The following is a 72,089-nucleotide window of genomic DNA, read 5'->3' on the forward strand; positions in this document are numbered from 1 at the left end:
TCAGATTAGAAAGGTATCTGCCTTATAATGGAAAAAGTTTTATTAAACAAAACTCAAAATACATAAACCATGAAGGAAAAGAAAGCAAACCAAAAAGATTTCTGTTCCTCAAATGTCACTCTGTGCAAAGGTCACAGTAGGAGCAGCCTGAAGGAAGATATTGATAAGGAATTACCATTTAAATATATGAAGACTCTTTATATATCATTCAGAAAGATAATAAGACCAATACACATAGGTAAAGGACAAAGACAAGCAACTCAGAGGAATCTGAAAGACTAATTATAGGTGCTCACACTTAGTAGTCATCAGTAAGTATCACGTTGCAATTATCAGATAAGCAAAAATTAGAAAGTAGATAACACTAAATGTTGAAAATATAAATATGTGTGCGCTGCTGGCACCATTCTGGAAACAATCTGGCAGAACTCACTGAAATTAAACATACACGTAGACAATGATCTGGGAATCATCCCATCCCTGAGTGGCTACCCCAGAGAAGCTCCCTCCTTCAGATCCACAAGGAGACATTTTACTAGAATGTCCAGGTCCACATTATTTGTGACAACAGGAAGCTGGCAGCAAACTAGGTGCCCATGACTAGAGAAAAGATACCAAAAATATAATGGAAGTCCACTATGAAATACTCTCCAAGAGTCAGAAATCACCAACTAGTTTTGCATAGAGTAACATGAGACTATGAAGTAAAAAAATAAAAGTGAGGTTTTCAGCCAGGTGCGGTGGTTTACGACTATAATCCCAGCACTTTAGGAGGGTGAAGTGGGTGGATCACAAGGTCAAGAGTTCACGACCAGCCTGGCCAACTTAGTGAAACCCCGTCTCTACTAAAAATGCAAAAATTAGCCTATCATGGTGGTGCACACCTGTAATCCCAGCTACTTGGGAGGCTGAGGCAGGAGAATCACTGGAATCCGGGAGGGGGCGGTTGCAGTGAGCCAAGATCATGCCACTGCACTCCAGCCTGGGTGACAGAGTGAGACTCTGTCTCAAAACAAAACAAAAGTGAGATTTTCATCAATTGCTATTTATATGAATTAAAATATACATAACCAGTTATCCTAAGCTATACAGATAACTAAATATACACATAAGTTGATTTGGAAGGACGTACCTTAAATACACTGTATAGAGTGCTGATACAAGAAGAAAAAAAGGGAATGGAATTTAAAAAGGAAAGCAATAAAATTAAAATGAAATCAAATAGGCACCTGGCATAGTGATGATATTATACTATTTATCTACGCATGCATTCACTCACTCATCTAGTAAGCACATGTTGAATGCCTGCTTGTGTCTTGTTAATATGCTAGGATCACAAAGGTGAGTGGACAGATAAGGTTCCTGCCCTCATGCAACTTCATCCTGGGGGACTGAGGAATAGAACTGAGGATTGTGAGTGAATCAGTTGGGCTCCTATGAATACTAAGGGAAATTGAGGTGATAAGAATGATAATAACGATGAGGACATTACATTTGAAGTGACAGATGTCCCAAATTTAATAATTTCCAAATCTCACTAGCATTTATACTTATGCTCACTAGCATGTACATATATTAAATGAAGTGAATGTAGGCAAACCAGATTTTGGAGCTTGGTGAATTTTCTCTGGAGGCTATTTTAGATCGCCAAACCATAACAGAAATTGCCTGTGGAAAGACCTCAGGTTATCTGTTTTCCCAGCAGCATTTCCCATGCCTTGTTCTGTCTACCAGATACACACAGCACTCATACAGCAAAGGATATAGAACGGAAATATAATACCAGCTGATTAGCTAAGGGTTCCTGGTGTTATCCCTCATTAGGTTTTTTGCCCCTGGAGCCCAAACACAGCCTGAGTCTCCATTGCTGTGCTGGATTCTGTCTCCTGTGAATGGATCAGCCTCTAATCCAGGGAGTCAAGGGCAAAAGATGGAGATGGATTCCTTCTAAAACAGAGAGTGCTGGTCAGTGCAAAGTGAGCACTTCACCCAACTCCTTGTCATCCGAGGTCCTCCCTTCAAAGCTACTCAGATGAAATGAATTTTCATGAAATTTTCCCAAGAAATCTGCATTTACAAAACAAAGCAATGGCTTTGTAACCTCAGACAGTGGCGCAGGACTGTATGTGTGTTGTGCTTGCAAAGAATGGAGGTGGTAGGTTGGGGTGGGGAGAAGGTGGGGTCAGAATATCCTCTGGAGACATCACCTAACCTTAAGTTTGAGACTAAGATATCTCATCCTTAAGGATCCTTCTTTCAGATATTCAGTTTCCAAGAAAGGGGCTCATCTCCTTAAGAACTTGCTATGTCTTCACCGCTTGCTATCTCTACTTTTGTTAGACTCTAAACATCCTGGATTTCACTTTCATCTCATGTTCCTCCCTGCCTCCTCCTGACACATTTTTCTGCTTCTCTGGAATGGAAAACGTAATCAAAATCACCCAAGACTATGAATAATGGATGAGGCTGGAGGCAGGCAGAGATTTCCAGAAGAAAACCTGTGCGCTTCTCAGGGTCAATGCACAGCACTTAAAACTTCAGACACAGAGCTCTTAAAACATTGCAACACCCTTCAGTGTTGGCGAGGGTACAGGGAAGTGAGGACTGTCACAGGACTTGGCAAAGCACTTCAAGGGCTTTATGCATGTCCACAACCTCTGGCCAGTAATTGCTCTTATGGGAATTTATACGTAGGAAATTATCAGAAATACAGGCAAAGATTGACATTTAGAAATACTTAATGCAGCATTTTGTGTGTGACCCACATGCCATCTGAGACCTTCCTGTCCTTTGAAAATTGAATAAAGTCATTCCAAGACCCTATCTCGTATCCTCTGGAAATTCCATTGTCTGCCTCAAGATTTCTAATGATTCTTGGGGGCTTCACCTTTAAGTTCCTGTAATGAATGAACTCTAAATCTTCCCAACATCAACCTAAACTCAAAGCTTTATACCAACAAAGGTCAGGGAATATAGTCCCTCTACTTTCTCTCCAAAACAAACTCATATAATTTGTATATGCTTCAGTTTTGATAAAAGAATCAGAAAAATGGAGAGAATAATACCACAGGAACGCTTTAAATTTTAAAATTAAAAGACACTTCTCAAAAAATTCCTTCAGTCACCCAGACTTCCAATACTGCTAGCCCCTATAATGTTGCTCAATTCGTGGCCCGTTTTTGTTTCAATCTCTTTACTTCCCCTTCTCTTACTTCTCTACTTGCCCTAACCCCAAATTTTGTCCAACACAATAAACAGAGCATTGTAACTATCTTTGTTTTACTGTCTGTAGGTACACCATGCCCTCACAGTCACACCAAAGGGCCTATTGAGATATTCTCCTAAATATGGGCAGTTATGAAGGATTTCTTTTCTTCCTAATAAAGACATGCAGAGAGTAAGCTTTCCTTTTTGTTAGCTAATATCATCATGCTTTCATGTGATGTCTGGAACTACAGCAGTCATTTTGTGACCATAGGGAGAAAACACAAAGGCCAAGAATGGAAGAGTAGAAAGGGCCTGGGGCCCTAATAACATTATTGACCCACAAAATTAATTCTAAAAGGAATTACCATAATTCTTCTTATGACAAATAATAAATGTTCCTTACTTTTTAATCATTATTTAAAATATTTTTAGACAGAGAAAACTTTACTTGCCAGCTAATGGCATCTTTTTTTTTTTTTTTTTTTTTTTTGAGATGGAGTCTCACTCTGTCACCCAGGCTGGAGTGCAGTGGTGTGATCTCAGCTCACTGCAACCTCCGCCTCCCAGGTTCAAGTGATTCTCCTGCCTCAACTTCCCAAGTAGCTGGGATCACAGGTGCACACCACCACGCCCAGCTAATTTTGTATTTTTAGTAGAGGCAGGGTTTCGTCATGTTGGCCAGGCTGGTCTCAAACTCCTGACCTCAGGTGGTCCACCTGCCCCAGCCTCCCAGAAAGCTGGATTGCAGGCGTGACATCTTAACAGATGTATGATACATCAAACTCTTTCAATATCTCTAAGCCTCATTTTTCCCATCTTTACTATGAGCATAACAATAGTAATTCTCTACATTGAGTTCTTGTGGAGACATAATAATCTAATGCCTACATACAGTGAATATCCTATAGATATTATGATTGTTATTTATGCACTAATTTATTTATTTCCTGAATAATGATTATGTGCCTATTTTGTTTTAGGCAGTGTAGTAAGTATTAGAGATTCCAAAATTTAAAAATTAGAGCTTTAAGATGCTTATTGACTGATGGCCTTTAACAATATGGTCTTTCGTGCCTTGTTATTTGACAAATCCCACAACAAAGCCTTTGCTCTGAATCTATCTTATTCACATGCCATTTACCTAGTACGCTGTGCTCTTTATTGACTCTTTATTTTCTGTTCCTTCTGTCCCACTCTTTCCTCTCATTCTTCAAGACCTGGGGAATTCATCCCTCCCTGACTTACCTACCTGCACAGTATATTGGTCATTTGTTTTTCTCTGCGATCCGTCAAATGTGCATATGCCTCCATCAGCATGATTCATGGATAGTGATGGGAATTTGATGATATAAAGGCAAGGGTCCAAAAAAGAAAACTTGAATTCTACTAATCAATGCTTCTCCCCGATGGGATTCTGTGAGAAATACTCTTAAAGAATTGTAGCCAAACAGGAAACAAGGCACTGCTATCAGCTTAAAGAGTGCGTGCACCCAGCACTGAGCCCCATGAAAAGTTGGGTTAGAGAAATGGGTTTAGTTCAAGGCCAAAATAGGGTCTATTTCTTTCTTCCCACTGCTGTGAACTATAAACTTTGCCTCTTACCACCATCATAGAGGCCACATAAAGAAAGAAAGAAAGATAAAAGCAAAGAGCAAAGGAGGTGCAAACTTGGGTTGCCAATTCTATAAAATACTGCAGAGCACAGAGAGAGTGACACAGCCAGCCCCTTCCTAAGGACCAGCTCCATGCAGGTATGTTAACTCAGGACAACAGGAAGTGCCAGAAGGCACAATCAGTGCCTTGAAGTCTGATTAATTATATTAGTATGGTTTTCTTCCTTGGGACATTGCTGATGAAGGGAGAGGAGATTAAAACTTCCTTTCCCAATAGCATGTGTATGACCAACTTTTAAATATTTATATATATGCTAAGCTATATTAGTGGCAAGCTATATTACTGTTCAACAATATATACTGCACTTCCCAAGGTAGTTCTGCCTGTGGCCATGTGACTTTCTTTGGCCAATGAAGTATGAGCTTCTAACCAGATGACAACACTCCTGGTTAGAAACTTTGAGAGCCAGAACTTGCTTCCTCAAAGTACTATTTCACTGTCAAGGTAAAGAGCCATGTTCCAGAAAGTGGCGGTTCTATCACACTGGGCTCTGAGAAGAGGTGGATGAAACAGTACAGCCACCAGCCAACCATCAATAGGCAAGCAGTGTGTGAAAACTAAAGCTCCTGTTTTTGAAGTGACTGAGAAGTTTGAGGTGTTTGTTTCAGCAGCACAGCCTTGCTAATCCTGATGATCCCAGGAGTTCCTCTAGAAACATATCCATCATGGTGTCAACAGAGCCTGACTCATTATGGTATCAACAGATACCACGATGGTATCATCAGAGCCCAGCACGTATCCATGCTCAGTGCATCTGCTGAATAAACTAATGAATGTTTTAAATCAAAACTAGCATTTTCTTCACTTAGAGGCAACATATAGTAAAAGAAATTAGACTTTGGATTCACAAATACTAATTTTAAATCCCATTTGCCACTTGCTAGCTATGAAACCTTAGGCAGTTCAACTTTCTAAGTCTCAGTTTCCTCATTTAAAGAAAGATTTTGTTTGCAATACCTTTCTTAAAGAGGTTCTTGTGAGTGTTAAATGAGATAACATATATAAAGAAACCAGTGTGTTATCAGGACACTGTATATTGTATTTATTCTTAATAATACTATTTTAAAATTTTATTCAAGAAAACTACACACAAGTAATAACAGTGAAGGTAAAAAAATGAGTAATATATCACAGATATTTCTACAGTACAACAGTTCCGAATAATTGATTGGTTGTACAGAATTGAGGAAGAAGACGGGAGAAGTAAAACAGAGGATAATTACTAGATTTACTAAAGAGATGGCACAGGTACTGGTCTTTGATGTAGACAGAGCAGGCAGAGTAGATTGTATGTGACTTAGTTCGGCTGCTGGGCAGGGGCATGGGATTGTAAATTCAATTTTCAGTATCTGGGATTCCAGAGAGCCATGGATCACTCATGTAGAGTTGCTGAGTTGATAACTGAATGGACAGGTCTGAAACTTGGCAACGATATATGTCTGAGAATATAAATGCTTGTTGATCAAATGAATGATTAAATGAACAGTGAACGGTGGAATGTGAGTCAAGAGAGCTAAGTTAACTCTTACGAGTTCTTCATAAGCATATTTCATATTTTATTTTTACATTTGTTGCATAACCATGCATTGTTTATGGGGAAAACGATTACTTTGAGACAAATTTGTATATTCTATTATGAGAACATTTTTTAAAACTATTTTGAAATTTCAAATTTTGCTAAAAAGCAGACCATGTCTATTTAATCAAATAAAAAGATAGTCACTGAAGATAAACCATTTAGGAAGTATAAAAGAATTAGCCTTATTATGCAAAATGTTCAGAATGCTAATTGTTTAGCACTAATTTTTGTGTTTTATACATTTTAGTCAAAAGCATCTGAATTAGTACTAATTATTAACTACAGAGAAAGATGGTAGTTAGAAGATAGCACGATTTTCTCAAAATTATTAACACAACAACCTTTTTTTAAACATCAACTCTGAGAAAGTTGTCCATACTGCAAGATGATAAATTAAAATCAGACATGATTCTCACCTTAAGGAGGTCACAGCTTCAGATGGGGTGGCGATGTATAGCACGACAGGGCTACAAAATGTATGGCATGACAGGGCTACACAATGTATGGCACGACAGGGCTACACAGCAAGACCAGCTTACAGGGAGCAGGCAGTGGTGACTTCAGTTGAGGAGGTGGGTGGTTTTTATTTTTTTGGAGATCGTGACTTTCAAGCTTCTTAAAAGTTAAGCATTATTTGTATATGTAGATAAAGTGGTTTGAGGAGGGAACTATAAAGGGAGGAATTACAGGGGAAAAGGTATAGAAGTGAGAAAGGTTTTGGTACCATGTAAAAAGGGAAAAACTTCAATTTGATTATAGCTGAGTATTTATAAAGTAGTGAGAATTAGGAGAAAAAACTGTAGATTGGGGCCAGGTTCTGAGGGATTTTTGAGTATCAGGCTAAGGAATGTGGTCTTTATTCTGTAGTAGATAATAGAACTCCATTGAAAGAACTTGAGCAGAAGAGAGATTGACTCTTACAGGGAGTTTCAAAAGAATGACATATGGGGGCTTTCCTGGGGATAGGTTTTCTCATCATAAAGTCAGTGAAATAATATTTACTGCATGAGGATGGTTTTAAATGAGATAACCTATGTAATTCCTTTGCTGGTAATAGATTCCCTTTCCATCCTCTTTCCTGAAAGTGACCTGATAATATCCACCTGCTCCTCATTAAGACCCCGGGGCAGCAACTGCAACAACACGGAGATATTAACAAGGGCAGGTGCTGTAAAGGCAGCTGGAGCCCCAGAAGCAGGGATTTAGCAGATAAAGTAAAGACAAGCAATAAAAAGAGGAAGGGGGGAAGAAATGTTTGCCAAGGGCTGTTGAAAAGAAATAAATTGGAAACCTGTTATGCATGTATCTGGGACACTGCTGTTAACTCAGGAAGGGAGGAACGGCTTACAAAGGAAGCTCCAGTGGCTCCTAGAGCACCCAGGAAGCTGGACCCTTGGGTCGTGTGTGCATATGTGAGGGGACACTGCCACACATCCCAGCTGTATTGGCTGGCAGAAGGAAGCTGAAGCTCATCACCACGATTGTTTCATTTAGAAAAATTGTTCTCATCAAGTCGCAATTGTGACACCATAGCAGTATCTACAGGCAAACTGACACGTGTAAATTTCCTACAGGAAAATCTGCTGAGATGGGAGCAAGAGCCCTAAGAGCACCATTAAGGACAAAACATAAAGTGTGGAAACAGCTGAAGTTGAGCCTCAACTGTTGCACAGATTAAATCCTTGAACATATGCAGAAAGCCCTATCGAGGTAACCTAACAGTCGGGTCCAAATACCAATCTGGTAGTTAGTTGGCCTGGCCTCTGAAGTATCATTGTCATCAGTACTCAGGGAACAATGTGCTCACTGTTCAAGAAAGGGGCAGGAAGCACAATGCTTAATACTTGCTCTCCAAAGAGGCCAGAGTCTAGACATGGAGAGACAATATACCTTCTTGGAAGTATGAAGCCCTCAAGGCCTCCATGAAATGTGTAGACAGATACTGAGGTGTAGAGCCACTCAGATGGGTTGTATATAATCGAGCTGCTATAATCAGGGTGTTTGCTGAAAGAGGGGGCACACAAGTTAAAGCTTGAAGAATGGGTAATGGAAACAAATAGGGTTGATAATACAAGGTAAACAATAACAATAACAAGGGTGTGTCATTAGTAATAGCAAAGTTAACTCAAAGACACAATGACTCCACTCTTTCTGCTTAGTGCTTACTCAGGTATACAGGTTTTACAGGCATATGACCGTAAAAAACATCTATGAAAATGTTTTATTTCACCATATACAAAAATCACATTAAAATGGATGAAAGACTTTGAGAACTCCAACTATGCAACTACTACAAGAAACTAAGGGAAGAAATCACTAGGACATTGGTCTGGGTACACATTTCGTGAGTAATACCCCACAAGCTCAGGCAACTTAAGTAAACATGGACAAATGGGATCACATCAAGTTAAGAAGCTTCTGCACAGCAAAGGAAGTAATCAACAAAGAGACAACTCACAGAATGGAAGAAAATATTTGAAATATTTCCTTCTCACAAGGGATTAATAACCAGAATCTATAAGGACCTCAAACAACTCTATAGAAAACAAATCTAGTAATCTGATTTTTTTAAATGGTCAAAATATTTGAATAGACATTTCTTAAAAGACATACAAATCACAAACAGGTGTATGAAAAGGTGCTCAACATCACTGATCATCAGAGAAATGCAAATCAAACTACAGTGAGGTACGACTTCACCCCAGTTAAAATGGCTTATGTCCAAAAGACAGTCAATAACAAATGCTAGGAAGGTGGCCGGGCGCGGTGGCTCACGCCTGTAATCCCAGCACTTTGGGAGGCCGAGGCGGGCGGATCACGAGGTCAGGAGATCGAGACCATCCTGGCTAACACAGTGAAACCCCGTCTCCACTAAAAATACAAAAAATTAGCCGGGTGTGGTGGTGGGTGCCTGTAGTCCCACCTACTGGGGAGGCTGAGGCAGGAGAATGGCTTGAACCTGGCAGGTGGAGCTTGCAGTGAGCCGAGATTACGCCACTGCACTCCAGCCTGGACGACAGAGCGAGACTCCATCTCAAGAAAAAAAAAACAAATGCTAGGAAGGAAATGGAAAAAAGGGAACCCATGTACAGGAATATAAATTAGTACAGCCGCTATGGAGAAATGTTTGGAAGTTCCCGAAAACAACCTAAAAATAGAGCTACCATATGACCCAGCAATCCCACTGCTGGGTGTATACCCAAAAGAAGGGAAATCAGTCTATCAAAGAGATACCCCATGTTTGTTGCAGCGCTGTTCACAATAGCCAAAATTCGGAAGCACCCTAGGTATCCATCAACAGATGAATGGATAAAGAAAATTTAGTGCTTATGTACAATGGAGTATTATACAGCTATTAAAAAAGAATGAGATCCTGTCATTTGCAACAAGATGGATGGAACTGGAGGTCATTCTATTAAGTAAGCCAGGAACAGAAAGACAAATATCACGTTCTCACTTATTTGTGGGACCTAAAAACCAAAACAATTGAACTCGTGGAGATAAATGGAAAGTAGAAGGATGGCTACCAGTGTTTGGGAAGGGTGGGGAGGTAGGAAAGGAGGTGAGAATGGTTAATAGGTACCAAAAATATAGAAAGAATGAATAGAGTCTAGTATTTGATAGCATAAAAGGGTGACTATAGTCAATAACGTAATTGTACATTTTAAAATAACTAAAATGTATAATTGGATTGTAACACGAAGGATAAGTGCTTGAGGGGATAATCATACCCCATTCTGCATGATGTGCTTATTTCACATTTGCATGCCTATATCAAAACATCTCGTGTAACCCATAAATATATGCATATACTGTGAAGCCACAAAAATAAAAAATATAAAAGAAAATGTTTTAAAAAATTATGATTATGAATCACTTCTCCTCCTCCTAATCTATCTCCTCAAGGGCCTCTATGAAAAGCCCTTCTGCAGGACCCTGACAAGCAAGCCTTCTGCCTGGCTCTGAGATGGTTTTAGAGCTTAGGTTATCTTCTAAGCAGCCACAAATCATCCCAGCTCCAGACCACAGAACCTGGGCAAAGAATTGCTTGTTTTTCTCTTCTAAAGAGAGAACGTAAACTCTATAGGGTAAGCATGTTATTGAATGAATGAATGATGAATTAATGAATAGGATAAACTTTTCAAAAGAACCTAAGCTGGAGGCCTCATACATACCCTAGCAAGCAGAGTTGGCAACTGTGCACACATATCATTATCTGTTGAATGACTGAATGAAATAATGTAAAAAGTAAAGACTAAATAAATAAATTAACTAATGAATATCCTACTTTAAACAATATCACAGTTTTCACCCCTGAGAAAACCATCTTTCTGAAGGCATGCCCTGGGTAAGCTTTGTGATGTGTTCACTGTAGCACTCACCTAGGTAGCAGAGTTGAAGTTTCCAGTTCCCCTCTCAGAGTCCTATGGGACACCTAACCCTGTTCATAACCCCACCCCAAATACAAGAGCACACATGACCCACCCACCTTGCTCAATGTCATAGGTGTGTGTGACCATGAAACCTAATGAATTACCTTGAAGGTTTTTAGGTACATCAAAATCAGCCCATTTTACAGATGAGAAAAATGATACTGGTCTAGACTGAGCTGGAATTGCAACGATTTCAGGACTCTGTGATTTGGACTGTGTGCCCTTCATGGGTTAGGACACTGGTGCCAGGAGAGGGCTCAAGAGTAGTGCTATCATCGCTCCTATCTTTCTTGGCTTAATGCATTTGTGATCTCCTTTTCCAGATATACCTAATGGACTTGACTTTACCCTACTAGTAAGTCATCAAGTCCCCTGTGGCAATACCTAGAATCAAGGTATCATAGCCTCCAGCCCATGCTTGTCCCATGCACACCACACCTGACAACTTCAGCAATGTGCTTTCCCTCCCGGTTGGAAAAAAAAGTCTCTTTGGGGTTGTGAACATCTACAAACTTTTCTACACAAACCTTCATGTTCTAAGAGCAGACAAGTGCTTCCCAAAGGGCACAATCTATAGACAGAGGCTCTTAACAGAGCTTCAAATCTGAAACTCAGGGTGGGTAGAGCCTATTTGCTCATTACCAAAATGTTACTGGCTACTCTTCCTTCTGCAGAGTGGTACTGCACACATCCCTAGGGAGTGGCCTTCGACTCAAGCAGCAGCCCACCAGCATGACTCAGACAAGCTCAAGTTTTGTGTGGCATTTCATTTAGTGAAGCACCATAGAGTTCTAGCTTGCTTTGGCTCCCTTGTGACAGGCAGTTATCCTCCCAATAATGAAAATATTGAGGAATGTCACTGCCTTTAGCATCCGTAAGTTCCTGGTTTGCATGAGAGTTTTTGTTTAGTTCATAAATCTCAAGCCTTGGTCTTTGTCTTCTGAATATAAGCAGACCCTTTACCTGTGGAGACTTGTATCCCATCTGAGAAATAAGAGCAGCTCCAAGCTAGAAAGCAGCACAAGAATAAGCTGACCCCAGCAGACAAAGATGGGGTCCATTAGATATTCATCTCAGCCTTGCACACAGGCAGAGCAGTAGGCAAGCAAAGTGCCAAATATTAATACTATTGAAGTCAATGATGAGACATGGTGGCCGTGACCAGGAGATGACTCTGGCAAGGCAGAGGGTAGCAGGAGGGCTGGGAGGTGAGCTGGCTGCCTGGAGTGCAAAGGCATAATTTCCTCTACCTTCTTGCTGTCAATCACAGCTCTTTATACAGCACCAATGTCATGCTGCATCAGCTGCACCTGTGCCCCGTGTGATGACTTTCAGACTCAGATAAATACCATCAATGGACTTCAGGATGATGGGCATAATGGAACACCCTAGTGATTGATCTGTTTGTTTCCATCCTGGGGCTGTGGGTCTATTAAATAAACACTAGTATTTTGAAGGAAAAGCAGGAGAAAGAACCCTTAGGTGGGCTTTTTATTTCTTGTTTGGTTTGGAAGATGGTGGTGGTTGTTTCCGCTTTGGTTTTTTGTTGTTTTAAACAGATGAGAGTGAATTTTTCTTTTCAAACACATAGCACTGGACACAAGCAGCAGGACCTTTTTTTATCAGCTCCAACTCCTCGCTGAATATCCTCCACAGCTGACAAGAGTCAATGATTAGCTGATTTCTCTGCTCTATTGCAAAGTTCTGCTGTGTTGCCAGACTCCCATGAGAAGTAGAGGGGCCATGTGATGTTCCCCAGAGGCTGCACCTCCTGAATGTCCCCAAAGATGTCCTCTCACATCAAACTGGGGGATACAGTCTGCAGATCATATCCTTTCCCTCATTTTACACAAAGCTAGCTAAGTTTTGAGAACAATGTTATACCTAGCTGCTGTACAAGCCATTGCCTTTTGGATTAATTTTAGGGGGAAATTATTTAAAAGGAAAATATTTATAATTCAAATTATTAAGAAATTATAGGTCATAAAGAGCTACCATCTTTCAAACTTGGATATTGGTTTTATTTTCCAGTTTTTAAAATCCAGGGGGAAAAAAGCATTCACAATTTCAGTGTCTCTTTTCTTATCTGTTCACCCGAAAGAGTTCCTCAGTTAATATGTGACCATTTCTTTACCTATAGAATTCAGATAATATCACTGGGAATTTCATGATTAGAGTGTTTTAAAACTACTTTAAGGAGCACTTCCTTCCTTCGACCCTCCAGAGAACACTGTACCTTGGAGAGTCATTGTATCAACACTGAGTAGATGGGACCTTGGAACACCACACGTCAACTCTGCATCCAGATCAGGCCCTGAATTGAGTGATCCTGGAAAAGACATGAAAAGAACCTGCGTGTCCATGTAGCAAATAGTAGATTCTAAGAGATAAACTGGTAACTTCCAGCCTCTGCTCATCAGTTCTCCTGGAATCAGCCTAGGATTAAAGAATAAGAAATTGGAACATAAAAGACAGTTTGTGCATTGTGAGAAAACTACCACCAATTTTCTCATTTTGAGTGAGAAAGCTGTGAAGAAGGGCAACTGACAACATGATGCCCTTTTACAAACTACTTCTCTGCAGTTGCGCTACTCCATGTGGTCTAGGTACGACAGCCAGTGTGCTACCAATTTGCCACTGATTTATAGCAAGATAAATACAGAAGTGAGAAGTAAACACATAGGTACTTGTTTAGCAATTTGTTATTGTTATAGCTAAGAAAGTAATCTGTGGATTTATCTTTTTGGATAGGGTATAGACCGGTCTGAGTGTTGTCAGATTTAGTGGTAAATTGCATTGGCTCAAACTCTGTTCTAATCATGTGTGATAGGATGTATACATCTGTGACAGATTGGAAATCAAAAATGATAGCTAGATGATAGATAGATAGATAGATAGACAGACAGACAGACAGATAGAGAGATTAGACCAGGTACGGTGGCTCACGCCTGTAATCCCAGCACTTTGGGAGGCCGAGGTGGGCAGATCACGAGGTCAGGAGATCGAGACCATCCTGGCTAACATGGTGAAACCCCATCTCTACTAAAAATACAAAAAATTAGCCGGGCGTGGTGGCGGGCGCCTGTGGTCCCAGCTACTTGGGAGGCTGAGGCAGGAGAATGGCATGAACCTGGGAGGCAGAGCTTGCGGTGAGCCAAGATCGTGCCACTGCACTCCAGCCTGGGCAACAGAGCAAGACTCCATCTCAAAAAAAAAAAAAAAGAAAGAAAGAGAGATTAAAAAACATGTCTTTTGCCACAGATGGTTTGAGAAGCACAGTCTTTCCATATTTACCAAACTTATAAATTACTTCTTCATTGTCCTTCCTACTAGAGGGAATGTAAGTTTCATGAGGACAGGAATGATGTCTGCCTTCTTCAAAGCTCTATCACCAAAACCTAGTACAATTCCTAGCTCTTTGAATGAATGAATGAATGAAAAAAGTTCAGAATTCTGCTTCCCTCTCAGGTTTGGCAGCCATTAAATGTCAAGAGAAGGAGATCACAGTATTAGGCACATTTGTCAAATCAAGGCAAGGATCACTCACAAGCTCTCATCTCCCCTCTCAATGCCACCCAGTCTTCAATGTCAAAGCAAGAATATAGAAGGTTCAGGAACACATCTCCAAATGTATAAGGTGTAATTCTGGAGAAATATGATTCCCACTACAGAATTCATTTTATCACCACTTTTTCAGAATCACAGCTACTCCTAAAGCAGAGTATAACTGACATTTCTTATTAGACTTATTATTTGGAAGTTAACAGTATTCCATAAATATGGCATGGTTTCTTATAAACTTCAGAGATTAAATAAAGCTAAAGTTTCAGGGTTGCTGACATTACCAAAAAACCACAATAATCATAACTTTGTTCCCTTAGAGGACACGGATGAGACAAACCACACTCACCTTATCATAATATTTTGATTTAAAATATATTTTCTTGATAAGCAGTAGAAAGAGAAAGCATTAGGCTAGAATCTGCAGTGGCTCCCATCCAAGGGTGATACAGTCCCATAAGAAGCAGACAGGGACTCCACTAACCTATTGCTGCAATCCCCCCAAGTTAAAATGGCATAAAACCACTGTATTACGCTCACAGATTTTGTGGGCCTAGAATTCAAACAAGGCACATTGGGAATAGATTTTTCTCTGCTCCACATTATTTGCGATCTCAACTAGGAAGATTCAAACAGCTGTTAATTACTCAGATAAATGAAGAATGGCTGGAATCATCTGGAGACTCTGTCACTCACGAATTTGGTAGCTAGACCAACATAACTCAAAGATAGAGCTTAGATGAGGTCAGGGCCAATGTATTTATGACCTCTGTCTATTGATGGGGCTTCCTCACAACATGGCAGCCTCAGGGTAGCTGACATTTAACATGGTGTCTCAGGCCTCCAAGATTAGGGCTCTGGCAAAGAAGGAAGAAGCTATGTGACCTTTTATGAGCAAACCTTAGAAGTTACATAGTGTCACTTTCACTGCACTATGTTGGCCAAAGCAGGCACAAGCGCACCTAGATTTAACAACATAGGACCCACCTGTTGATGGAAGAGTGCCAAAGAAGGCATAGTCATTTTTAAAAGCCTCTCTGTTGCAGAAAACGTCTAGGAATTTAGTAAACAGCATCCAGGAATGCTAAAGATCCTACAAAGGTTGTGATAATTTCATGCCTCAAAGAACCATTCTCACTAGGATGCCAGGAGTGTCGCTGTTCACAAACACTAGAACCTCAAAGTTGGAGACCTACTAATGTCCCGTATCTATACGGAACTTAAATTTCCAAGAAAAAAACAACTCCATTAAAAATTGGGCAAAGGACATGAACAGACACTTTTCAAAGGAAGACACACATGCATCCAACAAGCATATGAAGAAAGGTCAACATCACTGGTCATTAGAGAAATGAAAATCAAAACCACAATGAGATAACATCTCACACCAGTCAGAATGGCTATTATTAAAAAGTCAAAAAATATAATAACAGATGCTGGTGGTTTCAGAGAGAAGGGGATGCTTATACACAGTTGATGGGAGTGCATCGTGGAAAGCAGTGCATTGTGGAAAGCAGTGGAAAACATTGTGCAAAGCAGTGTAGCAATTCCTCAAAGAGCTAAAATCATAACTGCCATTGGACCCAGCAATCCCATTACTGGGTATATACCCAAAGGAATATAAATCATTCTACCATAAAGACGCATGCATGTGCATGTTCATTGCAGCACTATTCACAATAGCAAAGACATGGAATCAACCTAAATGCCCATCAAAAGTAGACTGGATAAAGAAAATGGTGTATGTATACACTATGGAATGTGTCACAGCCATAAAAAGAATGAGATTATGTCCTTTGCAGGAACATGGAGGGAGCTGGAGGCCATTATCCTTAGCAAACTAATGCAGGAACAGAAAACCAAGTACCGTATATTCTGACTTATAAGTGGGAGCTACATGAAGAGAACATATGGACACAAAGAGTGGAACAACAGACACCGGGACCTAGTTGAGGGTGGAGGATGGGCAGAGGGGTATGATCAGAAAAAGTAACTATTGGGTACTAGGCTTAGTACCCAGGTGATGAAATAATCTGTTAAAAAAAAAAAAACCTGTGACACAAGTTTACTTACATAAGAAACGTGCACATGTAGCCCTGAACCTAAAATTTAAGCTTAAATAAATAAATAAAAGGTCGGAGACCTGGAAGAATGATAGGAGCCATTTCACCCAAGAACACCACCCCTCCACCTATTCATTTTACAAAAGAGGAAGTAAAGCTGAAAGATCTGTCTGAGGTTGTTGGGCTAAACTGGACTCCAGGCCTCTTTCTTCCAAGTTTGATAGCCCTAAGCTCCTTCTTGAGATGATACACCTTTTCCAAGAAAATCCATTTTAAAACTCCTAGTGCATAAAATCACCAATGGATTTTAATTAAAACTCATGAAAGTCTGATGAGTAACAGGATATTTACAAGATCTCAAAGTATCTGCCCACACATTATTTACTAATTAAACAGAAGAAAAGAGTAACTTTTCAGTGGAAAAATCTGGTGGCTACAACTTTTACCTAGTGATCAAAATGATAAATAGGCATTGCTTGGCTCCTGAGAGGAAGCACTGAGAAGGCACAACATCACTGCTATGACATTCTTAGCCAAAATGCACAACACGGGTCTAATCCTGATTGAGAAACATTCTACAAATATTTGGTTGTGCTTTTCAAAAGCTTCAAGACTGTGAAACACAGTCTACTTATTTTCAAGCGATTCAGAAAAAAAGTACTATACAAATAGACATACACGCAAAGAAAATGTAGTACATATACACTACGGAATGTGTCACAGCCATAAAAAGAATGAGATTATGTCCTTTGCAGGAACATGGATGGAGCTGGGGGCCATTATCCTTAGCAAACTAATGCAGGAACAGAAAACCAAATACCGCATGATAAAAGAGAAGGATAAATTAAATGAGACAAAATATACAGTTGGTAAATCTGGAAAACGGGTTTGCACAAGCCATGGTACTATTCTTGCAACTTTTCTGTACATTTTCTATCAATTCGAAATTATATAAAAATAAAAAGTTATTCAACCAGCAGCAACAACGAAGCATTTTATGTGTAAATTTCTGGGATAGCATTCTCCCAGCTGCTGCAATGAATTCCATTTCTTAACTCTCCAAGGAGTAATCGTTTAGACAAACCACAGTGTCCTGAACTGTGCTCTCACCAGGCTGTGCCCGGTGTTCAGGAAGTAAATCTAAGCTGTTTGGGGAGATGTCAACCAGAATATTTCAAGATGCAAATAAGCTTACATATAGATTTTTTTAGAGCATGTCTTAGTTAGGTTACAGGTTTAGTTAGTATAACAGAGATCCAAAATCCAGAGGCTTAAGTAAGAGAAATGTGTCTTTCCCTCTCACTGAACAGTCAGGAAGGTTGGGAGGTCTGCCATCCTTAACCTGTGGCTTCCATCTCTGGACCCAAAGGAATAGCTTCAATTGCCATTTCCTAGCCAGAGAGGGGAGGGAAAGAAGAGTAAAATGCACAGAGCTTCATGATGAAAACTCTGCCTGGAAGTTTGCATACATCAATTTCATTATTACTTTATTGGCTAAAAATTTAATTACATGCCACAGCTAGACAGTAGGGGGCCAAGCAATCAGCCTCTATCTGGGTGGACGTGAGCCATGTTCCCAGTTAAAAGTCAGGGTGAGGGTCATGTTCTATTACCAAAAGGAAGAGAGTGAAAAGGATAATGGTGTATAATCAGAGTCTCCGCCCGGGGAATAGAGATTGAGTGGCTTTTAGCAAAGCACCACAGCTATGTTCCTAACATGGGTGTGGATCTTCATAGGAGGTAAAAAAAACTCATGGAAGAAACTGGGCTCCCAAACTAGACACTGTCTTGTTTGTTGTCCTTTTGAGTAAACTAAGTAACTGTAAGATTTCCAGAGAGATAAGGTCCTTTATTCTGGAGACAAAGACCAATCAAAATTTTCTGTGCAGAAAGGATTGTCACAGTCAAATTATTTTCATTCTGTTGACAAAATAAAATGTCTCTAGGCAAACAGAGATGTTGTCACCCAGCACATGTTCACATCCACATGCACATGCAAACAAACACGTACACAGACAGACACAGTGCATGACGACATCCGCATCTAACAGTGCACCAACTTGCTCCAGGAGCCCAGAGTCCTCTCTTAGCTCTTCTCTTTATTGATTTAGAATGCCAGATTACTTCTACTTCTATCATCGAGTCTCACTTTACATAGTTACTAAGTGATTTCTGCAAAATAACAGGCAAATTATTCAAACATTGTGTTTTAAGGGATTGTGTCTTGACTCATCAAATTTATGAGTGGCAAATTGCTTTATGCACATCTGAAAAAAATAATTTATCACAGAACAGACAAGCTAACACATCTGTATTCTAGTTGATTAAAGCTTTATTGCACTTTTGAGGGTTTTCCTTCAAAATAACATTCCCAAGTGTGCCTTTCTCTTCCCTTTTGTGTTCTCACATCTCTGTAGGATGCAGACCTGCGCACGGGCAGGCTGCAATGTGCTCTTTTTCTCTCTAATTTCACTGTATCCCTGTGGAGGCTGGGAGGAAGCTACATAGAGTTTGAGAAGGGACTGTCATGAAGACATGTGAACCACCACATGTTAGCCATGTATCCTCATCACAGAGGCAGAAGAAAACACAGGGACACTCACACACTAGGAAGCCACAGACCCTGAAGCCTCCAAAGTGCCACAGAGAGGCCTTAAAAGTCACAATTCACCAAGGTCCACCATGAACCCTCCTCTTGGCCCTTCCGGCGCTCCAGATCTGAAGGAACTGACTCCCAGCCGCCTGCCAGTTCTACATCCAAATGCCCACCTAAGATTTGTTTGGCTCCCTAAATTCCAGCCTGTTCAACCAGCCGTTCTACACTGGCAGTCACAGCCCCAAAGCAAGGACCTCTAGAGAGGCTGCCTACCCTGGCCAATGCCACAGAATTCTCAGTGTCAAGAGCAACCCTAAAGCTCATTGCTCTCTCTGCCATCTCCACTGCTTTATGACACCTGCCCACTCGCTTTTCAATACCCATCTCCAACCAGAGATTGTTCATGGGGGCAATATCCACATCTAGCAGAGGACAGCACCAAAGGAAGCGGTGGCATAGCATAGTGGTTACAGCTGTGATGCTCTGGTATGATTACCTGTGTTTGCATCCTGGCTCTGCCGCTTCCTGTGTGATTTGGGCATGGGACAACCCTTCTGTGTCCGTTTTCTTACCATTAAAATCTGGCTGATAATAGTATCTTCTTCACAGGATAGTGTAAAATTAAATTAGCTAATATATGTAAATCACTTAGAAGCGTACCAGACATAATTAAGGTTCACTAAACATTAGCTATCATTATTATATTGTTATTATTACTATTATTATAGAACCTGACACTTAGAAGATCATTAATGACCTTGTCCAAAGCAATTTTAATAAATTACAAGGGTATATAAGCCATTATGATGTGGACAGATGAATGAATGGAGGATGAGAAAGTAGAAACATGGAATTTGGGCAAGAGGAAGAAAACAGCTAGATAATAACTACAGAAGGTCACAGAGTCTAAAGGAATCAATTCCTTCTTTTGCCGTAAAACACCTAAACAGAAACATTATTCTAAAGCTTTGGTAATTCTGATGAATTCGTATGAATGTAAGTGAATATATTAGCAGCAATGAAAATATTAATCATAACTTACTTAAGCAAACTACTTCAGAGTTTACAAGTAGCTTTATTTCACTTTATTCTTAAGTCTGAGGATACAGGCAGGACTATTGATCCAACTTCACAAATGAGGAAATCAAGTCTCAAGGTGGATGTCTTGTCCCAAGCCACACATCCAATAAGAGTAAACTTCCCTCTGACCTCTAAATTCTTTTTTTTCTTTTTTTGAGATGGAGTCTTGCTCTGTTGCCCAGGCTGGAGTGCAGTGGTGTCATCTCAGCTCACTACAACCTCTGCCTCCCAGGTTCAAACAATTCTCCTGCCTCAACCTCCCAAGTAGCTGGGATTACAGGCATCTGCCACCATGCCTGGCTAATTTTTTTTTTCTTTTTTTTGTATTTTTAGTAGAGACATGGTTTCACCATGTTGGCCAGGCTGGTCTCAAACTCCTAATCTCAGGTGATCCTCCCACCTCAGCCTCCCAAAGTGCTGGGATTATAGGCATGAGCCACCGCACTACCCAGCCTCATCTCTAAATTCTTGGTATCTCAAAAATGCTTACATATGTCACCTTATACTCACAAACCTCAGAGACTTTCTGGTGTTAGTGACTCGCATCTATTTTATTGGTTTGGAATTAAAGAGCTGCCACAAATTGCCTTCTTGCCTAGACTTCTCACTCAGGACATGTCCCATAACACAATCTTCCTCAATATTCCCCCTGAGCCACTGGGAGTCCCTGAGCAGATGTATTTGCTCACACTCTCTTACCTCCACCCACAGTCCCCAGCATCTTCCACTTCTCTTTATCTCATCTCTTTTCCACTGGGCCACCCTGACACCTGAGCAGAGGGTGAAGCCTCTTTTGCACTTCAAGACACTGACCAACTGGCATTCATTCAGGACTTAATCGCCACTGCTCCATAACTCATTCTTCTGGGCAGGTATCTCATCTCTACTGGATTCTACATTGAGAAAAGTCCCGCCTCCTAAGAGTCCTCTACCTTCTTATAACACTAGCCTTGTACCTGCTGCTGGATATTTTGCTCTCTCCTCTGCTTCTATAGATGGTTTGTGATTTAAAGGTGGATATTCTCTTTGACATTTCTCTGCATTGCAACGCCCCACACTCTTGCCGTCCAAATGGAAGGGGCTCTGTGCTGAGAGACCACAGTGACCAAGATAAGTTTCACAGCACCTGTTGCTTGCAAGATCACTCGGGGGGCCAGGCAGAACAAGGGGATGGCAAGCCGGCTTCCCTGAGAGGCCCTCCCTTCTCCAAAGAAGGGCCCTCACCCTTGCTTCTTCATCACCTTGGCTTATTTTTTATTGTTTTGGGTTTTGGGGGGCGGGGTTGTTTTTTTGTTTGTTTGTTTTTTGAGATGGAGTTTTGCCCTGTCACTCAGGCTGGAGTGCAATGGCACGATCTCAGCTCACTGCAACCTGACTGCAACGATTCTCATGCCTCAGCCTCCCAAGTAGATGGGATTACAGGCATGCACCGCCACAGCTGGCTAATTTTTGTATTTTTAGTGGAGACAGGTTTCACCATGTTGGCCAGGCTGGTCTCGAACTCCTGACCTCGTGATCTGCCCACCTCAGCCTCCCAAAGTGCTGGGATTACAGGCGTGAGCCACTGCACCCAACCCACCTTGGCTTATTAAGCCGTGTACATTGTGGAGCACTTCATGCTTCTTGCTCTTTCTCTATCCATGCCAGAAGTGCTGTTTAAAAACTCTCCTTGGATATTTAAAGCATTGTAAACATTTGGTTGTAAAGAGGTTTGGCCCTTTATTTTACATTCCTGTAAGTCACAAGCAGCAGCTCTGACACTGCATTTAAATATAACAGGGAGTAAGAAAGGATTATAAAATTGGATACTAGGTTAAATAAATCTTCTAAATGTAATTTCCTTTATTAGGAAGAGGGAGGAAGTCAAGGAAGCAAGAAGGCTACTTTCCTTTTGCAGCTATAACAAATTACCACAAACAGTGACTTTAAAAACACACATTATCTTAACAGTTCTGGAGGCCAGAAGTCTGCGGCAATGTCTCACTGGGCTAAAATCAAGGTCAGGGTAGGGCTGCCTTCCTTTATGGAGGCTTCAGAGGAGAATACTTTCTAGCCTTGCCATCTTCTAGAGGATGCCCACTCTTCTTAGATGGTGGTCTCCTTCGATTTCCATAGGCAATAGTGGAGGGCTAGTCCTTTTGACACCAAATGTCTTGGAGCTTCCCTGTAGTTACATTTTTCTCTGCCTCCCTCTCCTACTTTTAAGGACCCTCTGATTGCACTGAGCCCACAGGGATAATCCAGATTGATTTCCCTATTTTAAAACCAGCCGATTAGCAACATTAATTCTAACTGCAACCCCAATTCCTCTTTGCAATGAAATCAAACATATTCACAGGTTGCCAGGGTTAGGACATGGACATCTCTAGAGGGACCATTATTTTGCCTAGTAGAGTAGATATAATTGCAGCTATATCCTCCAAACTTCATGATCCTGGTATGGAGCTCTGAAATTGGGAAGACATTTTCAGAGGGATTGTCTTCTGACCATTCCTCACAGCTTCCTCCATCCATAATGTATCTGCCGAGGTTCTAGCCCCAAAGGCTGATCAAGACTCAGGTCCCACGGATGTAAGCTAGAGTAGCATCCTCCATGATATGGAAAGAGCTCTGAGGACTCCTAGACAAACCTCTGTGGAATTCACTGATATATAAGCTCTCTGAACTGCTCTGCCCATTACCAACTACTTACTTAGCAAGTATTCTCCATGTCTTTGGTAAGTCATGCTGACTGATGGCACGGCATGCTCAAAGCTCTCTGCTAGTTGGCCTATCTCTGATATATACTAACACTGTCACCTCCACCAGTTGAGTTGAATGCTCAGCCATGTCAGTTGTGATTGTATCCAAACCTATTTATGCCAGTTGTATGTACTCTTGCCATTATATAATTTAATAAAATGTCACATAAACCAATGAAAGATGAACATGAAAAGAGTTGTTTTTATGTACACCGAGCTGAACACCTTGAAAAGACTTAATTAAGATGAGTCACAGAAAACAGGAAAATTGCATGATGAAACAACAGTAAAAGATAGAAAATAAAATTATAAAAAGCAGAATTGGAACAAATAGTGGGTAACTAGCAATGGTTAAGAAACTGGAAGAACTGGAGCACAGTGGAAACCAGGTTGGGGAAAGCCTTGATTATTTATGCCAGCAATGGCAGTGTCCTAACCTTGCTTTTACTGGCTGAAGAATGGGTGAGTTAGGTATAACCATTGTGAATATCATATGTAATCCACCCGAGGATGGATTTGAAGGTGTTTGGGAAGTGCTGTACAGAAATGAGAATTATTCATACAAGACAAAAGGTAAGCAAGACAGCTCTTTCTCAGTCATAGCAGGTGTCATTCCTTCAAATTCTCCCTGCCTCCCTGCCCAGAGCTAGCAGGAGTCTGGGAATCTCCATTCTGTCTGAAAAGCCTGTTACCCTGTGTGATCCCAAGTTGACAGATAGGGCCATTGAGATAATGCTTCCTGAAAAACTACTTCCAAAAAATCCTGGCTTTTAGCTTGGTAAACTTTCCCCCTCCAGAGACAGCTATTATTTTGAGGAATATTGAAGAGCATCTGATGCCAGATCTTCTGAGCTGATCTTCCTTCCTGCTCACAAGTGTGTCCAAAGAAGATAGATATTTTCTATAGTCATCACTGTAAAGGCTTCATGGGCCTTGTGCCCATATACTAGAAGAAGTCAGATCTGGGTCCTAAATGAATTCAAGGTGCTGGAAGGCTCATCAGGAGCCCGAGCTACACATTTTCCCAACTCTGCCTTTCCTTTTGGTGTGGATCTTCTATCAGTTGGAACACAGAGTCTGCTGCTCCAGCAGAAACAGTTGGTTCATTGAACAAGCTAGAACCCTGGCATGTACGAACAAAGCCATGCAAAGGAGAATCCACTGCCCTGTTTACCACCCCGGGCCCTAAAGGAACAAGAAATGTAACAGAAACAAGAGATGTAATTGCATGTTGATGCGTCAAGAAATGGATATTTTAATATAATTGTAACATCAGAAAATAAACCAATAGATTTAAACTAAAATGTAATGATTGAAGGTTGAAAGGAAAAACAAGCAGTATAAGTGATGGAAATTTCTCAAACACTAAGCAAATCACAAATTATACTTTAAGTTGGTAAATCATATCTAGGTTACTACTAGAAGAACTGAAAATAGAAATAGTTAAAAGAGGGTGTGGGACAGAAAAGAAACAATGTAACCTTTTTCTTTTCAATGCATACTCACATTTTTGATTTGTAGTGAAAGGTCTAGAAAAATACACATTAAACTTTTTAAAATGTATCCAACCTGATATGGAAGAATGGAAAGTGACCGAGAGTACTTTTACTTGTTGCTTTTCCTAACCTATATATTGTTCCCCATGAACATGTGTTCCTGTTAAACTTAAAATGTAAAAGTTAACAATAAATGATTTTACATTTATAAAGTGGAATATTGTAAAACTGTTTAAAAGAACGGTGCTGTAGAAGACTAATGGCATGGAAAATGTTCACAGCATGTGACCCCTACTTGATAAGAAGAGCTTTTAATCCCATTCACACATTCACACATGAATCCCTGACCACATTCAAACCAAACTAGTTCAGGGCTTAAAATGTTTATAAATTATTTGTTTTATTAATTATAAAATTTTTTGAAACTTGCTGGAAATAATTCAGTTAAAATAGAAACATAAAAATAAATATTTCCTGTTCCTTAGAGGTATCATTCTATTGTATGATCTTTTTACTTTTTCCATAAATATATAGATTTTCACTCTCTATATACATACACATATATATAGATATATACGTATACACATTCTATTTTCTTAAGCAAAGATGGTATAACTCCTACTATTCTACAAGAATAACAGAAGTGATTCAAAAATGTATGTATCATTCTTGCACTGGGGCTTTGTTAGTTTTTTCTGATATCCTTCTAAGGGTTTAATATGAACTGTTTTAGTGAGGATAGTGTTTAAAATATTATCAAAATTATAAAGACTTCTGAATTTAAAATGAGTTCAAAGACAATTAGCTTTAAAAGCCCAAAAGGCTTTATTGAGTTAATAGTGAGTTTAAAAAATGAAATTAATTTTAAACCATTGATTTTTTTTCTAAAAGAGTAAGACATTTAAATTGTTTTTTAATTCAGTGTTTCAACTCAAGAAACTCAAATTAACTCAATTTAGCATTTCTATAGTGTTTGCAAATAGGTGTTAATATTCATATGGCCTAAACCCCACCGCATGCCAGCGTCTTGGACTGCTTGCTCTTCCCAGAAATCTGGATTGTGCAGTCAGCACTGGTGCCCTGGACAGCATTGCTTGGGAGATCAGTGATAGGCTGGGAATACCATTTACTTCTTGAGACTACAAAGCCCTATTCAGTATGATGGTTCTATGCCACACATCCTGGAAAGAATGACATTGATGTTTTAGGCTAACCTCTATTCTAGGGGAATCTAGTCTTGGAAAAACTTCATCCACCAGCTCTAATTGTTGCCATGCCCTGGAAGCTTGCTTCCTTGACCACGATATCAGCTCTCACCTTCTGTTGTGCTTACTCTTGATGAAGACTGACTTCACTGAGAACTGGAGAAAGAAGGCACCTCCTCTGAGTCCAGTGGCCCCTCCAGGACACTGCCATATGGCAGTCTTACATGATAAGCAGAAGAGCAACACTGCTAAATGAGGCCACAGAGAGGAGAACCCAGGAACCTAACTGGGTCGTGTGATTCATGAAAGAATATTTTGAACCTCTCAAACATATCGATCAGTGAATCATATTTTTGTGTTCCAACTCAAGGGCTCCCCAGGAAATCATTAGATGACCTAGAGAAAATGACCTAGCCCCTATGTGACTCAATTTCCTAAATGTAAAATGGGGATAATAAATAATACTTGTGTAATATAGTATTTTTAGAAGCTATCTTGACCTGGTTTTAGGCCCTGGCTAGAGGCTGGTCAGTTCCCCTTCTTGAGCAGCCAATTAAGTCCATACCCACAACCATCATCCTTTGTTGGACTCTCACACTTCAGGCCTCTACACAGGCCCCCTAATTACACCAGGGCCACGTGTCAGAGAGCCAGGAGCAGTTCTTATGCCTTAGAGCCTGATGAAGTTATTCCAACTAGCCAACACTAGGCCTGCTTGCAGCAGAAGCCATGAGAAAGTCGCCTGTTCACAGTTCCCCTCCCTCTCACTGCCTTGTGACCCTCTGCTTCTCCCCCGAGTGGTCCTGCCCTGCATGCTCTGTTCTCCCCCAGGGAAGTGTGAGATAACAAAACTGTAAGACTCTTTCCTGTTTCTCTTTCTTGATTTGTGTCTGGCTTCACTATACCTCAACCAAGGAAATATGTCTAAAACAGGCTGCCCTGCATAACTCACAGATTGATTTGGAGACATATTAAGATAATGGATACAAAAGTCCTTTGAGGCCAGATGCGAGGGCTCACGCCTGTAATCCCAGCACTTTGGGAGGCCGAGACGGGTGGATTACATGATGTCAGGAGTTCAAGAACAGCCAGGCAACATGGCGAAACCCAGTCTCTACTAAAAATACAAAAATTAGCCGGGTGTGGTGGCACATGCCTGTAGTCCCAGCTAATCAGGAGGCCGATGCAGGAGAATCACTTGAATCTAGGAGGTGGAGGTTGCAGTGAGCCGAGATGGTGCCACTGTACTCCAGCTTGGGTGACAGAGCGAGACTCTGTCTAAAAAAAAAAAAGTCCTTTGAACAGTCAGAGGTATTACAGACTTACAATATAGTCTGAGATGCCCTGTTCAGCAGCAGAGAGAAGCATGGCCTCAGGTGATGGACACACACTGCGGTACACGTCACTAGCACTCATCAACACCAAGTTCTCACCTTCCTGGGCACCCTGGAGACTACATCTCCTAGATCCCTTGAACCTGGGCAGAGCCAAGTAATAATTTCTGAGCAAAGGCTGTGAGAGAAAATGATAATGTTTCACTTCCAGGTTGAGGCAAGAAAAACCCTGAAAGACACTCTAGTTCTCTCTTCACTTAGCAGTGGGCATGAAAATCAAGCACGGAGATTGCAGAACCACGAGTTCCAACAGCCTGGATAACTGATTCAAAGCATACTTGGGAGCCCCTGAGGGTTAATCTGACCTCTTTTTTGCTTGGGTGAGAAATAGACTATAAGTCACTGAAATGTGGGGGTACTTTTTTCATAGCATAAGCCCAATCTAGCCTCTGCAATACACAAACACATGCAATATTAAAATGCCCTGCAAAGCTTCTGACTTAAAGATACAAACAAATAGAAGAGTTAGAACACAATTTTCCACATATAGTCTGAGTTACTAGAACCAGATAGCCAGGTGTTAAGTTGAAGAATTTTCCAAAGTAATAGCTTTAATATGGAAAGGAGAAGGGAGATTGAGAATCCTAGTAGAGACTTTTCTATGTTAAACAAATTAATGCTTCATCATCCAAATCTAAACAAATATCTAAAGTAAATCACTGGAGGATTTTTATCACTGGCCATAAGGAAGTAACTGGGAGCAGACTTGCCCTCCCTCTGCAAACAACTAGAAAACGACAAAAATATGAAACAACATATATAATTGGACAATAAGAAGCATAGGATGGTGATCATGCAGAGAAAGAAAACAGAACGAAGACAGCTCTAGAATTGCCCCACTTGCTTCCTAGGAGCACTTTTTGGACTACAAGTTAAGAAGGCAGAACGCAAACAAAATGTGGTTCTCTGTTGAAGAGTTAGTGATCAGAATTTTGGGAGGCTGAAGCAGCCAAAATTTGGTCAAAGTTTCATAGAGGAGAGAGGTGTGCAGGAAAAAAAAGATCCAGAAATCAGCATCGGGCCTCCTTGAGTCTTTTGCCGAATATTAAGCTATGCATTCATGGAGGAATATCACATGGAGACAAGTGAGCTGTTCCATGCTGAGACATGGAACAACTCGCCATCTGTAAACTGAATAAATCTTAAAGCTTATATGAGACTGAGAGGCATTTTAGTCCCAAGAAGCCAGAGTTGCAAGATTTCAGTGAACCTTCAGGGAACTCACCAGAGACCAGAAAAAGACCATGACTTATAAATAAAGCTAAACTAGTCCTAGAGTAAATGTTATTCTATGCTTGCTCAAAAAAGAGAAAAAAAAGGAAAAGAAAAGAAAGCCACAAAAAAAAAACTTTAACAAAAATCATCAAAAGGATCAAGCCATTCTGTAAGCAATTTAATCCATTTATGCTTGAGGTTGCAAGTTTTTTTTGTGAAAAATCAAACCTTGGCAATGACCTTGAGCAGAATATAAATAATTCCCACAAGCTCAGCTTTCCAATAATGGAACACTAGGCATAAATGGGTTAATTGCTTGCCAAAAACAAACAAAAAAAACTTAACACTCTTTAAAGAAATAAAATCCATACATTCAACAATATAATAAACAATATCAGGCATCCAATCAAATATCACTGGATAAAATATGGGGAAGCAAATGTGTGTGACCTAAAATCAGAAGAACAATTAACCAATAAAACATGCCCAGAAATCACAGAGAAAATAGAACTAGTCGAAGGAGAAAGATACATAGAAGGAGGCAGAAAATAGAAGATATAAGAAGAAACAAAAGTAATTCTACTGCTGAAAAATAGAATACCTAAAGAGAAAAACTCCCTACATAGGCTTGATAGCAGATTAGACACTGAGTAAGAAAGGCTTTGTGAATGTGAAGATATTGGAATTTTAAATCTACCAATATAACCACGAAGAGAAAAATCCTCCCAAAATAAATAAATAAATAAGCAGAACCTCAGTGACCTGTGTACAATGACAGTAAGAGACAAACTATGGGAATGGAAAAATATTTGAGGACCTAATGCCCCACATTATCCAAATTTGACGAAAACTACCAACCTACAGGGCTAAGAAGCTCAGTGAAACCAACCAATATAAACACAAAGTAATACCAAACACATCATAATATACTAGCTCTAAAGCAGTGAGTGATACAGAGAAAATATTCAAAAACTATTAGAGTAAAAAGATATACTAGACATAAAAGAACAAATATAAACACAGATTGGCCAGGCGTAGTGGCTCACGCCTGTAATCCCAGCACTTTGGGAGGCCAAGGCAGGTGGATCACAAGGTCAGGAGTTCAAGACCAGCCTGGCCAATATGGTGAAACCTGTCTCTACTAAAAATACAAAAATTAGCCAGGTGTGGTGGCACACACCTGTAATCCCAGATACCCAGGAGGCTGAGGCAGGAGAATTGCTTGAACCCAGGAGGCAGAGGTTGCAGTGAGCCAAGATCACGCCCGTGCACTCCAGCCTGGGCAACAGAGCAAGACTATTTCTCAAAAAAACAATAAGTAAATAAACACAGATTTCAGGTAAAAAACCAACACAAATAAGAAGAAAATGGAATAATATCTTTAAAGATCTCAGAAAAAGTCCACCTAGAATTATATATTCAGTGAAAATATCAATAAAAATAGAAGTAGAATAAAGATATATTCAGACTAACAAAAGCTGAGAGAATCTATTGCTGATAGAAAACTTTACTGCAAAAAGCAGTAAAGGAACTTCTTCTGTAAGCTGACCTTGACATAAAGGAAAGAAGACCAACAGAAATGGTAAATATATAAATAATTGTAAAAGATTGAATCTCATGTTTCCAATGAAATGTTTAAAGGCAAAAGCAAAATGTATTGTAGGATTTATAATAAAGGTAGAAAAAGAAATTATAGCAATGATTGCACCAATAACAGGAGGGAGCAAATGAGAGCAAACTGTTTTAAAACTCGTCTAGGCAAAGTAGTATAATTAAAGGTAGACTGTGAAGTGTTAAATATGCACATTTTAAATGCTAGAGGAATGGTTTTCGAACTTCGGGATACATTAGATTCACCGAGATAGCTTAATGAGACAGATGGCTGGGTCATATCAACAGAGTTTTTGATTCAGTAAGACTGGAAATGGGCCTATGCCAAGGCTAGATAAACAAGGCTGGTAAGAGAATATATCAGCTAATATTGATGGACTATGAACCACACTTCGAGAATCACCACTCTAGAGCAACCTCCAGTAGCAGAGATAAAATGGAATATTTCAAAATAATACATACAAATGAATGAAGAGGAAGAAGACCAAAGAAAACACGAACAAATAGAAAACAAAAGGAAGAATAGTGGACTTAACAAAGTGTTAAGTGATAACTACATTAAATATACTCAAATTAAAAGGCAGAGATTTCCAGAACAGATAACAAAGTTAAGCCCAGTTGTGTGCTCCACAAAAACTCATTTTAAATATGAAGATTCAGATAGATTAAATGTAAAAATAGACAAATAATAAAATAGATTAAAAGAAAGAAAGTGGATTAAAAGAAAAAGGTGGACAAAAGAAAAAAGGTGGATTAAAAGGAAAAAGTTGGACAAATCACAGTAATATGAAAACTTTCATATTTTTATATTATCATAAGAAAATTGACCATTCTTGAGCATTCATTATCATAAATGTGTAAGCATCTAACAACAGCTTCCAAATACAAAAGCTGACAGAACAAAAGTAAAAATAGAAAACTCTATTACTATATCTTGTTTATACTATATCATAAGGATATAGAAGACTTGAATAACACTCTCCAACTACTTGACCAAAATGACATTCATAGCATATTATATTCAATAATGACAAAGTACACACTATTTTCAAATACACATGGAACAGCAACCAAAATATACTATATTCTGGGTGATATAACAAGTCTCAATAAACGTAAGATAATTTAAATTACATACACTATATTCTCTGACTAAAATAGAATTGAACTATAAATAACAAAAACAAAAATATACAAATATTTGGAATTTAATGCATTTCTAAACATTTCATGGTTCAAATTACAAAGCAAAAGGAAATTTAGAAAATATTTCTAACTACATAGTAATAGAAGAACAATTTATCAAAATTTGTGAGGTACAATTAAAGTAGTAGAGTAAAATTTGTAGTTTAAATGCTACCTTAGAAAAGCAAAAATGCCTGAAAACAAGAATCCAAATTTCCCCTTTGAGTCTAAATAAATGAGCAAATTAAACCCAAAGTTAGAAAAAGATAGGAAGTAATATATATTGGACCAGAAATCAATGAATTAGAAAACAAAGAACGGAGAAATATTAGTGAAATTAAAAACTGGAAATTTAAAAACCTCAATACAATTGGTTAGAAGTAGAAGATACAAATCACCAATATCAGAAATTAATGATGGGATATTACTATTATTATAATAGTCATTAAAAAGAAGAGAATACTATGAACAATTACATGGCTATAAATTTGACAACTTGGATTAAATGGGCAAATTTTTTTTGAAAAATACAAATTAGCAAAACAGCACAAGAAGAAATGGAAAATCTAATAGCAATAATCCATTAAAATAAATGAATTTGTGATTTAAAGCCTTCTAATAAAGAAGACTGCCGACAGATACATATGTATTCACTAGTGAAATCTATTAAACACTTAAGAAAGTAATAATTTCTTTTTTTTTTTGAGACGGAGTCTTGCTCTGTTGCCAGGCTGGAGTGCAGTGGCATGATGATCTCAGCTCACTGCCAACTAGAAAATGGTGATTCCACACCCACTATAGGTCAGACCTTTACCACACATTTTACATTCATTATCCCATTTAATGTATTAAGCCACCCTATAAAATAATTGTTAATTTCATTGTTTTAAGGAAGGAAAAGCTGAGGATCAGAGAAATGACCTGTCTGTAAACACAGAACTAGAAGAAGGCACAGGGCCCATCAATATCTCTGTCTCGAACCTATAGCATCCTAATCACAAGTATCTCCCTGCTGCCTCGTACACTAGACTATCTATATAAAGGAATCATACGTTATTCTTCTTTGTACTCATGCGGATAGCACAGTCCCTGTCATGGAGCTGCTATTTTTTTTTTCTTGTCTTTGTGTGGTATAGAACTATCAGAGAGAGACAGGAGAGGGCTGTAGTAGTCAAATAGGGCTTTTTTTTTTTTTTTTTCCTGAGACAGAGTCTCTCTGTCACCAGGTTGGAGTGCAGTGGCACGATCTCAGCTCCCTGCAACCTCCGACTCTCTGGTTCAAGCAATTCTCCTGCTTCAGCCTCCCGAGTAGCTGGGATTACAGGCATGCACAGCCATGCCCAGCTAATTTTTGTATTTTTAGTAGAGACGGGGTTTCACCATGTTAGCCAGGATGGTCTTGATCTCCTGACCTTGTGATCCACCCTCCTCGGCCTCCCAAAGTGCTGGGATTACAGGCGTGAGCCACCACGCCTGGCCGAAAGTAATAATTTCTACACCAAGACTCTTTCAAATGAGAAGATGTAAGAACATTTTGTATTGCATGTTATGAGGTTGTCATTAATGTCATACCAAAACTAGACAAAGATATATAAGTAAAGCAAATCGAAGACCAATATATTTTATAATATAGAAACAAAGTTTCTTAACAAAATGTTAGCACATAAGGTAATACAATACATGAAAGAGTAGGCCAGGTGCAGTGGCTCACGCCTGTAATCCCAGTGGTTTGGGAAGCCAAAACGGGAGGATTCCTTGAGGCCAGGAGTTGCAGGCCAGCCTGGGCAACATAGTGAAGCCCCATCTCTACACAAAAATGAAACACATTAGCTGGGCATGGTGGTGCACACCTGTAGTCCTAGCTACTCAGGAGGCTCAGGTGGGAGCATTGCCTGAGCTTAGGAATTTGAGGCTGCAGTGAGTTGAGATCATGCCACTGCATTAGAGCCTGGGCTACCCTCTAAAATAATTAAGTAATTAATTAATTTAATATACATAGAAAGTCCTAATAAATCTACATAAAAACTTTTAGAACTAATAATGAGTTTAACAGAGTTATAGGAAACAAGATCAATATACAAAAATCAATTATGTACTAAAACAATTGGAAATTGAATTTTTAAAAATATCATTTAGAATACATCAAAAATGAAATAGGAATAAAATTAACAAAATACATGCAAGCTTTGTTTACTTCGGAACTGTGAAATTTGGCTTTGAAAAATTAAAGAAGACTAAAATAATGGGTACACATTACCTGTTTATGAATTGGAAGACTCATGATGTTAATTCTCTCCAAATTGATCTATCAATTTCAACTGAACCTAAATTCTCAGCAGAATGTTTTAAGAAAGTGACTTGTTTCCCAAGCGTATATGAAAATTTAAGAAATATAGAATACTTAAAACAATTTTAGAAAAAATAAAAACAGAACAATTCCACAACCTAATTTCAAGATTTACTATAAACTTATAGTAAGACATAGAAATAGACACATAGATCAATAAGAAAGAATTTCAAGCCTAAAATATACACGCTATATATATATATAGTCAATTAATTTTTAGACGCCAAGGTAATTCAATTGGGAAATAATTATTTTCCCAGCAAATGATGCTGGAACAACTGGATATCCATATGGAAAAAATACAAAGCCCAACCAGTTACCTCACACCTTAACTATCACACATAAAAGCTAACGTGAAGTGATCATGGGCTTAAGCATAAAAGCTTAAAACTCTGAAACTTTGGAAGAAAGCATAGGAAAAAATCTTTGTGACTTTAGATTGCTTAGATAGAATCAAAAAACTTATTGTTTTGATAGAACCAAAGATTTCTTAGGTAGGACAAAAAAAGAAAACATTGATAATTTAGATTTCATCCAAATTTCAAACATTTGTTCTTCAAAATGCGCGAATCAAATAGCGCTAATAGGCTATGTTCATATATTTTCAATACATATATCTGACAAATGATTTCTATCCAGAATATATACCATACTCTTACAATTCAACAATATGAAGACAAACAATGCAATTTTTTAAAAGGGCAACACATTAAACAGAAATATAAAAGAGAGAGAGAGAAGTAAACCTGAAAAGATGCTTAAAACCGTTAGTCATAAGGAAATGTAAATTAAAACTAATACATATATTAGAATGGCCAACACCTTAAAAGACTGGTAATACCAAGCATTGGTCAAGATATGAAGCAACTTGCATTCTCATACATTGCTGGTAGAAGTATACCACTTTGGAAAACAATTTGTTGGTTTCCTATAAAGTTATGCATACTTTTACCATATTAACAAGTAGTACTACTCCTAGATATTTACCCAAGAGAAATGAAAACAGATGTTCTTTTACGGGAACGTCTGACCTGAAATACATTGAAAACCACCCCAATATCTATCAACAGGTGAATGGATAAACAAATGTATATTGTGCTGTATTTATACAATGGATAGTATTTTACCCCACTCCTATTAAAAGAACAAACTGCTGATACATGCAACAAAACAGATTTGTCTCCAAAACATATTCTGACAAAGAAAAAAAGGCCAGTCACAAAGAATAGGTATTGTATGGTTCCATTTATTTAAATTCCTATCATAACACAAATCAAATCTAAAATCACATAAACCAGATCAATGATTGCCTGAGCCAAATATGTGGTAGTAGAGATTGACTGCAAACAAACAGGAAGGAACTACTACAAACAGGAAGGAACTACTGCAAACAGAAAGGAACGTTCTGGAGTGATAGAAATCTCTATCTTTGTTGTGCTTGTGGTTAATGAGCATAGATATTTATCCAAACTCATTGAATTGTATACTTAAAATGAGTTCATTTAAGTGTATGTAAATACCCTGGTATACTTTTACTTTAAAAAAGGTAACCAATTAAAGGTACAGGCTGTTTGTCAATATGAAAATATGAAATGTATTTGAATCTCTATTTTATGGTAGAGATACAGACGAAAGGACTCTAGCTCAAGTTGAGTTGCCTACATCCATCTCTGGTTAATATAACAATAGAAGGAAGTTAGCATGTCTGCCCAGCTGTCCCTTCAAAGGGCCATCTGAAACAGAAATATCTAAAGACATCTATGAAACAAAACTTGAGCATCTTATTTTACCTAATTAACCCAGGCTTTGTGGAAGCAACAAAGAACATGAAGAAAGATTCCTCTTCTTCCACTGGTACCACTCAACTCCTTCAATAAAGACAAACAAAAGAAATGAAAGGAGAAGATAGAGGGGAAACCTAAGTTCGAATCCCAGCTCCTCTACTTACCAGCCACGTGACTTTGGTAAGGTTCTTACCTCTTTCAGACTTGCTCTTCACATCTGTGAAATGAAGACAGTGTGTAACTCACATTGTTTGGAAATATTAATGAAATAATACATGGAAAAATACTTGGCAATATTTGAAATGTAATATGCTTACAGTAAGTGGCAGTTATGGAAAAAGAGGTGGCCACATAATTCATTTTTTCTTATATCAATACGTGTTACTGGGAATTCCTGGGATTTCTAAAAAGTTTACTGTATTTTTCAAATATTTCAACAGTGCCTTTAAAGTACTATAACTTTTGCTATCAGAATATACTCAAAATAAAATATTTATATATCATATAATATATATATTTGTAAAAAATATATTTACAAATTAAAATAATACACAGAAGTTATATATTGTATTGCATTTTTTCTTTTATCTTTTGTTTCTTCTATAGGAAAACTTTAAGAAATGCAAAAAGGATGCATGGATGATGAATTTCAAGTACTTAGGGAAAGCAGAGGGAACAGGTCAAGCAGTTTAAATTTAGTCTGGATTTCCTTTCTCCTGCAAAGTTTGGAAGGAAACGATGTCACCACTTTAAATATGAGAAAGTAGGAAATTCTTATCTGCCCTTGTGGATGATGAGACATGAACAGATCCATATCCGTAAGTCTTAAATAAATATAATGGGTGACCATCCTCAATGTTTAAATCCTACAAATCATCCAGGTTTATTCAAAGATGTATTTACAGTTGCTAAATTTATTGAAATCTGTTCAACTGTTGACAGGCAACAAGCAGATGGAGTTTAGGATTAGTGAATTCAAATCATCAAGCTCACGAATTGAAAGAATGGACTCACTGTAAGAACAGACTGCATTGTTGAAGATAAAATGAAAGGGTAACCTTTACACACCAGCATTTTGCTGCTGGAAAGTTCCAAACACCGATGAAAACAGTTGGTTGTCCATCTGGAAAAAGTACTTAAAATTAGCTTAAATGCAGACTGCTATTTGAAGGTAACAATTGTTTTTCATAGATGTCCATTCTGTTCACATGTAGTCCTAACACTGGAATCTCAGTTAACTTGATGCTGAGATATCTTCTGTAACTCTAAAAGCTACCAGTGAATGACTTTAAAATTGAAACAGTCTGCAGGTAGTAACTAATGTCAGCAATTTATGATGAATTCAGCCTATGAAAATGCCAGATGTTAGGCTATAAGATATATATGACTGCATTTAACAAGTTTTTCTTTTCACATAATAATTCTAGGCTTTTAATAAAGTCTTCTAATCAATAGTAAAATGCCTGACCAAAGCTATTAGCCTTAGCATTAGAAGGCTAAAAGGTAATACTATCCCAATTATATCTTAGCTGCTAAGAAGCCATGGAAGCAATTAGCCTGAAAATATGGTTAAATTACTTAAGTGTTACCTTGAATAAACCAGGAAGCAGACACACCAATTTCCAGAATTAAAGTCACGATGAACCCACATACCAAGTCTATAGCTGCTTAGTAAGTCCTTTTGGATATCTTGTTCTGCCCCGAGAATGTGAAAGTTCATAATCCTTTCCACAGACTTACTGGCCAGAAGGGTTATATCAAAGTAGTATAGTCTCTTCTCTAGCTACTAGGTTTCCTTGTACATTCATTAGCCAGGCACTCACTTTAGGAAAGGTAAGGCAGACACGTGCCCACCGAAACATTCATAGGCTCGTCTACTTTTCATAGCTTCCCTTGCAGCCATATAACTGGGTTCTGGACAATGGAATAGGAATGGAAGTGATAAACCACCTGGCCTGACTGTGAACATGTCATCATGATGGGCTCCTCCAGCCCTTTCCCTTCTGTGGTAATGCCAGGCAATTAGACAGAAGCAGCCTAGGACTCAGAACTCACTTCTTGGAGGAAAGACATGAGAGAAATACCCAAGACACACTGAGTAGCATTGCCTCGGAAAGATATGGACATCCTCCTTTTTGTTGTTATTGTTAAGCCACTGGGATTTCAGGATGTACTTGTTATTGCAGCATAGCCCACCATATCCTGACAAATACAGAGCTAATAAAAGCGTCTGTTTCGACAATAACACAGCAGACAATACTTTTGGTTCCTTTTTATGCCTGATGCATTCCTGAGAGACTTCTGTTATAAAAGAGAATTTTGCTTAATATTCAACCAACAAGAGGATTTGGATGTGTAAGAGTAATTTCAGCCACTTTCAAAAATTAAGAATAATGTAACCTTGCATTTGTGCAGCATTTTCAGCCTTTTTCATAATGCTTTCAGTACAAATCTTTACAACAGTGCTAGAACGTTTTTGTGGGTTTTTTAATATGTAAAATTCCAATTTTACAATTGAACAAAGTGTGTAACAGTAGGATTTTAAGTGAGGTATCCAGTAACCCAACTAGTCAGCAGCAGGGATGAGACAGGCTGCTGCCTTTAGTCCTTTTGTAATCAAGAAATGCTCCAAGCTTGCAGGCCTGTTGCAGATTTTTACAACCTTCACTTTTAATAACCTTTCCTCATTGCATTCCTGACTTATTACCTCCCTGGCTCCCAGCGCTCTTATTTATATTCAGACTCATTCTGGCTGCATATCCCGATGTTTATGCTGTGTTTACTGTGTTGTCTCCTAACTAGAGTCCATTATCTGCTGAAACTAGAAGGATGTTCACGAATAAAACACATCTTGCCTGTAGCTGCCAGACTAGTGGAGCCCATCACAGGGGGCAAAGATGTATCTCTGCTGCCAGGGGTAACCTGCTGTTTTCATATAAGCATCCGCTTTGGTGAAGAACTGGCTCCAACACTAGGAGAGGGACTAGAAGGCTTACTCTAGGGAAGCATGCCAAGCAACTTTTCAAAGCCTCACTTCCAGGCAAGCTTTGCCCTCTGGCCAGGAACCAGGCCTCAGGGTAGATAACCCCATTCACCACTGCTGAGTAGACCCTGCATCAGAGAGGTTGCACGTGTAGTCTTGACTTAAACAGAAGAAAGACTTTAGGAAGGTGGCTGGAAAACACTTGACCTAAATGGACTACTCGGAATCTTTAACACAGCTCAAAGACAGGCTCAAACGCTGTCCACCACTTCCTACCTGGATGGTGATCTGGCCCATTTAAAATAAAATAACAGGGGAGAGGGCTTGCTTAGGCAGTGCAGGAGGGCCTGGAGGAGGAGCTGCACACCAGGGGATCAGCTCTCACCAAGAGTCATAGGACAGGTTGAGGCCCTCTTTCCTCCTTTCTGCCAGGTATTATTTCTGGCCATGACAGAAGATGGTGAAACATGGGCTGAAACGTAGGGATAATGTACACCGTTTTGGCTTTGAAGTCAGACAATCACCTTTTCAAAATCTGGCTCAGTACTTAATAGCTGGGTGAGCTGGGTTAAATTATTTAACCTCTATATGACTTGGTTTTCTCGTATGTAAAATAGGGAATAAGAATGACTACCTTTGCTAAGGATTAGCTATTATATATACAAATGCATATATATATATAAATGTATATATATACACACATACACATAGAATGCTTAGTGCAGCAGAAGGCCTGGCCTATGATTGGCCCTCAGTAATAAAATGATTCTGTGCTCTTGCTCTGATTTCTTTCTCCCTATCCCTATGAAAACTCCCAATCCCTGAAACAAATAGGCCTTCTTTGAATGGATCTGAAGCCTAGCACAGTGCCCAGCATTTAGTAAGCACTCAGTATATATTCGTTGAACTGAATTGAACTAAATTGTACCCAGAATTTTATATACATAGGTGATTTCCTTGGTTTATTTTACTGGTTTCTATATTCCTCTAAAAAACAAGTTTGACTTAGCCCTGCCTAGAGCTTCTGAGTGTCTTCGCTACATTTATGAAGTGCTCACAATTTTTTGTATGTGAGTAATTTTATATATGATCCTGTGTTTTCATACAAATATATTAATACCATGGTGCAATTTTTAAAAAAAAGAACAAAATGGATCTAATTTCTATCTAAAGCCATGTATTTTGGACTGGTATTCTGAAAAAAAGTGGGAGAGACTCCCAAAAAGCCTTTAGCGTTATAGCTCTATGTGGAGGAGGGTTGTTAGTTTAATGCTGCAGAGTATTACTGTCATGTCTTCTATGCCTGTCATGGGATCTTAAGATTGGAAGGGAACTTAGAGGTCATCTAGTTCTACCCCTACCCAGGCAACGTCTGCCAGCTCCTATCAGGAAACCTATGAACAGCTCTGGCTCCACAGGCTCTGGCACCAACCCCAAGTCATACCGCCAGGCCCTGGGGCAGCAGGTGCCCACAGCTAAGGGGGAGCTAATGGGTCTGTGCAGACGGTGTTGACCACTGCTCACGAAGGAGTCCTGCCGGGTCCTCTTCATCTTACAAAATTAAACAGGAATGTTTGAGGTTTATTGAATTAGACGTACTTTTAGGGCATAGAGCCTTAGAGTGTTACATACGCAGATACGTACCTCCAAAGACTGAGATGCAGTTATACCCACAGGGAGGGGACTCAGTGGGCACAAAGCACAATGTAGTTCACAGACAACCTTCTATTCCTGGAGGTCACATACAGTCATGTATTGCTTAACGACAGGGATCTGTTCTGAGAAATGCATCCTTCGGAAATTTCATCGTTTGTGTGAATGTCATAGAGCGTACTTACACAAACCTAAGTGGTAGAGCCTACTATATGCCTAGGCTATATGGTGGAGCCTATCACTCCTAGGCTACAAATTTGGACAGCATGTCACTATGTTAAATACAGTGAGCGACTGTAACACAGTGGCAAGTATTTGCATATCTAAACACAGCAAAGTTACCGTAAAAATATGGTAATAACAATTAAAAAACAGCACATACGTATAGGGCACTTAACTATAAATGGAGCTTGCAGAACTCAGAGTTCCTCTGGGTAAGTCAGTGAGTGAGTGATGAGTGTGGAGGCCTAGGATACGACTGTGCACCACTTTAGACTCTCTAAACACCAGATATATATAAGGCTACACTGAAGTTATACAAATTGTTTTAATACTAAATTAACCTTAGCTTTTGTAAATATGTAAATTTTTTACTTTAGAGACTTTTTACTATTTTAGAACTTTTGGACTCTTTTGTAATAACACTTGCTTAAAACATGAACACATTGTAGAGCTGTACAAAAATATTTTCTGGTCTGGGCACAGTGACTCATGACTGTATTCCCAGCACTTTAGGAGGCCAAGGCAGGTGGATCACCTGAGATCAGGAGTTTGAGACCAGCCTGGCCAACATGGTGAAATCCCATCTCTACTAAAACCACAAAAATTAGCCAGGTGGGGTGGCACACGCCGATAGTTGCAGCTACTTGGGAGGCTGAGGCAGGAGAATCACTTGAACCCTGGAGGTGGAGGTTGCAGTGAGCTGAGATCATGCCACTACATTCCAGCCTGGGCAACAGAGAGACTCCATCTCCCAAAAAAATAAAGTTCTTTCTTTATATCCTTATTCTGTAAGTTTTTAAATTTTTTTTTTATTTTTTTACTTTGTAAACTTTTTTGTTAAAAACTAAGACACAAACGCTCATTAGCCCAGGCCTGTACAGGATCAGGATCACCAGTATCACTGTCTTCCACCTCCATGTCTTGTCCCATTGGAAGGACTTCAGGGGTAATAACCCACATAAAGTTTTCACCTCCAATGATAACAATGCCTTCTTCTGGAATATTTCCTGAAGGACCTGCCTCAGGCTGTTTTACAGTTAATTTTTTATAGATAGAAGCAGGAGTACACTCTACAATAGTGATAAAATATATAATGTAGCAAATAAATAACCCAGTAATAGTCATTTATTATCAAGTATTATGTATTGTATGTAATTGTATGTGCTATACTTTTATAAGACTGGCAGTGCAATAGGTTCGTTTACACCAGCATCACCACAAACACACAAGCAATGCATTGTTCTACAATGTTCCCACAGCTAAGATATCACTAGGCAATAGGACTTTTTCAGTCCATTATCAGCCTGTGGACCACTGTAGTATATGCGGTCTGTCATTGACCAAAACTTTGTTAAACAGTGCATGACTGCATTCCTTTTTTAAGAATATCTGCTTTGATTATTAACCTAGACTTCATGTACTGCATACTTCCGTTGTGAAAATGTGTCTTCAGGCAGGCATTTGTAGTACCTGCTTTATATCTTTGGGAGCCAGTGGGTGGAAGTGGCATTAAATCCTGCAAATGTAGGTAGTCGAAGGCCTGGTCCAGCCAGTGACCCAGTAAGTACATGAGTCTGTCCCCTGAATGGCTAAGATTTAGCTTCTTCCTCAGAAGAACTAGGCTTGGGCCATGGCTGGTCCCTTATCTGCATGACTAAAGGTCTCATTTACATTTTAAATCACTGTTATGTCATCGGGTTCCATTTTGATAGCTGCAAAGTACATTGAAAATTTTTCCTCTGAACAGTAGTTTACTTCTCAAACAGCGTAATTTTTGAAGCTTTTATTCCACGCCATGACTGTGTTTAAGAAAGCTGTCAAGGTTTGGAATTTCATGGAGAAATGTGAAGTGGCCATTGTAAACTCCAGAGGAACTTTCTGAGGCCTGACATTTTGAAGGTGATGGCTCTATTTACATATATATTGTCCTCCAAGGAAATGCTGTAGGTTTAGATTTGGGATTACTGTAGGAAGCCTTATCTTTCTTATGTTCATGTATGCATTCATTCATTGCCTCACTCACTCATTCATTTTTTCATTCCAAAGAGTGTATTATTTTGTCTTTGATATCCGGGGAGGTCAGGCTCCTGTCCTGTCATGGAGGAGAGAAACAGGAGTCAGGAGCCATGGCTGCCTAAAGTCGAGTCCAGCTACCCAAGTAAATAAGCAACATATATTCTTAGCAATTATGAGTATCTGGACTCCTACCAGAGGCCACCTCAAGAAAATCGACTTGCATTTCTCCCCATCGTAAGACTTTGGCTCTGACCTCTGCCGGTTGGCTCCTTGGCTTGAGTTACTGAAGCTAGCAAAGCTCTAGGCAATTTGTTCTTGCCCTTGGCTCGAGAAATAGGCCTAACAAGGGGAGGAGGCTGGGAGAGGAGGGAACAGGGTTTCCGCGAGCACCACTTCTAGAAAGAAAAAGCTACCCCTGCACCCAGTACCTCCCATGGCTGCCAATCTAGAGCTGCTGCCGCGACTTTAACTACCATGGTCTGAGCTGTAAGGACATCACAGACCCTGGGCTAAGAGCATAGAGGTGCCATCCTATGGGACACTCACACCCACCCTGAGAGGCAAATAGCAGTATCCTGTTTTTGCAGATGATAAAACCGAGGACACAAAGGGCACAGAGGTCACCCAAGTCCCTCTCAATCAGCAGGTGTCTGGGTTGGGATACAAAGCAATTGCTGGGCCACACTGCCTCCCTCAGCCAGCTACCATATTAGAAAGAAGCCGGGAATGGGAGCCAGGGCATGCCTGAAATTGTTACCCTTTTGTAATTTCAATGGGGTTAGAGTATGTATTACTTGTTTCCCCATTTCACTTCCACATGGTGATCATCAGTAAAAGTCATCGGCCCTAGGGCATATGGTGCCTCCCACACTGAATAACCCCAAGGGATATAATGGAGCTAGAGGAAGCAAAAAGAAAAATTAAGACAAAGACTGTGTTAATGGATCACATTTAAAGAAAAAAAGCAGTATTGGACCTGGATTTAGGAAAAACTTCTAGGATGCAGCTATCACAAAGGTTCTATGTTTGGCCACAAATGCCTGAAAGTTTGATTTAAGCTACTCACTCTTTTCATGTCAGGTCCTCCAGCACAGAGGACCTCACATGAAAAGAGTGAGTGGCTTAAACCTAAATATAAGTTATGGATTTGTTCATTGTTTTCCCTCATTTGACCTAGTTCAGTTCCTCTTAATCATGGAGTATACATAGCCACGCACCCAAGAATGGACATATACATTGAAACGGGGAGAAAAGCCTCTGGCCGTTGTTCATTCAGTTCATTCAGCGAGCGCACAGATCCTGAGTCCCATTTCCACACTAGGGGCAGGCTCAGCACCCTCGAGGAACTACAGAGAATCTTGTATCTGAGAAGACAGAACTCCAAAGCAGAGGCGCACAGAGGGCCAAAGGCTGTCACACATGGGACAGAAGGCACTGGCTTCAATGTCCACCATCTTTGATCCTTGGTCACTGAAGAAGAGGCTCACATTTTCAACTCAGCTACACAGATCTCGCAGGTAGGAGTGGAGAAAACCAGAATGCCAGTGCTCTGCCTGAAACAAGAGCCAGGAAAAGAGGCTCAAAGCCTGCACATTTCTGTGACTAGTAGAAAGCAGCACGCAGGGCCATTTCCAACAGGCCACAGGTCCACAGATGGGATAAGGTTCATACTCTCAAAATAATCTGGTAATAGATGTCCCAGGAGATTATGGTAACTATTACTTTTATGTATTTTTTAGTCACACAGACTGACAATGGAGAGATGAGATCTGCCAAAGGATTCATCAGGACAACAATATTTAGTGTGGGTCCTGAAAACTGAGAAAGAGTGTATGGAGAAAGGAAAGGAAGGTATTCCAAGTGGAGAAAATCATGTTTGCAAAGGTCAAGGCCATTCCCCTTCCTGACACTGGGGGACGGGGAGGTCCTTCCCTCAGGGCCACCATAGATAAAGAAAGATTCCACTAGGGGTTGGTACCACAAGATGTGCTTCCAACAATAATACTGACAATAAAATAGATGTGATTATTTTTCTTTTGTACAGGATTGTATCTCATCCACCTAGTTCCCACAGCTGGAATGTATATCATTTATTTTTAAAATGTTTCTGAAGCACCTGTTATATTCCTGGCCCTATGTAAGTACTAATGTGGGAAGGCGAGAACCTGGGGTGGGGGTGACAGACCTGACGTTCTGCGTCATAGGGCATCAAGCTAAGGGTCCAGTCATGTAGGCAGGAGGCACTCACATCTCTGCAAACAAGGCAGTGGGTAATAATGTGAAGTGATTAAAACAAACCAGGCCAGGCGCGGTGGCTCACGTCTGTAATCCCAGCACTTTGGGAGGCCGAGACGGGCGGATCATGAGGTCAGGAGATCGAGACCATCTTGGCTAACATGGTGAAACCCCGTTTCTACTAAAAATACAAAAAATTAGCCGGGCGTGTTGACGGGCGCCTGTAGTCCCAGCTACTCGGGAGGCTGAGGCAGGAGAATGGCGTGAACCCAGGAGGCGGAGCTTGCAGTGAGCTGAGGTTGCGCCACTGCACTCCAACCTGGGGGACATAGCGAGACTCCGTCTCCAAAAAAAAAAAAAAAAAAATTCTGTAAGATAGCAGAAGTTAGGAGGGTGGGGGCACACTTTCTTTGCCAAATGACTTGACAGATGAAGCAAGGAAGAGGGTGTTGCACATTCCAAGATAAGAATATGTTATGTGGCAATGCAAGGAGTCACAAGTGTGGTGTAAATTTGGGAATGATGAGAACTACAAAGTGTAGATGAGGGACTGGCAGAAAAGAGAGATTAGAGCTAGATTCCAGAAGGCCTTAAAAATCAGGCTAAGCTTAACTTTTAGTAGACAAAGGGGAGCCATCGAATTTTCTTGAGCAAAGCAGTGACAAGATTAATCTGCCAGAGAGGACAGGATAAACTGGTGTGCAAGGAACAGAGAGGCAGAATGTCCAGGTCAACCACCATCATCTGAGGTGAGATGATGAGAGCTGGACCAGGGATCTGCTTGTTGACATGGAGATTAGCGATACAAATTGAGAGGTGATTAGTGGTGGTGATTTACATTGTGTGAAATATCTAATGAGAAAAAATGTGTGAAGAAGGGTGTAATGTTATGGGAAAGGTGCTGAGGTGTAACAAGGAAATGGATGTTCTTAACAACTGTTTACAATACTAAGCATGACTTAAATGAGTTAGGGAGACTGTTATTTTAGAAGGAGTAGGGAAAGCACTCACAAGTGACACACACAACAACCTTGCCACAATAGCAAAGGCACCTCCAGGGAAGGTCAACACTCACTGCTTCTCTTCCCCTGGACCTAACTAGTCATCTCCTTTCCTCCACACCTCCCAAGATATAGGGCCAAAGAAAAGCAACTCCTTTCTGAGTAGCCTGTGGGATGCCATTTAATGTGTAGTTCATTCGGGGCAGTCAAGCCAGCAGGAGATGAAATATCAACTCATCCCAAACCTGCCCCTGAACATGAAAAAGGTATTTGTCAGCTACACAGGATTCTGTGTGAAAGCAGGCGGGGAATGTTTTTAGATGGAGGAAGGGAGAATAGTGGAATAGAACCACCTGGAACCACATCTGCTTCCTGGTGCCTCACTGTCAATATCATGGCTATTTGGTGCCCTGCTGATGACCTCAGGGATGAGAGATGATGTCCATGCTCCAGAAAAAGTGTCTTGAAAAACCAGAAGGTATTTATGAACATGTTGCCGTTCTGTTCTTTCTGTTGTAAGAAAAGTAGTTTCCACTCTCCATAATTCCTTATCTACCTCCTTCCAGAAGGCTAACTTCCCAAAACAATAACAAACAGATGTTAAGTGCTTGGAAAAAGACTGCAGGAGTCTCTGCCTCTTCAAGCTGAGCATGCACAAAGACTTCTACTGAATACTTGAGGTCTCTGAGCTGGCATGGAATTAAACTCTTGCCCAGATTTTCAGCGGGAGCAGCAGACAGCTGTCCTGCAGAGGGCCCTTCTGCTGCAGACCCAGAGCCTTGCAGTAGCTTCTTGACTTCTTCCAAGTCATGGAACTTTATTGACTTCAGGATAATTCATTAAAAACATTCCAACATCAATAAACCTAGGGTTCCAAATAGTCAAATAGAGAAGGTTTTCTAGGTGGTTCTTTGCTCCGTGCTTCCAGTGATAATGAAGCATCGGTCTTCAAATGGTTTCTCAATCACCTGGCAGGGTTTGTCTGCAGAATCCCCATCATAAATAAGTGCTGCCTCTCTGAAGACAAAACTGGAAAGCAAAGCTTTAAAAGATGACATTGGGAGCCACAAATTCTTGGAGGTTTGTGCTTCTTTACAGATTATTGATATTTAAATCCCACAGTTACATACTGGGCCACCTCAATTAATGATTGCCTTTGTTAACTTGTTTAGGCGTGGGTCTTCTTTAAGCTAAGACAGATTCAATTACCCCTGAGATGCACTATTCCAAAATGGATGAGGGCCTATGACTTATATTTACATGCAACTCAGTGAGAGAGAGATTTTTGAATTCTGGTGGCCAGGGATATAATATTAGCTACCTTCAACTCACTAATTAATTATTGCTATTAAATGAGTGCCTACTCTCCGCAGTATGCTAATCTAAGTGCTGGAGAATTTTTTTAAATAAAGAACATAGCCAATCTTCATCTCCAAGGTGAGTACAGTCTCACAGTGTATAGGAATCATACAAGGAAAATAGAGCTGTGACCCAAAAGCAATAGGAGAGGAAATTTTGAAATAATAAATAATAATGTATATATATATCATATAGTATGAGCCAAGCACTAGTCTAAGTAATTTAGATATAATTTTATTAATCTTCTCAATAGCCCTGTGAGGTTGTTGCGATATTTATTTTCATTTTAAAGATCAGGAAACTTAGGCTCATGGAAGTTAAGCTATTTACCTGAGGTCATAAAACTACTAAGTGGCAGAGCTGAGGTTTGAACTAGATTTCTACAGTCTAGCTCTGAATGTCATTCTCCGAATGACTGTGCTATTAGAGTTTGGAGTCAGCCAACTGCAGCATGGTGCAGAATGTTCAGGAAGGCTCCATGTAAGAATTAATTTGGTCTTGAAAGAGGAGCTGGTTGACTGGGCATAGTGGCTCACACCTGTTATCCCAGCACTTTGGGAGGCTGAGGCCGGTGGATCTCCTGAGGTCAGGAGCTCGAGACCAGTGTGGCCAATATGGCGAAACCCCATCTCTACTAAAATTAGCCAGGCGTGGTGGTGGGTGCCTGTAATCCCAGCTACTTGGGAGGCTGAGGCAGGGACAATTGCTTGAACCCAGGAGGCGGAGGTTGCTGTCAGTGGAGATTGCACTGCTGCACTCCAGCCTCAATAAAAAAAAAATAAATAAAATTAAAAAAAAAAAAGAGGAGCTAGGATTTAGAAGCTGAAGAGAGGGAGAACAGACATTCTAGATAGAATGGACTGTACGGGCCAAGTTAGAGTGGCAGGAATAACTGTGGAGGAGAGAATGAATGGTACAGTGGCCAAGTTTATGATCCCTGGAGCCAGACATCCCAACTTCAAAACCTGTCATGAACATTTACTTGCTTCTATGACTTTGGACAAGTTTCTTAACCTCTGTTGTCCTAGGTTTCTTATTGTAAAGTGGACATAAAAAACAATGCATAAGAGCAAATTGGTAAATGTTTGTAAACCATTTAGAACAGACCCTGACACCGTAAGTGTCATAAGAGGCATTTTCAAGTGAATAAATGTAAGTTAGGGGCATTGAGAGACAGGCTTGGCTAAAAGGCTAAATGGTATTCAACTGCTTGCCAGTATGTGTCTTTCTTATCGTCTTCCCCCTCAAGGGCCACCTCTTTGGCCTCCTAGTGTAATTTTTGCTTGGGAATAGAATTAGAGACAGCTCCTGGTCAAATTCCATTATATAGGACACCAATGCAATTGACACCAAAATAACCACAAACATTTACCCAGATCTTTCATGTGCAAAGCACTTTTAGGTTTAGTCAGTAATTTAGAAAAAAAAGAAAGTGCAGTTAGAATGCCTCCAAGTGGAACCAGTTGCATCGAAAGCCTGCGGCTATATCAAACCCATGGCTGGCTGCAGTACGGCGCAGATGTGGCTGGTTCCGAAGCTCAGAGCACTCCTGGGAGTGAAAGAATGAGTCAAAGGGGTCAGAAGCCCTTACTAGCTCATTAATACTATCTGGATTTAAAAGAGAGATTCCCAAATCCCAGGAGGTGGCTCACTGCTTGGAACAAAACCTGATGCATTAACATCCTAGTATTCCAAAATGATCCCTGAAGCTCTGCAGTTATGCTGCTGGAATGTGATTTATACTGAAGATAGTGCTGCCAAGACCCAGTGTGGGGAGGCAGCCTAGCAAGGGAATAATTGAGAATGCAATGACCTTATCTAGTTTCGAACCTTTCAATTAAATAGGAGAAGTGCATCTCAAGAGTCCTGGGCCCCCAGCCCCGGGCCCCTGCTGACCTTTCTGTCACCACATGCCTATGGGTGGCAGTCTTAACATGTTACCACATCAGATCTCACTCTGAGCAGCTCAGCAGGTTTTGGAAAGTGTCACAGAGGCCATCTACAAAGCCTACTCTCTATGAACTTGCTGCCTTCGACCTGAGGATGAACCCAGGCGATGATCCTAGATCCAGCTCAAAAGCGGTTTCAGTTTATTTTGGGAGGTTACACTTGGGGGGATGAGACGGACACATGCTGGTGAAAGGAGAGAAAGAATTCACCTGATGCAACAAAAATGCCCATATGCACTGTTTAAAAATGTTTTACCAACTTAGGAGTATGATGAGTTAAGGCTTTTTCCTTATGCTATCACACAGCATCCTATGGCTACTACTATAGCCCAGAGTATTAGAGAAGAAATGGATCAAGATCATGCTCTCTGGAGTCAGAGAGACCATGGTTTGTATTCACAGCTCTATGGAATTAGAAAATTGTACTATTAGTGTTCCCACATCTCGGAGCATGTTCAGTTAGAAATCAAATGACTCTCATTTCCAATCTGAGTCAATCACTTTATTCGTTCTGAGATGCTAATTGCCATAACAAGAAACCCCCAACTCTCAGTGGCTTAGCACAATAGGATTTTCCTTCTTACTGTTGTCACCCTGTCTGTCTAATGTGGGTTGGCAGCAGGGGGTTGGGGGATGGGTGGGTGGTTCTGCTCCACACAGTCACTAAGGGATCCAGGCTTCTTGGATATAGCAGGTCTCTCCAGCTCCAAGGACCTTGACATTTTATACTAGTTCCCTCTACAACTGACAGACAAGCTAAAAGGAAAGTGTTAAGATCCAGGTTTGGAAAGGACTTACATCACTCCCACTCATGTTTCTATTGTCACATGGCTCCATCTAGAAAGGGACTACATTTCTGATATGGTTTGGCTGTGTCCCCCCCCCAATCTCACCTTGAATTATAATAATCCCCACAGGTCAAGGGCAGGGCCAAGTGGAGATAATTGAATCATGGGTGTGTGGTTTCCCCCATACCATTCTCTTGATTTTATAATGGGGAGTTCCCCTGCACACGCTATCTTTCTCTTGCCTGCCTCATGTAAGACATGACGTTGCCCCTCCTTTGCCTTCCACCATAATTGTGAGAACTCCCTAGCCATGTGGAACTGTGAGTCAATTAAACCTCTTTCCTTTATAAATTACCCAGTTGGGAATGTCTTTATTAACAGCATGAGAAGGAAATAACACAATTTCCATGAAGGGAATGAGGAAAGGGAATGAATGGGGCTTGGTGCACATTTATGTTGCCTGCCACAGTTAGAGAGGCTTCATGGAGGGAGTAATATCTAAGCTCCCTGAGAACATATGTCTGTGCAGCCTGCCCTGTCTCTCAAATTGGAAGTAACCACAGAGGTCATTTCAGTTGCTGTCTCAGAGTTCAGCTAAGCACGGAGTTGAGTGCACAGTAATTGCTTGGAAAACATTTGGTGGTTGATCTTAAATGGGATCTACAGAAAAACATCGCAGTCAGGGAGGCTGAGCGTGGAGGCTGGGCCCAGCATCCAAAGCTAGAGTGCTGATGCTGAGTGGGTGTCAGAGGGACATTGGGAGGATTCCTACAAATTAACCCTCATGGGTGGGGGAAGGAAGGCAAGAGCATCTGTCCAGCACTTTGCAACTGTCATGTGCGTTAGAAGCACTTCCTATACAGTACAAATATCTAGACAACCCCTGTTAAACGTCATGTGTATTTGACAGGTACCTAACTTGGATTCACTAAATGGTACCTGAAATATGTAATCTGAAATACAAATAGATACTTGTTTACAATTACCCCACTCTTGCTTCTTTTACATGGAGTTAAAAGATTTCTAATCTTGCGGCTTAAAAAAAATCCCAATAAAACATTTTCAGTGATAAATCTCTGTTGTTCCAGTGGGTTAGAGTCTTATGATGACAATGGCCTTGAGAGGTCATTTGATCCCTTTTCCATTTTCCTGGGGAGACTCCAGCTAATGATAAGGAGTACCTGTCTTGTTTTAGCACCTCAGAAAAGGATAAAACACAGAATATCAGAGTCAGGGGAGCCCATGGCTGCTCTGTTCTGCTGAGACTCACCAAGTGCAGACTACTTGCCCATATCAGAGCTGGCAACAAGAACTTGCACCCCTGGCCCTGACTCCCGCTGTACTTGTCCTGCCTGAGACTCTGGCCCTCATTGTCAGCCTCCATCCTCTGTGGCTTGGACTGCCATAACGAAATACCACAGACTGCATAGCTTAAATCACAAAAATTTATTCCTCTCGGTTCCAGAGGTTAGAGTTCCAAGATCAAGGTGCCAGCAGGGTTGGTTTCTAGAGAGGCTTCTCTTCCCTCTTGCTGACAGCCTCTTCTTGCTGTGGCCTGTTCTCTGTGTGCTGGTACAGAGAGAAAGAACTCTGGTATCTCATCCTTTTCTTAGAAGGACGCCAGTCCTATCAGATTAGGGCTTACCCTATGACCTTATTTAACTATAATTACCTTAATTACCTCCTTAAAGGCTCTACCTCCAAATACAGTCATAGTGGGGGTTAGGCCTTAAAGCAATTTTGTTTGGGGACACAGTTCAGTTCACAACAGCCCCTCACTCCCAAGGACCACCCTAAATCCCCATGCCACCATGCAGAGCTGGGTGCTGGCACATAGGGGCATTCCTTTGTCTCAGGGCCCAGTCAGTGCCTGAGATCTGCGTGTTGCCTGTCCATGATCATCCCCTCCTCTGGTCCTCCCAAAGCTAATCACAAACCCCTAGGTGTGCCAAAACAGCCTTCCATGAGACTGACAAATATTCTGGCTGGACATATTTGGTGGCAGCTTGCGTCCTTGTCTTCTTTCTTCAAGGCTCTGACCCTAGAAAACAGGGACACAGGGGCTTCAGGGTTCTGAGTGTTGATCCTGCCTGGACCAAACACTTCCCATGGTCACATGGAACAATATGAATTAGTTTTCTGTGTTCTGATCTTATTCATCACCTGGTGGAGATCATTTAGTCACTCAACAGATTTTGCTGATTTTGACACATCCACTGCCTCATGAATAGCATGGCTCTTGTTTCTAAGGTGGGCAGAGAGCAAAAGCAAGAGAGGACACAGCCCCTGACCTCCTTGAGCAGTGTGAAGCCTCTTAACAGGAAATGTAGGAATCATTGTCGCATTTCCTTTTAGATCAAGCCAGGACTGCTGGGTGGAAGGCAGAGAAGGGAGTGCTCAGAACGAATGCCAGTGTTCTGTTTCCTGCTCACCATCCATTCCGTGTCGTTCTGGGTAAGTGACAGCCCCTGCGCGAGTCTCAGTCCCCGATATGTTGACTGGGAGGGTGGTCTAAATGGAACTTCCAGCCTGCCTCAGATCTGGGGTGCCACAGAGGACTAACCTGCTTTCACATCCCTTTTCCTTTCTGTTCTGCCCTGGGACGTCCCAGAGTAGCCAATTCCAAGCGCTTCGTGCACTCTGCAGAGATTCCTGGGAAGTTTTGTAATCACACTAATTCCCTAGATTTCCCTGGATAGAACTGTGGCCCACGCACCTTTTCGTCAAGAGCCTGTCTCATTTTCCAGGTCCAAGAAGATGAATGTTCTGCATTTTCACCAAGGGAATGAAGTATTTCTTCCAGGAAGTTAATAAGATTGTATATTTTAGCCTCGGGGCACCGGAGAAGGGAAAGAAAAATTCCCTGAAACAACATGTCTCTTGTTTAATAAAGTTTTATTATTATTATATATGAGTGTGTGGGAACGAGAAATCTATATCCGTTCTTCGCCGTCACAGCTTTATTGGTTCTGAGCTTAAAAAATCAGTTTGGCGACTAACAGAATAAAGAACTGACTGACCGGTGATTTTTAATATTTGGCTCTTCCTGGAAGCAATCTAATAGAGTAAGAGCTTATTGGAAAGTGTAGATGATGTGGAAATGAGTTACACAGAGAGGTGGGCTGTCTGGGCTGGCACCTTGGAAAGGACAGGCAGATATGACAGGGGCCTCTGAGTGCTGGCAGGGCCAGCTCAGTGCAGCACCCTGGCCTCGGGGAGCAAAATGAAGCTGGCAGTTTTGCTTTTTTCTGACTCCTATCTCTGTTTTAAATTCTCCAGCTGAGAGCATCATTCTGTCTTCCTCCCATGGTGAAATACCTTCCTTCAGACAGGCCCCCCCACTGACTTCTACCTTCGTGTGTGTGTGTGTGAACGTGCATGTGTGTGTGTGCCTATGTGTGCATGCACCTGTGTCTGTGTGCATTGAGCCATGGTGCCCCATCCCCTGGGGCTTGTAGTCTCAGCTGGGTTCTCTCTGCAGGAATAGTAAGCCCCGCTTCCTGCTTGGAGCTGGGCAAGGGGTCTAAACAACCTTAGCCTATCCCTAAGACTCCATAGCCTCCTACACCCCAGGTTGACAACGACAGTTTTCTCTGGTCTAGAGATGGTGGTTAATGCCTTTTTTAGGAAACATCAAAATCTGATTCTGGAACCTCCACTCTGGGGTCAGGCTGTCTCCCCTTAATTTCCTGAGTTTCTTTGTTAGGAGTCACAGCAACTGAGTTTGAAAACCTTGGACTAGATGAAACGTAAAATATTTTGAAATTAGCTGTTCCAGAGTAAAGTAGCAGACATGATTTTCCTTAGATGTTAAAGTCAGCAACCATATTCCCAGGAGACCATGATGACCAACAGGGTGGGTTGGAGAGTGTGCAGTATTGAGATGATAGAAGACACGGGGTAGAGGAACAGAATTTGTGTAGGATCAGCGCCAGGGCTCGAGCTATGAGGTAGAAAAGTGTGTCTCTGCTATCTCCAGCATTCCCTTGGTGCTGTAGAGCACCTTCCCAGATCTCAGGTGCCAGGGTCCCTGTGAACCATTGGTCCTTGCCCTCTGCACATCTTATTTCAGCACATGATAAGTGTAATGATTGATGAGACATATAAGGCAACCCACACAGGCCTCAAGGTTCTAATAATGAAATTATAAACATCAATTATAGAAGATGGATACTGACTTGGATAGAGGAGATCGTGTAGCAAAAGCAGCCACTCTCTCTGCCTCAGCCCAAGGCTAGGGAGGATGGGCTTTATCTGGTCCCTGCACAGCTGAGTCAGCTATATATGGCCTTGCTGCTTTTTTTCTCCAGCAGAAGAGAGTGAGAAACAAGCACCTTAAAACCCCAGAAATGCTAACTGGAGTCAACAGATTACTGGGAACTAGAGGCTGTTCTTGCCGCCTGGATCTCAGAGATTCAGGTTCTACTGCCCAGAAAGAGAGCAAGTATTAGGTTAGCGACATTCTAAGCTTCTTTCAGGGAAACGTTGACCTGTATTACTTTTGGTAACAATATGCAGGAACGCATCACAGTTCAGCAGGTTGAAGTGATGTCACAACCACTCTGTTGGATAAAGGATTTGGGTCAAGGTTTTGGACTGACCTTCTAAAGGGTGGCCTCCTTACCATCTAACACCTTCCTTTCAGACTGAGTTTCCTGTGGGGGCACCAATGAGGTGAGTGACAGTGCCATGGAGGTAGCCTCATCCCTTTCTGCTTCCACTGCCCTCTGTCCGCTGCCTTAGGGCTGTGTCTCCTGGGGATAACCATTTAAAGTCCTGACTCTTCTAATTTTTTTGCATTGAGTTCTCATTACACTTTAAACATTGCCATGGATGGAATTACTAAGCAGAGGCCTGATGGACATCCAGCCAGAATTCTCAGAACTCCAAAGGTCTTGACTCCGAGAGTTTGGAAATACTTGTCACTTGAATATCTGTAATTTTGTCTCTGATTAGTACAGAGTGGTAACCTCAGTTTCTCTGGGGACCCCTCAGCCTTATTCTTAGCCATGAGCATGTTTGACTCACTCTGCACTGTGTCTTAAAGGCAAGATTCAGTTCTTTATTAAGATGCAAAGTCATCTAGGAAGGTTGAAAACTTATATTACCAGTAAGAATTTGAAGTCATTGAGGGCAGGAAAGATGACTTAAATGCTTCTTCTTATATATTAAATTCTTAGCTGCCCATGACTTTTAGAAGGTTAAGTCATTCTGTATAATCAAGGTACTCAGCTTGCTGAATGCTTATCTCTTCTAATTTGAGCAATATGAAATATTTTGGATGGAGATCTCATCTTAAATGTTTCCCTCTACCCTACTTTCTTAAATGTGCCTATCAAATGCAGTGAAACATTTTCTTGATAACTCAAGGTCTATTACGATGAACTCCCATGACTGCCCTCTGCATTGATTCTCTGGAGGTCCATTGTGGTAGGTGGGGGTTGCTTGTAACCTGCGGTGGCAGTTCTTGCCTTTGTTTGTAGGCTTTGTGTCTTCTCCCTCTCATTCAGGCTGCTTTCAGTCTCTTCTTGTTCGTGCCAAGGTATTTTCCTTAAGGATTCCTTTCTTCCTTCTAACCTATCCTTTCAGTTACCTACGGGTGAGAAATAAGATACCCAAGCTTTTGGGGGTCTGCACGAAAAACAAGAGAAGACAGGCTTTAAATAAGAATTTCTTCCATACACAAAGGCAAAACTGTTATTACAGAAAAAATTGATTCTTACTACACAGGTATTTTTGCTTTTCTCTGGTTCTTAATTATTTGGATAAGTGAGATGGCAAGATATCCTCATGCACGATCAGGAAGGTAAGTTGCTTTAGAAAGTTAGAGACAGCCATGTCCTCCCCTAAAGCATAAGGGAGTGGGCAGCAGTTAGCAATCTCACTACTCAATTTCTGCCCAGGGTGCAAGTTTCCTAAAAATAAGGTTCTATCCAAAGTGGAACAATTTTGAGAATGAAAGGCCACAATATCAATAATTACTTCAAGACAACAGGCATAGACCAGGACCTTCCTAGGTAAATGAGGACCTATGGTCTCTGTATTTCTAGGAAAAATTTTGGTAACATCAGCTGATAGACAGAACTAGAAATGCAGTGGTCTTCTGCAAGTTGTGATTTTAGTCGTGGCAGCAGTCATAGACCCAGGGTGGACAACTTCTTCAGTTGCATTTAAGTTTAAGGTCATGAAGGTCATGAACTCTGGACAATGGCACAGGATGACTGACATCCCAGCAAGGCTCAAACCAAGATTTTATGGTTTATTTTATACTTTATATGCCTACTCTTCTGCCTCCAAATACCACTTAGTTTCTTGGGTTGAAAAATGAAATGTGGATTATTTTTCTTGAAGTATCTGCCATAATAGTGTATGAGTCAGTGGTTTGCTTGGTATGAAGAGTTACAATCATTATATCGGACAATGTATGCAAAGCACTTAGTCTAGTATCTGAAATAGAGTAAGCACTCAAGGTTAGCTAAGGAAAACACATGTGCACTCATGAATATACACACACACAGAGACAAATAGATAATTCCACTTGAAAACTAAAGTACAATCTGGCAGTATGTATCAATATTTAAGATATCCTTTGGCCCAGATATCCAGCCTCTAAGACTTTGTCTTAAGGGTAAGCATTTTTATCACAATGTTGTTTATAATAGTGAAAAATCAGAATAAACCCAAATCCATCAATAGATTAGTTAAAAGAATAGCAGGGCATCTAAAAAATAGAATGTGATATACTGCTACTAAAAATAACAAAGAAGAATTATAATTATTGATATAAAAAGTCAATGGCATCAAATTAAAATGAAACTTGCACAGTATTTATGAGGTGCTTTTTTGTCAAAAGAATGAAAGAAAAGAAAAATCAAAAAATATCTTAAATATATATTCCAATGTATTTTTAGTTATTATCTTTAATTATGGGAATGGGGGTAATCTTTACTTTCTTCTTTTCTGAATGTTCTGAATTATACACACGCATACATATATACATTTCATAATCAGAATGAAGTTATACAGCTATTTAAAAATAACTCTTAGCTCAGATCCCAGCTCCTCTGAGAGGCGCTCCTTGGCTCTCCAGGCAGTGTTCAATGATACAGCTCTTCTGTGCTCTAATTCCCTGTGCATATAACTTCTCTTGCATTTATCTCTCTGCATTATAGTTTTCCTTTTATATATCAGTCTCATCAACAAAAACGTGAATTTGAGGGCAGAATCTTTGTCTCATTCACCTTTGATTTTCCCTTATATAGCACTTGACTTATAGTTTATGCTCAATAAATGTTTGCTGAATGAATAGCGGAGTAAATAAATGGAACTCCCAGAGCTTTCATTAAAAGGCTCTTCTGTTGTGAATTAAATAAGTCTGCAGAGTCCAGTAAAAAAGTAAGAATAGAGGTGATGCTCAACTGGCTCTTCATGATCTGGTTGTATCACCTGAGACACATAGACTGGGATCCCCTGAACAGGTGCCCCCAAGTACACAGAAAATGCTCAATATTTGTTTGTTAACAAAAACAATAAGGATTAAATGGATGACAATGAGCAGAAGAGATTATAGGGAGACCAGCTCCATCCTAAGCAGAGGATTTACTAACGGCTAGTACCAAGGCCTGAGAATTGCTCTGGTATCAGAAAACAGAGATGCAAGGAAGACTTAGAGATCACATTATCTACATTCCTCGTTTCCCAGGTGAGAAGTCTATGGCCCAATGAGATAGATAATTTACCAAAAACATGGGGCAAGTTAGCAGCAAAATCTAGGTTAGAACCCAGAGCTCTCACTACCCAGCCCGGGGATGCTTTCTGCGAAGATAACCCTTGCCTGAACCGCAGCCTGAGGTTTCCGTTATTTCGGCATGCTCTGGTTTTCTAGTTGGATAAACAGAAGGTGAAATCAGGATGTTCCTATTCATCTCTTTTTGCCTTTTTTTTTCCTTCTTCCTTCCACTCTATATGCTGTTTGAACCGGACCCCTTCCCAGAGCAACTGCCCCTCTGTCAGCAATCTGCATGTGTCTAGAGACCTCGCTGCCCTGGGTGTTGAATCTCACCTACCAAGGTTTTGTTCTGTTGAATAAAAGCAAATCCTGCATCAGGCAACAAATACTTTCCAATTCTTGAATAATTGAAAGGCTGGGCCCCAAGCCGCAGCAGGCTAAGAATTGATTAGAAATGGAGAAATGGGGAGGCTAGGAATTGATTAGAAATGGAGAAGTGGGGAGCCAGCAGCCTGCATCACCCCTGTGGGTGTGGGGCACTCTACAGGGAAACCTCCTCCCTCAGGGACTGGCATGGGCTCATGCTTATTTGTGGGACAGCAGCAAGAATTTTGCAAGGATTAGCTGCTCTATACCTTCATAGCAAGCATGTGTTTCTGCTACCAAATTAATCTATATGGTAAAAGCAATGAAAATGCAGATTGCTTGTTCTCCATCCCCAAGACTGTGATTACCGACCAAGGGAACTGAGAGTGTGACTCAAACAAAGAGCTTCTAATTTTCTCAGATGGAAAATTAGTGAGAAGTAGGCCCATTTCTCAGCTTAAACATGAGGACCAAGAAAATACAAAGTTCATTTTGATGCTCTCCTTTTCCAGGTCAGATAAAGAATACAAAATGCATGTCACATTGACAGCATTTCACATGCTGCTATGGACTCTCCAGTCTCCTTTATTTCTTGTAACAACTCCACAAGGCAGACAGGATAGAGGCCTCCTTTATCGGTGGGAGGTTGGGGAGCAGGGCAGGAATTGGACCCAGGTCTCTGGCCTCCCAACCAGACTTGTGTGATCCTCTGGGGTCAGCTGCCTCCAGTCAATACTGCAGCCACACCCATCCCTGCAAACTTCAAATAGGGTCATCTCACTTCTCTGTTTAAATCTATCTTTTGCCAGTTATTTCCCCTCATCTTAGCATACAGACCAAAATCCTGACGAGGTTTCTCCACAATCCAGTCTATCCTCTATTTGTCCTGTAGTGGTCTCCCCAGCGATTGTCAGGGCCCCAACCACAGCAGCTTAGGTCTTCATTCTGTCCTTAGAAGTACCAAGTTCTATGGCTCTGGTCTTTTTTCATGTGTGTCTGCCAGGCCTGGAACACTTCTAGTGAGCACCTTCTCATCACTCAAGATTTTAGTAGATGCAACTTCTTCTAGGAAGTTCTCTAATCCCCAAGGAGACGAGCACCCCATGATGCACACTGCAATGGCATGCTCTACTCCCCATTTATCTCCCTCATAATCACTGCTCCAGCAACTCCTTCCCATTAGCCTGTGAGCTCCATTCTAGCCGGATCATGACTGTCAAGTTCATGCCTGTAAACCAGCACCTGTTATAGTGTCTGGCTACCAGGAGGGCTTAGTAAAATGAACCATGGAATAAAAAGCAAAAACAGAAACGGAATCAAAATTGGGCCACTAAAAGTGCCTACTGGGTATTTTTTCATTTCTGTTTTTGTTCCAATAAATATTCATTTCTTTTGTCCACTATGTGCCAGGAACTGCTCTAGGCACAGAAGATACAACGGTGAAAAATACCAGGCAAAAATCTTTGCACTCATAGTTTGGCTTGTGTTCTAGTTAAAGGAGACAGGCAATGAAGAAAATTATCAAACAAAATATATAGTTAGTTACATGGTGCCTGACATCATCGTAGGGGTGGTATAGGGAGGAACTAGATGTTTAAACATAGGTGCTGACCACAGGTAGCTAGAATTAATTCTCAGGCTACCTTAGAGGTCCCTGCTGTCTATATTCCACTAAATTTCTTTTTTACCCAAGTCCCCTAATGGTGTACATTTAATTAGCTTTCTATTTTAATGCTACTTTAGCTCATTCTGGGATGATATATGGGTCAGGCATCATTTTGTTCCCATCAAATTATTTCCTTTGGATAAATTCTTAAATGGAGAATTATTTAATCAAAATGTACATTTTGTAAGATCTCACAATGTACTTCCATTTTGTTATCCCAACTAATTTTAGGAATTTATAAGGCCATTTAACCAAAAATGGGTGCACTATTTTTATTATATCATCAGCGAGACTGAAAACAAGTGTTGTTTGTTTGCTATTATTTTAGTAGATTCGAAAAAAAAGGTACTTCAAGGTTGCTTTCATTTTGACTTCTTTGATTCTCTCATTTTTATTTTTAAAATCTGATTGCCTGAATACAAAACACTGCTTGTTTACCTTGTGGAAGGCATAACTTTATTTATTAAACCTGAGGTCTTTGTATTTTCAACCAGAGAGCAGAGACTGCATCAAAGACCGAGACAGGGAAGTAAATTACACAAAACTACAAGGTTTGTCCATCTGGACAACTGAATCCTGAAAGCTACTACAGTTGACGTATGAAAAAGACTGATGGGGTCTGCAAGGCAAAACTGCCATGTTGGCACCTTGTTAAATACTGGATTATAAAATACTTCAGGTAAATAAGCAATATTCACATGCAATACTAAGCTTAGAGTTGACATGATTCCCAAGGGTTCAGAGAATATCAACAATTTTTGACCAATTGAAGAGTGGCCGTAAGGTTAGTTTTTTAATCCTTTATTTGCTTTTGCTGAGTAAAAATTTTGGGGTTTACATTCTGAAGGCTTGATTATTCAGATTATTTCTATATAGCTAAATAAATTTGTAAGTAAAGGCTTTCTCAGTACATTATTTCATGTTACAAATGATAATAGCTATTTAGACCACTTATGACTATTTTATTGCTATGATTAGCTTTAACATATAGCTTTTAAAATTGAATATGGGCTCTATCCCAACCGTCTTCAAATTTTTACTTTCAGAAATAGTGCTTAGAAATTTCAATTACTAATTTTTTTTTTTTTTTTTTTTTTTTTTTTTGAGACAGAGTTTCGCTCTGTCGCCCAGGCTGGAGTGCAGTGGCATGATCTCGGCTCACTGCAAGCTCCGCCTCCCAGGTTCACGTCATTCTCCTGCCTCAGCATCCCGAGTAACTGGGACTACAGGCGCCTGCCACCACGCCTGGCTAATTTTTTTGTATTTTTAGTAGAGACGGGGTTTCACCATGTTAGCCAGGATAGTCTCGATCTCCTGACCTCGTGATCCACCCGCCTTGGCCTCCCAAAGTGCTGGGATTACAGGCGTGAGCCACTGCGCTCGGCCTCAATTACTAATTTAATTCTACTATCAAATATGAGATGCTCTGCACAATTTATGTTTTTCTTATTGTCTGGAAATTTTATATCAATTTGGTATCATGCCTTTTAGTTTCAACTAGATTTTATGTACCTGTATTATTTAAACAAAACATGAAGCACAATTTACATATAACATCAACCATTTTTGAAGTGCATTTCTATGAGTTTGAAAATAAGATTATAAATAATGTACCAGCTTCCAGAATCAAGATGTAGAACAGTTTCATTACCTTCAAACATGTTCCCATACTCCTTTATAGTCAACCTCTCCCCCTGTCTTCAGACCCTATCAACTACTGATCTGTTTTGGCCTTTTCTAGAATATCACAGAAATGAAATTATGCAGTATACAGCCTTTTGAGTCAGCCTCTTTCAATTAGCAGAATGAATTTGAGTTTTATACAGGGTGTTCCTTTATTTTGCTAAATATTGGTAAATACTATTCCTTTGCATGTATATACCACAATTTGTCTATTTATTTTACTTTAAGTACATTTGCATCATTTTCAGGTTAGACCAATCATGAATAAAGTTGCTATAAACATTCATGTACAGGTTTTTGTGCAGTTGTAAGTTTTTATCTCTTGTGGACAAACAAAACTCACAAATTGCTTTCCAAAACGGCTGAACATGTTTTATTTTCATCCTATTGCAATCCATGAGCATTCCAGTTGCTCTACATTCTCGTCAGCACTTGGCATTGTCTGCTGTTTTTATTTTAGCAGCCTATTTATTTTGTGTGTATCTCGTTGTGATTTTAATCTGCATTTTTTATGATTAATTAAGCTGAGTAACCTTTCATGGGCTTATTTGCCATCCATATTTTTTGATGAAGTGCCTGTTCAAATATTTTTTCATATTTAATTGGATTAGTTGTTTTCTTATTATTGAGTTTTCAGATGAATTTATATATTCCAAATACAAGTCCTTAATATTTTGCCAATGTTTTCTTTCAGTGTGTGGCTTGTCTTTTCTTTTTTTTTTAACAGTACTTTTTGCAAAACAGAAGTTTTCAATTGTGAAAAAGTCTAATTTATAATCATTTTTAATGGTATGCATTTTTGTGTTTTTGTTTTTATTTTTTGCCCCTATCTTTTTTTACTCCTAGTGACACCTCAGCTGACCATGCTCAGCAGGAATGGTTTGGTCTGTTTCACTAGCACATCCAGTGGCTACTGAATCCCTTTAACATGAAGGAAGCAAATAAGAAGACATGGAAAGAACATCAAACTGAGAGTTAATATGTCTAGATTCTTGTTTTGCCTTTAACCTTCAGCTAATGATTTAAATTCACTAGACTTCCATTCCTTCACCTACATTTTATTTTTATTTACTTATTTATTTAAAGATAGGATTTCTCTCTGTTGCCTGTGCTGGAGTGCAATAGTGTGATCATAACTCACTGCATCCTTGACCTCCTGGGATCAAGAGATCCTCCTGCCTCAGCCTCTGAAGTAGCCGGGACTACAGGCATGAGCCACCACACCCAGCTTTTATCTACACTTTAGAAATAAAGCCTGCTTTACCCATCTCAGGAATAATGAGGATAACATTAAATAAAAGATTCAAAAGTACTTGCAAAGTACTAGAAGGATTATACTTGCATAGAACATCACTAAAGAAATATTTTCTGCTTCTAAAAGCCTCCCATCAACTTTGACGAACTTACTTTGGACCCCACATTACAAAGGTATTTCTATAACTACAAACACAAAAACTCTTATATGTTAAGTACTCAGTACATTCCTATTTTTCTCTAGAATATTCTTCAGCAACTTCAAACTTGCTTTTCATTCTATCAAATTTCTTTTTTTTAAATTCCATATATTTAACAATGGATAGTACTAGGATTTTATTTCAAAAACTTATATTTTTAAAAATTTTTTCAAAAAGAAATGCCCTAACCAGCAACATAATTGAGATTCCTTCCTTTGGACGTTTGGCAGAAATGTCTTCTTTCATGAAACAGTGGTGTTTTTCAATAATGAAGCATGATTTTTCCCCCTCTCTCTCAAAAGGAAAAATTGAAGTATAGCAGAAGATTCAACATTCTCTAGGATATACATGTGTGCTTTTTCTAGTAAAACTAGATTTTAAAAACAATATTTCTGTGAACAGGAATATTTGTGGTTAAGCATTTTATCTACATGGTTCTAAATATTGAAACTAATAATGGAATACTTTTAAAGAAAAAAGGTTTTGACTCCATAAGCATGGAGAGTGGATAATATGCCACTTTCACAAAGCTTTTAATACATTTGCTTAATATTTTTAAGTAAACTTTTTTTAATGTTAAAAAGCCTTTTTTCTAAGTTGCATAGCTAATTATGGCAAAATTGCTATTAGCTTATTTTGGGAAATAGGTAAATCTCACATTGAACTCTTGTGATAATGAGTCAGCACAAACCTAGAATAATTATTTTTAAATGAAAATCAAGTTGTGTCACCCCTCTAGTCAATAGCTTTGCCATCTCTCTCAGAGTGAAAGCCACAGTCCTCCCAAGGGCCCAATCTCAACGCCCTGTGCCATGTCCTCTCCCATCACTCTCTTCTCTTGCCTGCCCGCTCCAGTTGACTGGTCCCCTTCCTCTTTCTTGTTCATTTCAGGCCTTATGCTCTTACTAGTGTCTTCCGCCTGGAATGCTCTTCCCTGGATAACGCATTCCTGGCCCAGGACCAGCTACATAATGTTTCATGCTCAGTGTAAAATGAAAAATGCTTTTTGTTAAAAATTGGTAAGAATCACAAGATGGCAACAGCAGAGCATTAAACCAAGCGTGGGGTCCTGTGCAATTGCGTGAGTGGTGTATTAGTCCATTCTACCTCTGCTATTAGGACATACCTGAGACTGGGTAATTTATAAAGGAAAGTTTAATTGACTCACATTTCTACATGGCTAGGGAGGCCTGATGGAACTTAAAATCATGGTGAAAGGGAAAGCCAACATGTCCTTCTTCACATGGTGGCAGCAAGGAGAATCTGCAGATTGAATGTGGGGAAAAGCCCCTGATAAAACTATCAGATCTCATGAGAACTCACTCACTATCACAAGAACAGCATGGAGGTAACCACCCCCGTGATGCAATTACTTCCCACCAGGTTCCTACCACAGTACACAGGGATTACGGGAACTACAATTCAAGATGAGATTTGGGCAGGGACACAACCAACCACATCACATGGTGTGCTCAGGAAAGCCTAACTGCCTGGCTTCTTACTCCCTTCATCTTTGTTCCAGTGTCACCACGTATTAGAGAAGTCATTCTTCTCTCTATTCTATGTGGGATAGTTACCCCTGTGGCACTCTTTGTTTCTTTCCCTCATTTTGCAGTTCTCCTTAGAGTGCTAAGGAGAACTACCACCACCTAATCTACTCTGCACTAAATCATTTACTTCTTTCTTTGGTGTCTATCTCCACCTGTGGAAATGTAAAGGCCATACATGCTTTATCACGCAGGGTGTAGAATATACCCAGCACATAGTAGCCACTTGAATACATGCTGACTGAATGAACAAATGAATAGACGACCAGTAGTGAAAAGTGAGGCCATATAAATAAAAAGTAAAGTTTGTTGTTTTTTTTAAGGATTCAAGAGTCACATCAGAATTTAAAACAGAGAATACAGAAACTGTGTTTTGTATGCATATGGAGGGTCCAAATTTAAGAATGCAAATTGGGAAATGAGGAGAATGGATTTTGCTTCAGCTGTAACACTGGCTGGCTCTGTGACTTTGGAGGGGTCTCTTGACCTCCCTGAATCCCATGTTGTCACCAGTGTAGTGAGGGGCCTTCTAGCATTCTGTGACTTTATGGAACAATCTTATATACTTGTAAGTCCAAGCTCAACATTCTAAATAAATATTGAAGTAATCTTGTGAATTGAAGCTATTTTTCTATATGTTTGGGTCAAAACCCAAAACTGCACACACTCTCTTTGTATTAACAGTCTAGCATGTATACAGTCTTTTTTCCTTCAATATTATAGTCTAGTTATGGCCTCAGAAAATCACTTCCCCAAGGAAAAAAATTAGTCTTCTTTGAGGAAGAGCTAGAATTATTATAAATGGCTTGTGCATCAGAGTTTGTGGAACTTGAACCCTTAAATGGGGATATATGGATATGCTTATTCAGACCCATAGGATGTTATATGTTGGTTCCTTAGAAAGAGCTAGAAACCTAAATGTAGAGCCTGCTGACCCTCTATTTCCTTACTGCTGGTTGAGACATTCTGGGTGTCTATTGCTGACTCCATTGTAGAAAACAGAATCCTCATTTAATATGCCAAGCTCCTTTTTTGTATTATTAATTCCAAAAATCATGAAGAAATGTTCTGATCATAAATTCTCTTGGCATAGACGATATAAAAACACAAAACATTAAAATGCCTTCTGGCTCTGTATATGTCTGTGTTGAAAAATATTTGTTTTCCAAACCTCAGCCTCTCTCCTTTTTGGTCAATAATTGTGCAGAGTATTTGCTTTGTAGTTTGTTTTTCATGTCCATTTTGCTTAAGATAATGTCCTGTGTCCTTTTTTTATACTTCTAATACATTTTTCCTCTGCTCACTGTGTTATTTGCAAAGAAACAAACAGATTTTTCCCCAGAATTCACATTAATCCTTCCCACTGAAATATTTTTCCATATGCTTTTATCACTATTTCAAAATAATCTTGTTTCATCTGATGGAATGGGAGCAAGATGGACCTCAATTACATAAAAATGGACAGAGGCAAAATGAACCAAAGTGAGACCCAATACAGATGCTGAGGGCAAGGTTACAGACTTGGTCAATTGAATAGGGAAAGGCTTAAGAGTTCTATAAATCTGAGTACAAGGTCGGAATAGGAATTAAGAAAGCAGAGCAAGATAGCTGAAGAGAAGGCTCCACCCATCATCCTCCCTTACAAAGACACCAATTTCACAACTATCTACATACATTTAAAAAAAACACCCTCTTAAGAACCAAAAATCAGGTGAGCACTCACAGTACCTGGTTCTAGCAACTTTGTATTCCCCAAAGAGGCACTCAAGAGGTAGGAAAAGCAGTCCTGAACTGCAAACACCACCCCTCCCCAACCCCAGGTAGCTGCTGCCTGGTGCAGAGAGCATCTCTGTGCACTGGGGTAGAGAGAACACAGCGATAGTGAGACATTTAACTCAGTCCTGCCCCATTAGAGCAGAAAGAAAAACTGGACCAAATTCAGCTGACTCCTGCCCATGGAGGGAACATTTAAATCAGCCCTAGCCAGAAGGGAATCCTGGATCCCAGAGGTCAGAACTTGAGTTCTGGCAAACCTTGCCACTGGGATCTAAAGTGCTCAGGGGCTCTAAATAAACTTGAAATGCAGTTTAGGCGACAGGATCTGCAACTTCTAGAGGAGTTCTACTGTTGAACTGAGCCCAGAGCCAGTAGACTGTGGGGGTAGGGGGGGTGCAGGGGAATGCAACCTGCTGAAGATACCAGCTGGGGCAGCTAAAGGAGTGCTGGCATCACCCCTCCCCTAGCCCCAGGGAGCAAGGCTCACTGCTCCAAAAGAGATCCCTTCTTTCTGCTTGAGAAGAGGAGAGGAAAGAGTGGGGAGGAGTTTGTCTTGCATCTTGGATACCAGCTCAGCCACAGCAGGATAGGGCACTGGTCAGAGTGTTGAGATCCCCATTCCTGGCTCTAGCTCCTGGACATTTCTAGACACACCATGGGCCAGAAGGGAACCTGCTGCCTTGAAGGGAAGTACCCAGTCCTGGCAGCATTAATCACCTGCTAACTAAAGAGCCCTTGGGCCCTGAATAACCAGCAATGATAGCCAAGGTACTATGATGAGGGTCTTTCGTAGGACTCTGAGACTAGGTATAGGAGGAATATACCTCAACATAATAAAAGCCATATATGACTTATCTATACCTAGTATCATACTGAATGGGGAAAAACTGAAATCCTTTCCACTGAGATCTGGAAAATGACAAGGATGCCCATTTTTTCACCACTGTTATTCAACATAATACTAGAAGTTCTAGCTAAAGCAATCAAACAACAGAAAAAAATAAAAGGCATCCAAATTTGAAAGGAAGAAGTCAAATTATCCTGTTTGCACGATATGATCTTATATTTGGAAAAATATGAAGACTCCACAGAGAAACTATTAGAACTGATAAATTCAGTAAAGTTGCAGGATACAAAATCAACATAGAAAAATCAGTAGCATTTCTATATGCCAACAGGGAAAAATCTGAAAAAGAAATCAAAAAAGTACTCCCATTTACAATAGCCACACATAAAATTAAATACCTAGAAATTAACCAAAGAAGTAAACAATCTCTATAATAAAAACTGTAAGACAATGATGAAAAAGAAATTGAAGAGGACACCAAGAAATGTTCCATGTTCATGGATTGGAAGAATCGATATTGTTAAAATGTCTGTACTACCCAAAGTAACCATCTACAGATTCAATACAACCCCTATCAAAGTACCAATGACATTCTTCACAGAAATAGAAACAATCCTAAAACTTATATGAATTCACAAAAGACCCAGGATAGCCAAAGCTATCCTAAGCAAAAAGAACAAAACTGAACAAATCACATTACCTGACTTCAAATTATACTGCAAAGCAATAGTAACCGAAACAGCATGGTACTGATGTAAAAACAGACACACATAGATCAGTGGAATAGAATAGAGAACCCAGAAACAAATCTGCACAACTACAGTGAACTCATTTTTGGCAAAAGTGCCCAGAGCGTATATTGGGGAAAAGACATTCTCTTCAATAAATGGTGCTGGGAAAACTAAATATCCATATGCAGAAAAATGAAACCCGACCCTTATCTCTTGCCATGTACAAAAATCAGATCAAAATAGATTAAATATTTAAATCTAAGACCTCAAACTCTGAAACTACTGCAAGAGAATATTGGGGAAAATCCCCATGATATTGGTCACAGCAAAAATTTCTTGACTCATACCCCACAAGCACAGGCAACCAAAGCAAAAATGAACAAAATTAATATTAAGTTTAAAAGGTCCTGCACAACAAGGGAAAGGAGACAATCGATAAAGTCAAAAGACAACCCACAGAATGGGAGAAAATATTTTCAAACTACCCATCTGACAAGGCATTATTAAACAGAATATATAAGAAGCTCAAACAACTCTATAGGAAAAAATCTAGTAATTGATCAAAAAATGGGCAAAAGATTTGAATAAACGTTTTTCAAAAGGAGACATACAAATGGCAAACAGGCACATGAAAAGGTGCTCAGTATCACTGATCATCAGAGAAATGCAAATCAAAACTACAATGGGATATAATATCATCTCACCCCAGTTAAAATGGCTTACATCCAAAAGACAGGCAGTAACAAATGCTGGGGACAAAATGGAGAAAAGGAAACCCTCATATGCTGTGGATGGGAATGTGAATTAGTACAACCACTATGGAGAACAGTTTGGAGGTTCCTCAAAAAAACTAAAAGTAGAATGTGATGGTTAATACTAAGTGTCAACTTGATTGAAGGATGCAACATATTGATCCTGGTGTGTCTGTGAGAGTGTTGCCAAAGGAAATTAACACTGGAGTCAGTGGGCTGGGAAAGGCAGACCCATCCTTAATCTGGGTGGGCACAATCTACCCAGCTGTCAGCATGGCTAGAATATAAAGCAGGCAGAAAAACGTGAAAAAACTAAACTGGCCTAGGCTCCCAGCCTACATCTTTCTCCCATGTTGGACCCTTCCTGCCCTTGAACATCAGACTCCAAGTTCTTCAGTTTTAGACTCAGACTGGCTTTCCTTGCCCCTCAGCTTGCAGATGGCCTATTGTGGGACCTTGTGATTGTGTGAGTTAATACTTAATAAAGTCCCCTTTATATAAATACATTAGTTCTGTCCCCCTATTAGTTCTGTTCCTCTAGACAACGCTGACTAATACATAGAGCTACCATATGATCCAGGAATCCCACTGCTGGGTATACACCCAAAAGAAAGGAAATCAATATATCAAAGAGATATTCCATGTTTGTTGAGGCACTGTTCACAACAGCCAAAATTTGGAAGCAACCTAAATATCCATCAACAGATGAATTGATAAAGAAAATTTGGTATTTATACACAATGGAGTATTATTCAGCCATAAAAAGAATGAGATCCTGCCATTTGCAACAACATGGATGGAAGTGGAGACTATTATGTTAAGTGAAATAAGCCAGACACAGAAAGACAAATGTCACATGTTCTCCCTTATTTTTGGGATCTAAAAACAAAAACAGTTGGATTCATGGACATAGAGAGTAGAAGGATGGTTACCAGAGGCTGGGAAGGGTGGCAGCAGGGGATGGGGAAGAGGAGTATGATTAAAGGGTACAAAGAAATGTTGCAAAGAATGAATAAGACCTATTTGACAGCACAACAGAATGACTGTAATCAATAACTTAATTGTACATTTTAAAATAACTAAAATAATATAATTTGATTATAACACAAAGGATAAATTCATGAGAGGAATGAATGTCCTATTCTCCATGATGTGATTATGACACATTTCATGCCTATATCAAAACATCTCATACGTGCCATAAATATATACACCTACTATGTACCCACAAAAATTAAAAATTTTTTTAAAAGTAACTTAATACTGGACTCCATTCATGTCGATTCCTTGTTATCCCCTCAATTAGAAACTCTATTTCTAGAGACTAGGAATATAGGTCCTGGTTATAGTTAGGAAGATGTGGATGCAGGAGCCTTGCTTGTTCATCAGAAAGACAGGTTTGGCAGAGCTTGACCTTAGTGCATTAAAGATAAGTCATAATTGAGTGTCTTGTCCCTCAGTGAGGACAAATAAGCAGAAAAAGTGCTGTATTTATATAGTATGCCTACGTGTGTTACCAGCATATCAAGAGCATCAGAGAAGCATGCCAACCCAGAACAACTCTTGGGATACACATAGATTCAAGGTTAGTTGTTGGTTTATGAAGGAAACCTCCTCCTTCCTTCCCTCCTAAAAGTTTGAATAAAAGCAGAAGAAATCTTACCACAGAAAATTAAAACAGATTTGACTACCTCATGTAAAAGAAACTATCTTTTTGGTAGAAACTAGAAAACTATGTCTAACTCCAACCATTTCACTAACCAGCCCATCTGTCAGCTAAACACCATGGTTAGGGTGACCCAGTTGATCACATGGAACAGAAGAATCACCCAGCTACGCCCTTCTCAAATTTAAGAAGAACATTGTGAAATACAGTAATATATTTGCTGTTTTAAGCTACCAAATTTTGGGGTAATGTTTTGTACCTAGATGTAGTGCTGATGAAACAGAACCCTAAAGAATGTGACATTGACTTTGACGCCAAGACGTGGGTGAAAGATAAAGAAGCCTTGAGTAGACTACTGGCAAACTCTCAAAGGACAACAACAAAAGTGTTTTTGGAGGCTGGAGAAAAGAGGTTAGTGGTGGAAAGTTTAGTAAAACTGCCATCTATAGTAATGTAGAATATAGAAAATGTGTGTAACAAACTGTTAGATCTGGCCAAAGAGATGTCAGGGCAAAGCATCAAAAGTAGCAACTCGTTTATTTAGACTATATGTGGTAAAGCACTGATAGAAATGAGATTAAGCAAGAAAATGTATAGCTTCCAAGTAGAATTTAGAAGAAATACAAGGAATCCAGTACTCACTGATTTCAGAAACAAAAATATGTCTATTCTCAGCTTCTCTGGATGGTGAAATGATCTCAGAGTAAGAATGGTCTCAGGGCAAAGATCTTAAAGATATTGCAGTAAGACCTTTGTTGAAACTCAGAAAGATTTAAGTGTGTCTAGTATGGCTTCTAAGAATCTTATGGATATGCCCAGCAGACTCTCTTTGATAGGCAAGCGAGCCTTTAAAAATCTTAAGGGCAAAACATTGCAAAACTCTTTCATCTAGACAAAAAGTCTTTAAGAATCTTCCCCCACCCCCCCCGCCCCCCTGAGACATAGTCTCACTCTGTCACCCAGGCTGGAGTGCAGTGGTGCGATCTTGGCTCACTGCAACCTCTGCCTCCCGAATTCAAGCAATTCTCTGCCCCAGCATCCCAAGTAGCTAGGATTATAGGCGCCCACCACCACATCCAGCTAATTTTTTTTTTATTTTTAGTAGAGACGAGGTTTCACCATCTTGGCCAGGCTGATCTTTAACTCCTGACCTCGTGATCCACCCGCCTCGGTCTCCCAAAGTGCTGGGATTATAGGCCTGAGCCACCGCGCCTGGCTGCTCTAAGACTCTTGAAGGCTTTGTAACGGAGCATCTTGTGACACAAGAAGCCAGAGAGAAGCTTTTGTGGAAGACAACTGTGAGTGACTTTTATCTCATGGAATTAACCCAAAAAAGAGTCATAGGAAGCTCACAGAGGTTTCTAAGAAAATTACATTTTGGAAGCACAGTAGCTACACAGAGACAATGCAAAATGGAAGACCTTTGTACTCACAACTTACTTGGGGCAGGAAGCCTACTGAGAAAGCTACTCAGCCACAAACATTGGCTATTTCTTTTGTGAAAGAAAAGATGACCCACAGGGTAGAACCAAGAGCCCAAAGAGCAGAGATAGGAACCATGGAGAATCATTCCCAGAGCAGAAGAAGAGGCCTAACTAAGTGATAACATATGCTCAATTGTATTCCAGCACTGGCTGGATTTCTGAATTGGCCTGGACCTGTGACTGCTAAGTGTCTCCTACTATCACCTTTTTAAGTGGGAATGTCTACTATGTTTGTCCCATCCATGCATCACCATTGTATTTTGGCTGTGTAGGAGGAAGATAACATGTCTCTTTATTTTATATATCTTCAGACCAAGAGGAACCGTACTCAAAGAATCACACCTGGGGAGCTTCTTTAGCTTACATGCTTAGATTAACAGAAACCGGGGGCCTTAATTTAAGCCTAATGCTAGAATAGGATTAGAATTTTGAGTCTTGAAAGGCAGTGAATGTATGTGTATGTGGAAGAAATACAAAGTTTGTGGCCAAAAGGTGGACTGTGATGGGTGAAAGATGGTCACAATTCCTTTGGCACTGCTTCCCTGAAAAGGAGGAGCCCGATATACTACCCCCCTCTAATCAGAGTTGGCCTTGTGAACTTGTATGACCAATGAAAGGCAATGGAATTGACATTCTGGGACTTTTGAGATGCTTTCACCTGGGCCTCTGGAAACATTTTCCAGGAGTGTGAGCCACTATGCAGGAGGACTCCAGTCGACAGTTTCAGCGTAGCTCAGCCCTGCAGCTGCCCACATCAAGGGTCAGACATGGTACGAAGCTCTGTTGAACCCTCTCTCTGAACCAGCCCATCCACCTGTCAAATATTAAAAGTGACCTCAACCAATGCCATGTAGAGTAGAATTGCCCAGGTAGGCCCTGCCTGAATCTCACCCCATAAAATTGTGAGAATATTAAAGTAACTTTTTTATGTAAGCCACTAAGTATTTGGGAAAATTTGTGATGCAGCAGTAAATAACCAGAATGAGGTCTCTTCCTCCTTCTGGGTCTCAG

This window comes from Nomascus leucogenys, chromosome 19 (genome assembly GCF_006542625.1).
Source record: "Nomascus leucogenys isolate Asia chromosome 19, Asia_NLE_v1, whole genome shotgun sequence".
In the NCBI taxonomy this organism is placed as follows: Eukaryota; Metazoa; Chordata; class Mammalia; order Primates; family Hylobatidae; genus Nomascus; species Nomascus leucogenys.